This window comes from Mobula hypostoma, chromosome 7, assembly GCF_963921235.1.
Source record: "Mobula hypostoma chromosome 7, sMobHyp1.1, whole genome shotgun sequence".
Taxonomy (NCBI): domain Eukaryota; kingdom Metazoa; phylum Chordata; class Chondrichthyes; order Myliobatiformes; family Myliobatidae; genus Mobula; species Mobula hypostoma.
Window position 1 is genome coordinate 56,139,374 of NC_086103.1, and position 72,089 is coordinate 56,211,462.

General features: G+C 41.2%; 2 protein-coding genes across 2 annotated transcripts; one reads left to right on the top strand and one right to left on the bottom strand.

Moving 5' to 3' along the window:
- Window positions 1-16,628: 16,628 nt before the first annotated feature.
- Window positions 16,629-33,300, bottom strand: higd2a (HIG1 hypoxia inducible domain family, member 2A). The gene is made up of 2 exons (XM_063053461.1): window positions 33,068-33,300; window positions 16,629-16,901 (listed from the first exon to the last, which is right to left on the bottom strand). The coding sequence occupies exons 1-2, from the start codon at window positions 33,213-33,215 to the stop codon at window positions 16,732-16,734; spliced, it is 318 nt and encodes a 105-aa protein (XP_062909531.1). The 5' UTR covers window positions 33,216-33,300; the 3' UTR covers window positions 16,629-16,731.
- A 150-nt stretch (window positions 33,301-33,450) lies between these two features.
- On the top strand, window positions 33,451-46,727 carry nop16 (NOP16 nucleolar protein homolog (yeast)). Its single transcript, XM_063053460.1, has 5 exons — window positions 33,451-33,663; window positions 41,273-41,381; window positions 44,986-45,046; window positions 45,346-45,452; window positions 46,318-46,727. The coding sequence occupies exons 1-5, from the start codon at window positions 33,557-33,559 to the stop codon at window positions 46,456-46,458; spliced, it is 525 nt and encodes a 174-aa protein (XP_062909530.1). The 5' UTR covers window positions 33,451-33,556; the 3' UTR covers window positions 46,459-46,727.
- The last annotated feature ends 25,362 nt before the right edge of the window (window positions 46,728-72,089 follow it).

Here is a 72,089-nt window from a genome sequence, read left to right on the forward strand (position 1 = left end):
GACTGAATTTTGAAGAAGCAGAATGGGATTTAAAAACTAGAACACCACAGGCAAACAACAGGAATTCTGCAGATGCTGGAAATTCAAGCAACACACATAAAAGTTGCTGGTGAATGCAGCAGGCCAGGCAGCATCTCTAGGAAGAGGTGCAGTCGACGTTTCAGGCCGAGACCCTTCGTCAGGACGACGAGTCTCGGCCTGAAACGTCGACTGCACCTCTTCCTAGAGATGCTGCCTGGCCTGCTGCATTCACCAGCAACTTTTATGTGTGTTACACCACAGGCAATGCTGGAAGATGTCATTCAGTACTTGGAGGAAAGAGGACAGTTTATGTTTTAAGTCCACGCCATCATCGACATCTTGTCAACTGTTGATTTTACTCCCTTGATGCTGCCAGAACTGCTGAGATCCAATAGGATTTTGTGTGTTGCTCCAGATTCCAGCATCTGTAGTCTTGTCTCTTGATTACATTAGCAAGAGGCACAGGGAGGGGAAAATTATAGAATGAGGCAGGAAGGATATGGAGCTCAGCAGCTGATATATTAAACAAAAATAAATAGTCCTTTTTTTTACCAAAAAAAGAGGCTCTTGTGAAAGATGGACTACTTTAAAATGCATTAAGATTACTGTATCTGTGAAACACTGATTTTAGCAAGAACAGTAGGATGGTGCAGATCCAAAAGTGTTAAAGCACTGGTTCCACTTTGAATGACTTGGTATGAATTCTGAATCTTCATATTTGTACAATTCTCCCCAAGTAACTCAAGCTACAGTATATACAGTAGATCATCCCTGAGTTATGAATAGGCTCCAATTGTGCACGTGTCAGAAATACACAAATCACTTTATCATTCCACAAGCAATGTAATGACTTCAAGGGCATAAAATTCAAAAGAACAATTAAAAGTTGATAAGTACATGTTTATGAATAGTTTTGTGAGATCTCTGAATTTAACATAGTGGGAGATCAATCATATGTAAGGATCTCAAGTTTGCTGTTTATAACAAGGGCATAGCTAGGATAACAATTATTCTGTGCTTAACTCAATAACAAAAGATGAAAATCTGAAATTTTCCAAGTACACTATTCTACACATGAGGATATACGCTGTACTTTAAGAAAAAATACTGCTTTGGCAACCTCTTTATAGGGGAAAACTGTACATCTGGCTTTCAAATTCATTTTAAAATGTGGCAACTTTAACATGTAATATTGGTTAAAGGGATGACCCAACCAATACTCCTCTATCTAGAAGTGGTCTTCACCCTGAACAATACCTTCCAGCTCCTCCTACTTTCTCCAAACTCGAAGTGTAGCCATGGTCCCCAGTCAAGCCTGCTTTTTTGTAAGCTATGTGGAACTGTCTATGTTCCAAACCTTTCCTGGTAATGCTCCCCAAGTCTTTCTGTACTACATTAACAACTACATTGGTTCTGCTTCATGTACCCATGCTGAGCTAGTAAATATCATCAACTTTGCCTCCAACATCCATCCTGCCCTTAAATTGTTCTATACCGCACATCTCTCCTCTTTTTTGATCTCTCCATCTTCATCTCTGGAGACAAAGGTGTCTAGCACTCTAGCAATATCTTTCATATCTTCTATAAACCTGCCGACCTCCCACCCTGTCTTCCTTGAAAATGCCATTAGATAAAGGAGCAGAATTAGGCCATTTGGCCCATTGAGTCTACTACACCATTTCATCATTGCTGATCCAATTTTCCTCTCAACCCCAATTGCCTGCCTTCTCTCCATATCCCTTTGTGCCCTGACCAATCAAGAATTTATTAATCTCTGCCTTAAATTTACATAAAGACTTGGCCCCCACAGCTGAATATGGCAAAGAATTCTACAGATTCACCACTATCTGGCTAAAGAAATTCCTCCTTGTTTCCATTCCAAAAGGACACCCCTGTACTTTGAGGCTGTGTCATCTGGTTTTAGCCCCTCCCACCATAGAAAACATTCTCTCCACATCCACTCTATCAAGGCCTTTCATCAATTAGTAGGTTTCAATGAGGTCAGCCCTCATTCTTCTGAATTCCAGTAAATACTGGCCCAGAGCCATCAAATGTGCTTCATATAATAAGCCATTCAATCTGGAATCATTTTTCTGAATCTCCTTTGAGCCCTTTCCAGTTTCAGCACTTCCTTTCTAAGATGAGGGCCCAAAACTGCTCACAATACTCCTAGTGAGCCCTCACCAGTGCTTTATAAAGATTCAACACCCTTGCTTTTATACTCTAGTCCTCTTGAAATGAATGCTGACAATGCATTTGACGTCCTCATGCCTCAATATGCAAATAACTTTTAGGGAATCCTGTACAACTACTCCCTAGTTCCCTTTACATCTCATTTTTTTTGTATTTTGTCTCAACTTAGAAGAGTCAACCCTTTCATTTCTTCTACCAAAGTGCATGTCCATCCACTTCCGGATACTGAATTCTGTCTGCCATTTCTTTGCTCATTCTCCCAATCTGTCTGTTCTCCTGTAGCCTTTACTTCCTCAAAACTACCTGCCCCTCCACCTAACTCAAATTGTCTGTAAACTTTGCAACAAAGCCATCATTCTATCATTCAAATATTGACATATAACGTAAAAAGAATCGGTCCCAACACGGGTCCCTGTGGAACACCACTAATCACTGGCAGCCAGACAGAAAAGGCTCACTTTATTCTCACTGTTTGCCTCCTGCCAGTCAGCCACTGCTTTATCCATACTATAATCTTTCCTGTAACACCATAGGCCTTCTGAAAATCCACATATGCAACATCCAATTCTCCTTTGTCTATTCTGCTTGTTATTTCTTCTAAGAATTCCAACAGATTTGTCAGACAAGATTTTCCCTAGTGGAAATCATGCTGACTATGGCCTATTTACCATGTGCCTCCAAGTGCCCGAGACCTTGTCCTTAATAATCGACTCCCAACATCTTAGATTGCTGAGCCTCTGGCAATGATCTTTACATCAATGGGGACAGGAGAGGTTTTGGAGGGTTGCAGATGTTTTTCCCTTATTCAAGAAAGGGAGTAGAGGTGGACCAGTGAGTCTTACTTCAGTGGTTAGTTAAGTTGTTGGAGATTTAGGAACATATGGAGAGGCATAATATGATTAGGAATAGTCAGCAGAGCTTTGTCAGAGGCAGGTCGTGCCTTACGAGCCTGATAGAATTTTCTGAAGATGTGACTAAACACATTGATGCAGGTAGAGCAGTAGATATAGTTTATATGGATTTCAGCCAGGCATTTGATAAAGTAAGGAGGCATGGGATCTAAGGGGACCTTGCTTTGTGGATCCAGAATTGGCTTGCCCACAGAAGGCAAAGAGTGGTTGTAGAGGGGTCATATTCTGCATGGAGGTCGGTGACCAGTGGTATGCCTCAGGGATCTGTTCTGGGGCCCCTTCTCTTTGTGATATTTGTAAATGACCTGGATGAGGAAGTGGAAGGGTGGGTTAAGTAAATTTGTTGATGACACAAAGGTTGAGGGTGTTGTGGAGAGTGTGGAGGACTGTCAGATGTTACAGCGGGACATCAATAGGATGGAAAACCTGGGCTGAGAAGTGGCAGATGTAGTTCAACCCAGATGAGTGTGAGGTGGTTCATTTTGGTAGGTCAAATATGATGGCAGAATATAGTATTAATGGACTCGGCAGTGTGGAGAATCAGAAGGATCTTTGGGTCCGAGTCCATAGGACACTCAAAGCTGCTACGCAGGTTGACGGTGGTAAAGAAGGCATATGGTGTATTGGCCTTCATCAACCATGGGATTAAGTTCAAGAACAAAGAGATAATATTACAGCTATATAGGACCCTTGTCAAACACCACTTGGAGTACTACGCTCAGTTCAGGTCACCTCACTACAGAAAGCATGTGGAAACTACAGAAAGGATGCAGAGGAGATTTAAAATGATGTTGCCTGGATTGGGGAGCATGCCTGATGAGAATAGGTTGAGTGAACTTGTCCTTTTCTCCTTGGAGTGACGGAGGATGAGAGGTGACCTGATAGAAGTGTATAAGATGATGAGAGACATTGATGAGTGGATAGTCAGAAGCTTTTCCCCAGGGCTGAAATTGTTAACACAAGAGGTCACAGTTTTAAGGTGTTTGGAAGTAGGTACAGAGAAGATGTGGGTAAGTTTTTTTTTAATGTAGAGAGTGGTGAGTGTGTGGATTGGGCTGCCGGTGACAGTGGTGGAGGTGGATACGATAGGGTCTTTTAAGAGACTCTTGGATAGGTACATGGAGCTTAGAAAGATAGAGGGCCATGGGTAATCCCAGGTAATTTCTAAAGTAAGTATATGTTCGGCACAGCATTGTGGGCCGAAGGGCATGTATTGTGCTGTAGGTTTTATGTTTCTATTTCTTCCCAATCACTGAGGTGAGACTAACTGGCCTATAGTTTCCTTTCTTCTGCCTCTCTCCCTTCTTGAAGATTGGAGTGACATTTGCAATTTTCCAGTCTTCTGGAAGCATTCCAGAATCTAGTGATTCTTGAAAGATCATTACTAATGCCTCCATAATCTCTTCAACCACTTATTTCAGAACTCTGGGGTGTACACCATCTGGTCCAGGTGACTTAACTACCTTCAGAACTTTCAATTTCCCAGGAAGTTATGGTAACTTCACATACTTCATGCCCCCTGATACCTGGAACTTACACCATACTGCTAGTGTCTTCCACAGTGAAGACTGATAGAAAATACTTATTCAGTTCATTCGCCATTTCATTATCCCCCATTATTACCTCTCTAGTATCATTTTCCAGTGGTCTGATATGCACTCTTGCCTCTCTTTTACACTCTGAGAAACTTGGTATTCTCTTCAATGTTATTGGCTAGCTAGCTTTCGTATTCCATCTTTACCACCTTAACTTTTTTAGTTCCCTTCTATTGGCTTTTAAAAGTTTCCCAATCCTCTAACTTCCCACGAATTGTTGCTCTATTATATTGCCTCTCTTTAGCTTTTATGTTAGCTTTGACTACTCTTATTAGCCAGGGTTGTATCATCTTCCCTTTAGAATACTACTTCTTATTTGGGATGTATAAATCCTGTGCCTTCTGGATTACTTCCAGAAATTGCAGTCATTGCTGCTCTGCCATCATCCCTGCCAGTGTTTTTTTTTTCTAATCAATCTGATCACTTTCCCCTAAGGCTTCTTTTACCTTAAGCTTTCTAATCATTTCTGGTTCATTGCATGACACCCAATCCACAGTAGATGATCCTCTCATGGGCTCAACCATGAGCTGCTCTAAAAAGCCATCTTGTAGGCATTGTAGAAATTCCCCTTCTTGTAATCCTGTACCAACTTTATTTTCCCAATCTACCTGCATATTTACATATTGAAATCCTCATGACTATTGTAACATTGCCCTTTTGGCATACATTTTCTACCTCGCGTTTTAATTTGTAGGCCACATCTTTACTACTATTTGGGGGGTCTGTGTACAACTCCCATCAGGATCTTTTTGCCCTTGCAGTTCCTTAGCTCTATCCACAATGATTCAACACTCATACCCTATGTCACCTCATTCTAATGATTTGATTTCATTTTATACCACAGAGCAACACCATCCCTTCTGTCTTCCTGCCTATCCTGTCGATACAGAATGTATCCTTGGACATTAAGCTTCTAGCTATAATCTTTTAGCCATGATTCAGTAATACCTACATCATACTTGCCAAACTGCAATTGTGCTGCTCATTCATTTACATTCTGTATTCTGCGCGCATTCAAATACGACGCCTTCAGTCCTGTATTCACCCTTCTCAATTTTGTTTGCCTTTACATTGCAACTCATCCTGTTGACTGCAATTTTGCACTATCAATTGCCTCTCCTCAGCATTTGTGGAAGCTTAAGGAAGCTGGGGTCATCACTGAGTCCAGAAGCCCCAATGCATCCCCAGTAGTGGTGGCCAGGAAGAAGAATGGGAAGGTACGGATGTGTGTGAACTACAGGACTCTGGACAGGCGCACCGTCCCCGACCAGTATACAGTCGCTGTTTGGGCACCATTGGGACACTCTTCCTCAATTAGTCAGGAGTTAGCAAAAGGCAACATATACACATTTGCCTCTGTTTGTAAACCAGCTACCTCATTTTCAGCACTACTATCCACCTTTCCTATGATACTTGCATTCAAATACAGGCAGCTCAGGACACTAGTCACACCATGCTCAACTTTTTCATTCCTAACTTTACCTGAGGTCTTACCAATATCTACCTCCACAATCTCTCCACTAACTGTTCTGGCACTCTGGTTCCCATCCCCCTGCAACTCTAGTTTAAACCCCACTGTGCAACATTAACATATCTTGCAACTAGGATATTAGACCCCTTCAGTTCAGGTGCAAACCGTCCCTTCTGTATAGGTCCCACCTTCCCTAGAAAACAGCCTCATGATCCAAAAATCTTATGCCCTCCCTCCTACACCAATTCCTTAACTGTGTATTAAACTGTATAATCTTCCAAGTTCTAGCCTCACTTGCACATGGCATGGTAGCAATACTGAGGTCAAAATCCTGGAGGTCCTGTCTTTTTACTTAGCACCTGCCTCCCTCTACTCCCGATACAGAACTCTTCACTTATCCCACGCGTGTCATTGGTACCTACATGGACCACAACTTCTGGCTATTCATCCTTCCACTTAAGAATGCTGAGGATTCGTTCCAAGATATCCCGGTCCCTAGCACCCAGGAGGCAATGTACCATCAGGAATTTCGTTCTTGCCCACAGAATGCCCTGTTCATTCCCCTAACTAATAAATCCCCTATCACCACAGCATGCCTCTTCTCACCTCTTCCCTTCTGAGTCAGAGGCAGACCCAGTGCCAGAGACCCAACTGCAGTGACTTTCCTCTATTAGGTCATTCCCCCGACAGTATCCTAAGTGATGTGCCTGTTGTTGAGGGGGATGGCGACAGGGGTACTCTGCACTGGCTCCTAATTCTTTCCCCCAGTTTCCTGTGTCCTGCACTTTGGATGCAAATACCTATCTATATATCCTATCTATCAGCCTTTCAGCTTCCCAAATAATCTGGAGTTCATCCAGTTCCAGCTCCAGCTCCGGAATGTGGTTTGTGAGAAGCTGCAGCTAGAAGCATTTCTTGCAGTTGTAGTTGTCAGGGACACTGGAGGTCTCCCTGCCTCACCACATCCCACAAGAGGAGCATTGAACTATCCTGCTTAGCATCTCTAGTACCCTTGTTCTGCAAATACAAAGAAAAGGAAAAAAAACAAGCTTATCTTTCCTTTGCTTTCTCTGACTGAAGCCTCAAGATCACCACTCAGACAATGGCCACTGCGCTTGCCCGCCTTTCTTTACTTTGCTTTTACTAATCAATCCCTGATGCCGACTGGTCGCCAGTCAAAGCTGAGTTATGCTGCTGTAACCTGTTGCTGCCTTTTATCCCTGAGCAATGGATTCCCTTTTCCCAGGTTCTCTATCTCTGCTACATCTATTCCAAGGATAAAGCTTTCCAGAACATCAGAGATGTCCCCCTCCGAAGAATGGGGATTCTCTTCCCCCACAGTTGATGGTGCCCCCACCTGCATTTCCTCTAAGCACATCTTTACCTTCCCCGCCCTAACTCTGCTTTCTACAGGGAATGCTCCCTCTGTAACAATCTTGTCCATTCATCCCTCCTGGCACCTACCCCTGCAAACATAAGTGCTACATCTGCCCATTCACTTCCTCCCTTGCCTTCATTCAGGGCCCAAACAGTCCTTACAGGTGACACAATACTTCATCTGTGAATCTCTTGTGGTTATCTACTTTATCTAGTGTTCCCGATGCAATCTCCCCTACAGTGGTGTGACCTGATATAGATCGGGGAACCAGTCTTCTTTCCCATCAGATTCCTCTGTCTCCAGGCCTTTCCCACTTATCCAGCTTATCCTCCCAGCTTTTATTTTATCTCTTCCCCCCTTCCCCCACCCACCTGACTTCACCTATCACATTCTAGCTTATCCTCCTTCCCCTACCCCCCAACTTATTACAGTTTTGTTCCCCTTCCTTTGCAGTCTCGATGAAGGGTCTCAGCCTGAAATGTTAACTGTTTATTCACTTCCGTTGATGCTGCCTGACCTGCTGTGTTATTCCAGCATTTTATGTGTGTTGCTCTGGATTTCCAACAGCTGCAGAATCTCATTTATGGAATGAATGACTCCATAAATAGCCACCGAACGACTTAATTGAACGCTGTAAGATGTGAAACAATAAATTGAAGACAGATGTTACTTAGTGATAACGGGTGATTTTCATCAAATGCTACCCAGTAATTCCATGAGGTACTAAAGCAGATTAATTTAAATGTATCAAGGTGTCATATTTGAAAAATGTTAATTGAGTAATCCAAAAGGGACTCCTGTGTGGTGTGTTGCCTCCTGGGTACAAGGGTCAGAGATGTCTCGGAGAGGCTGCAGGGCATTCTGAAAGGGGAGGATGAGCAGCCAGCTGTCATGGTGCATGTACATACTAACCATATAGGAAGAAAGCGGGATAAGGTCCTACAAGCTAAATTTAGGGAACTGGGAGATAAATTCAAGAGCAGTACCTCAAAGGTAATAATCTCAGGATTATTACCGGTGCCACATGCTAGCCAGAGTTGGAACAGCAGGATAGCTAGAATGAATATGTGGCGTGAGCGGTGGTGCAGGAGGGAGGGTTTCAGATTCTTGGGGCATTGAAACCGCTTCTGGGAGAGGTGGGACTGGTACCATCCCGACGATCTACATCTGGGCAGGGCTGGGATCAATGTCTAAGGGAGATTGTTTGCTAGTGCTGTTGGGGAGGTTTTAAACTAATATGGCAGGGGGATGGGAACCCACACAGAAAAGAAGAGGGAAGTGATGCAGAGACCAAAGCTTGAGTTAGTGAGGAAAAAAGTAAGAGTAGAGTGCATAAAAGTAAAAAGCAAAAATTGCATAGGTCACTAGATTCTAAAAGGACAATGAGTACAAGGCACTTTATCTAAATACCTGTAGTATTAGAAACAAGGTTAGTGAACTTGAGGCACAGATCAGTACCAGGGCATATGATTTAGTGGCCATTACAGAAACCTGGTTGCAAGATGGAGATGACTGGGAATTAAAGGGTATCAGGTAATATGGAAAGATAGGTAGGAAGACAAAGGAAGTAGGGTGGCACTCTTAATTAAGGATGAGATTAGGGCAATTGTGAGAGATGATATAAGATCTATGGAGCAGAATGTTGAGTCCATCTGGGTAGAGATGAAGAATAGTAAAGAGAAAAGATCACCGGTGGGAGTTGTCTATAGGCCTCCTAATAAAAATATTGCAGTGGCAGAGGTGATTAACCAAGAAATAACTGAGGCTTGTAAGAACAGAACGGCAGTTGTCATGGGGGATTTTAACTTCCACATAGATTAGGTGAATCAGGTTGGTCAAGGAAGTCTCAAGGAGCTTCATAGAATGCATCTGTGATGGCTTTCTTGAGCAGCATGTTAGTGAACCTACAAGGGAAAACGCTATCTTACATCTAGTCCTGTGCAATGAGACAGGTAAGATTAACATCTTGTAGTCAGGGATCCTCTTGGAAAGAGTGATCATAGTATGATTGAATTTCGCATACAGATGGAGGATGAAATGGATCTAAAACTAGTGTATTATGCTTGAACAAGAGAGACGACAACAGGATGAGGGAGGAGTTGGCTAATGTGGATTGGGAGCACAGGCTATTTGGTAGGACAGTTGAGGAACAGTGGAATACTTTCAAAGAGATTTTTCACAGTGCTCAACAAAAGTACTGTATATTCCAGTCAAAAGTAAGGACAGTAAGTGTGGGGAGAGCCAGCCTTGGATAACTAAGGAAATAAAAGATAGTATCAAATTAAAAGCTCATGTGTACAAGGTCGCCAAGAGTAGTGGGAGACTGGAGGATTGGGAAAACTTTAAAAAGTAACAAAGAACAACTAAACAAGAAATAAGGAAAGGGAAGATGGAGTATGAAAGTAAATTAGCACAAAATATAAAAACAGATAGCAAAAGTGTTTATAAATATATAAAGTGGAAGAGGGTGGCTAAAGTCAATGTAGGTCCCTTGGAAGACGAGAAGGGGAAATTGATATTGGGTGATAAGGAAATGGCTGAGGCATTGAACAACTATTTTGTCGGTTTTCACGGTGGAGGACACATCTAATATGCCAAAGACTGATGTTATGGATGAAATGGGAGGTGATGACCTTGATAAAATCACTGTCACTAAAGAGATAGTGATGAGCAAACTAGAGGGCCTGAAGGTAGATAAGTCCCCTGGTCCTGATGGGAGCATCCCAGGGTGCTGAGGGAATTGGCGGAGGTTATAGTAGATGCGTTGGTAATCATTTACCAAAACTCTCTAGACTCTGGACAGGTCGTGACGGATTGGAAGACAGCAAATGTCACGCCACTTTTTAAAAGAGGATGTAGGCAAAAGATGGGCAACTATAGGCCAGTTAGCTTAACATTTGTAGTTGGGAAAATGCTTGAAGCTGTCATTAAGGAAGAAATAGCGAAACATTTATAAAGGAGTGGTTCCATTAGACAGACGCAGCATGGATTCAGAAAGGGCAGGTCCTGTTTGACAAACTTACTGGAATTCTTTGAGGACATAATGAATGCAGTGGATAGAGGGGAGCAGGTGAATGTCGTACACTTGGATTTCCAGAAGGCATTCGATAAGGCGCTGCACAAGAGACTTATAAATAAGATACGGATGCATGGAGTCAGAGGAAGTGTATTGGCATGGATCGTGGATTGGTTAACAGATAAAAGGCAGCGAGTTGATATAAATGGATGTTTCTCCAGTTGGCAGTCAGCGGTGAGTGGGGTGCCGCAGGGGTTGGTGCTGGGCCCTCAGCTGTTTACCATTTACATTGATGATTTGGAAGAGGGGACTGAGTGTAGCATAGCAAAATTTGCTGCTGACACTAAACTGAGTGGAAAAGGGAAATTGTACAAAGGAGGTGTTGAGTCTGTAGAGGGATATAGATAGGTAAGTGAGTGGGCCAAGTTCTGGCAGATGGAATACAACATTGGTAAATGCGAGATCATCCACTTTGGGAGGAATAATAGAAGAGCAGATTATTTAAATGGTGAAAGATTGCAGCATGCTGTTGTGCAGAGGGACTTGGGAGTGCTTGCTCATGAATCACAAAAAGTTGGTTTGCAGGTACAACAGGTTATTACAAAGGCAAATGGAATGTTGGCCTCCATTGCTAGAGGGATTGAATTCAAGAGCAGGGAGGTCATGCTGCAACTACAGATGGTACCAGTGAGGCTGCACCTGGAGTACTGTGGGCAGTTCTGGTCTCCATACTTAAGGAAGGATGAAAACATAAAGAAACATAAAAAACCTACAGCAAAATACAGGCCCTTCGGCTCACAAAGCTGTGCTGAACATGTCCCTACCTTAGAACTACCTAGGACTTGCCCATAGCCCTTCATTTTTCTAAGCTCCATGTAGCCACCCAGGAGTCTCTTAAAAGACCCTATCCTTTCCGCTTCCACCACCACCGCCGGTAGCCCATTCCACGCACTCACCACTCTCTGCGTTTTTAAAAAAAACTTACCCCTGACATCTTCTCTACCTATTTCCAAGCACCTTAAAACTATGCCCTCTCATGCTAACCATTTCAGCCCTGCGGAAAAGCCTCTGACTATCCACATGATCAATGCCTCTCATTATCTCGTACACCTCTATCAGGTCACCTCTCATCCTCTGTCGCTCCAAGGAGAAAAGGCCAAGTTCACTCAACCTATTCTCATAAGGCATGCTCCCCAATCCAGGCAACATCCTTGTAAATCTCCTCTGCACCCTTTCTATGGTTTCCACGTCCTTCCTGTAGTGAGGCGACCAGAATTGAGCACAGTACTCCAAGTGGGGTCTGATCAGGGTCCTATATAGCTGCAACATTACCTCTCAGCTCTTAAACTCAATCCCAAGATCGATGAAGGCCAATGTACAGTATGCCTTCTTAACCAGAGTCACCTGCGTAACAGCTTTGAGTATCCTATGGACTCGGACCCCAAGATCCTCCACACTGCCAAGAGTCTTATCATTAATACTATATTCTGCCATCATATTTGACCTTCCAAAATGAACCACCTCACACTTATCTGGGTTGAACTCCAACTGCCACTTCTGTCGTTTTGCATCTGATCAATGTCCCACTGTAACCTCTGACGGCCTTCTAGACTACCCACAACACCCCCAACCTTTGTCATCAGCAAATTTACTAACCCATCCCACCACTTCCTCATCCAGGTCATTTATGAAAATCACAAAGAGAAGGGGTCCCAGAAGAGATCCCTGAGGCACACCACTGGTCATCGACCTCCATGCAGAATATGACCGGTCTACAACCACCCTTTGTCTTCTGTGGGCAAACCAGTTCTGGATCCACAAAGCAATGTCCTCTTGGATCCCATGCATTTTTACTTTCTCAATAAGCCTCGCATGGGGTACTTTATCAAATGCCTTGCTGTAATCCATATACAGTACATCTACAGCTCCACCTTCATCAATGTGTTTAGTCACATCCTCAAAAAATTCAATCAGGCTCGTAAGGCACGACCTGTCTTTGACAAAGCTATGCTGACTATTCCTAATCATGTTATGCCTCTCCAAATGTTCATAAATCCTGCCTCTCAGGATCTTCTATATTCAAATTACCAACCACTGAAGTAAGACTTACTGGCCAATCATTTCCTGGGCTATCCCTACTCCCTTTCTTGAACAAGGGAACAATTTTCACAACTCTCCAATCCTCCAGAACCTCTCCCGTCCTCATTTATGATGCAAAGATCATTGCCAGAGGCTCAGTAATCTCATCCCTCGCTTCCCACAGTAGCCTGGGGTACATCTCGTCCGGTTCCAGTGACTTACCCAACTTGTTGCTTTCCAAAAGCTCCTGCACATCCTCTTCCTTAATATCTACATGCTCAAGCTTTTCAATCCACTGCAAGTCATCCCTACAATCGCCAAGATCCTTTTCCGTAGTGAATACTGAAGCAAAGTATTCATTAAGTACCTCTGCTATTTCCTCTGGTTCCAAATACACTTTTCCACTATCACACTTGATTAGTCCTATTCTCTCACAACTTATCCTTTTGCTCTTCACATGCTTGTAGAATGCCTTGGGGTTTTTCCTTAATCCTGTTCGCCAAGGCCTTCTCATGGCTCCTTTTTTCTCTCCTAATTTCATTCTTAAACTCCTTCCTACTAGCCTTATAATCTTCTGGATTCTTATCATTACCTAGTTTTTGAACCTTTCATAAACTCTTCTTCTTGACTAGATTTACAACAGCCTTTGTACACCATGGATCTCGTACCCTACCATCCTTTCCCTGTCTGATTGGAACGTACCTACTCAGAACCCCACGCAAATATTCGCTGAACATTTGCCACGTTTCTTCCGTACGTTTCCCTGAGAACATCTGTTTCCAATTTCCTGCCTGATAGCCTCATATTTCCCCTTACTCCAATTAAACATTTCCCTAACTTGTCTGTTCCTATCCCTCTCCAATGCTATAGTAAAGGAGATAGAATTGTGATCACTGTCTCCAAAATGCTCTCCCACTGGGAGACCTGACACCTGACCACCAGATCAAGTACAGCCTCTCCTCTTGGAGGCTTTATCTACATATTGTGTCAAGAAACCTTCCTGAACCCATCCAAACCCCTCACTCTAGGGAGATGCCAATCAATATTTGGGAAATTAGTATCTCCCACCACAACAACCCTGTTATTATTACTCCTTTCCAGAATCTGTCTCCCTATCTGCTCCTCAATGTCCCTGTTACTATTGGGTGGTGTATAAAAAACACCCAGTAGAGTTATTGACCATACTGGTCCCCCTGGGATTCAAGTGCAACCCGTCCTTTTTGTACAGGTCACACCTACCTCAGAAGCAGTCTCAATGATCCAGAAATCTGGCTTTGGAGGCAATGTAGAGGAGGTTCACCAGGTTGATTCCAGAGATGAAGGGGTTAACCTATGAGGAGCGATTGAGTCACCTGGGACTATACTCTCTGGAATTCAAAAGAATGAGAGGGGATCTTATAGAAACATACAAAATTTTGAAAGGGATAGATAAAGATAGAAGTAAGCAAGTTATTTCCTTTGGCAGGCGAGACTAGAACTAGGGGACATTGCCTCAAGATTCAGGGGAGAAGATTTAGGATGGAGATGAGGAGAAGCTGTTTTTCCCCCAGAGAGTAGTGAATCCGGAATTCACTGCTCAAGGAAGCAGTTGAGACTTCTTCACTAAATATATTTAAGATATAGCTAGATAGATTTTTACATAGTAGGGGAACTAAAGGTTATGGGGAAAAGGCAGGTTGATGGAGCTGAGTTTATGGACAGATCAGCCATGATCCTATTGAATGGCAGGTCAGGCTCGATGGGCCGGATGGCCTACTCCTGCTCCTATTTCTTATGTTCTTATGAGTACATCGGACAGGTAATCCAATCTTTTACAATCTATAATGGAATTACTTCAAATTTACTTGTTAGTAAATGGGTTAATTAAACAAACTCTGCAATCACATCATCTTGAACTAGAAGCAGCAACCATGCTACTCAGAAATTTTAGATCCACCAATACCATCTAACTGTACAATATTATTTGTTCAAAAATTTCTACCATGTGTACTTCAGGCTACAATAATAATTGATGAAAGGTCCTGATGACTCCTGAGTATTACAAGTCTTGATGAAGAGTCTCAACCCAAAACATCAACCGTTTATTCTGCTCCTTAGGTGCTGCCTGATCTGAGTTCCTCCAGCATTTTGTATGTGTTACTCTGGTTCTGGCTTCTTCGCCCATCCTTTCCAGTCCGATGAAGGGTTCTCTGCCTGAAATGTTGACTTTCATAGATGCAAGTTGACCTGCTGTGCTCCTCCAGCATCTGCAGAATCTTGTTTATGGAATGAATGACTCCCAAAATAACTTTCTCTTATGTTTGCAATAATACATGGCGGTTTTGTTGGGGAAAATGTCTTCATCCTCATATTCCAATTATACGATTGAAAGTATATTTTCAATTCAAGTGACTCCAGTTCCCTGTTCAAATTAGTTATGCTACAAAATTAACAAGGCACAAGGGATATCACTAAAATTTGGCCTTGATCTCAAAACTGAATGCTTCTCCCAGCTCAACAATATGTTGACTGCTCCAAAGTTGGATATAAAAATAATACACTTTTTTTTAAAACAAAAGGAAGAGCACTTCAATATTAAAATCAAGTAAATTTTAATATACATATTTTCAGTGCATGTTTTACTAATTTCAGTTAAATTACATAATTTATTAATTTTGTTATTCAAGGAATAATTACATATTTAATGTAACTATTTCTTCTACAAAAAAAGTTCTAATCAAATTGTATGAAAGTAGATGCAAACAGCGTAATTGCAGTATAATAACTCTAGCAATACCAAGCATTGCAGCTGGTTTCCTCTAAATTGATGTAAAATGACAAAGCAAATGCTTTCTAACCCAACTTTTTAAGATTTAGGAAGCGCAACAATGAGTCACTGAAATCATATGGATTTATCAGCACAAGAGCTATGGTCAAGCATTATGAAGCAACTTAACCCTGTACTGTTTTGTAAACAGCAGGGATATCGACTTGCCCTCTGGTACATCTGAAGAATTTAAATGTTCTGGGTCATTGCCAAACAAAATTACTCTTACTCAATTTCTCTCTTACAGTCATTGCTATTTCACTCAAAATTTGGGAATTACTACTATTCTCTGGTAAAAGATAGACAGTCTAAGAGTACTTTTACCTACATCTAATACCAGGCAATAATTTACAGACTTTAAATGAACTGTCTGAATAACAGCAGCAAGACAAAGCAGGGCTTGTAAAAGTCAAATTACATAGTCATTTTATCTGACCTTAACTTAATCCTGTTACTTTCGGATAGGATTGCTTGGAGAACAAGAATTAGAATTAAATAAATATTAACTTACATACTCCATAATTTCATTCCTTTGCAGACCTCAAAGCTTCTGCAAAGGAATGTTAACATTACAATTGATTCTAAAAGTATGCAAGACAGTAAATTTAAATTAAGTATCCATTGAAAATTAATGTTCATTTCAGGAAATAGAAGTGAACACTCTGCTAAAGCACACCATGCTGTTTTAAAGGATATTTGTAATCTGGCTGAACACAATCTTAAATGTTTTAATTTAGCCCTGTTGGTTTGATATGTGCTTCCTCATATGACATTTATAAATTGAACTTTTCAGGTTTTGAAAAAGCAGTATACAGGCATGATGTCCATTCCTCGTGAGAAATAAAATCAAACAAAGGTGAAAAGGAAGCCCATCAAAGGCTGACACAAGAGACTTCAGATGCTGAAATCTGGAGCAACAAACAGCAAATGGTGATTAGCAATGAAGAACTGCTTAAGAAATAGTCTAAATTGTGCAGGACAAGATACAATTAAGATGTGGGACTGGTAGGGAGGTAAAAGTGAAACAATTTAATCATGACTTGCTGGAGAGCACATTTTAAGAAAACTTATTTTTACAATAAAACTTTGAAATGATAATGCAGCAACCATTGCTCACAGTAACATTTTCTACTGGAAATGCACTTAAAATTACCGCTATAGAGTTAAGCTTTTTTTATTATTATGAGTTACAATCACATTCCAAATGCCAAAGAATACAAACTTCCAACTTTACACTTGATTCTGTTCATAGAATAGAAGTTCACTTTTCCTTGCGCTTCATTGCAGTGGCTACCACACCAACCAGGATAGCAGCAACAGTGAAACCTTGCGCAAAGATTCTCGCTCGCATTAACATCTGGGACTGTCGAGTCTTGCCATGTTTGAAAGCAATCAAACCATAGGTAAGGGCACCTGCTGTACCCAGCAGTCCTATAAAAGAAAGAGAAACAAAGTATGACTCAAAACTACCATTAAGGAGCATTTGACATTTTACAAGCATTGGGAATTACACAGAAGTGACTCTCTCATTGATTGTAGAAATCAATATTCCTGTTTAAGCCTTGTACTAAGGCAGCAGCAATAGCTACCATATTTAATATGTGCTGTGGATTAAAAAAAAACTGGCAGATATATTAAGCTGAAATTTCCATAAAGTATGTAAAGCTGTAATATCAAATATGTGGATAATAACAGCTTCAGGCATAGGAGATGAATACTGGACTGGCCAGACAATAATGTTCTTTTCTCCCCAGATGGTGATATGAAAAGTGTAGCATGGCATAGGGGCTCGTAACTTTTAAAATGTAAATATCTGGGTGAACACATGAATACTGTTTGAGTACTGTTGGGGGGGACAGCTTACCCGGGGGAAGCGACAGTGGCCCTGCCTCCGGCACAGAGTCTGGCCCTGTAGCTCAGAAGGGTAGGGCAAGGAAGAGGAGGGCAGTTGTGATAGGGGACTCGATCATTGGGACCTCTTTTGGCGTAGGTGTGACCTGTACAAAAAGGACGGGTTACACTTAAATCCTAGGGGGACCAATATCCTGGCAGGGAGATTAGCGGGGGCTACTGAGGTGACTTTAAACTAGAATGGTTGGGGGGTGGGAATCAAATTAAAGCGGCTAGGTGTGAGGAGGTTAGTTCACAACAGAGGGATGGGAACCAGTGCAGAGAGACAGAGGAGTGTAAAGTGAGCGTAGAAGTAAAAAGTACAAAGGGGAAAAGTAAAAGTGGCAGGCCGACAAATCCAGGGCAAGCATTAAAAAGGGCTAAGAGAGTTGTAAAAGAGCGCCTGAAGGCTTTATGTGTCAATGCAAGGAGCATTCGTAATAAGGTGGATGAATTGAAAGTGCAGATTGTTATTAATGATTATGATATAGTTGGGATCACAGAGACATGGCTCCAGGGTGACCAGGGATGGGAGCTCAACGTTCAGGGATATTCAATATTCAGGAGGGATAGACACGAAGGAAGGGGAGGTGGGGTGGCGTTGCTGGTTAAAAAAGAGATTAACGCAATAGAAAGGAAGGACATAAGCCGGGAAGATGTGGAATCGATATGGGTAGAGCTGCGTAACACTAAGGGGCAGAAGACGCTGCTGGGAGTTGTGTACAGGCCACCTAACAGTAGTAGTGAGGTCGGAGATGGTATTAAACAGGAAATTAGAAATGTGTGCAATAAAGGAACAGCAGTTATAATGGGTGACTTCAATCTACATGTAGACTGGGTGAACCAAATTGGTAAAGGTGCTGAGGAAGAGGATTTCTTGGAATGTATGCGGGATGGTTTTTTGAACCAACATGTCGAGGAACCGACTAGAGAGCAGGCTATTCTGGACTGGGTTTTGAGCAATGAGGAAGGGTTAATTAGCGATCTTGTCGTGAGAGGCCCCTTGGGTAAGAGTGACCATAATATGGTGGAATTCTTCATTAACATGGAGAGTGACGTAGTTAATTCAGAAACAAAGGTTCTGAACTTAAAGAGGGGTAACTTTGAAGGTATGAGACATGAATTAGCTAAGATAGACTGGCAAATGACACTTCAAGGATTGACAGTGGATATGCAATGGCAGGCATTTAAAGGTTGCATGGATGAACTACAACAATTGTTCATCCCAGTTTGGCAAAAGAATAAATCAAGGAAGGTAGTGCACCCGTGGCTGACAAGAGAAATTAGGGATAGTATCAATTCCAAAGAAGTAGCATACAAATTAGCCAGAGAAAGTGGCTCACCTGAGGACTGGGAGAAATTCAGAGTTCAGCAGAGGAGGACAAAGGGCTTAATTAGGAAGGGGAAAAAAGATTATGAGAGAAAACTGGCAGAGAACATAAAAACGGACTGTAAAAGCTTTTATAGATATGTAAAAAGGAAAAGACTGATAAAGACAAATGTAGGTCCCCTGCAAACAGAAACAGGTGAATTGATTATGGGGAGCAAGGACATGGCAGACCAATTGAATAATTACTTTGGTTCTGTCTTCACTAAGGAGGACATAAATAATCTTCCAGAAATAGTAAGGGACAGAGGGTCCAGTGAGATGGAGGAACTGAGGAAATACATGTTAGTAGGGAAGTGGTGTTAGGTAAATTGAAGGGATTGAAGGCAGATAAATCCCCAGGGCCAGATGGTCTGCATCCCAGAGTGCTTAAGGAAGTGGCCCAAGAAATAGTGGATGCATTAGTGATAATTTTTCAAAACTCGTTAGATTCTGGACTAGTTCCTGAGGATTGGAGGGTGGCTAATGTAACCCCACTTTTTAAAAAAGGAGGGAGAGAGAAACCGGGGAATTATAGGCCGGTTAGCCTAACGTCGGTGGTGGGGAAACTGCTGGAGTCAGTTATCAAGGATGTGATAACAGCACATTTGGAAAGCGGTGAAATGATCGGACAAAGTCAGCATGGATTTGTGAAAGGCAAATCATGTCTGACGAATCTCATAGAATTTTTTGAGGATGTAACTAGTAGAGTGGATAGGGGAGAACCAGTGGATGTGGTATATTTGGATTTTCAAAAGGCTTTTGACAAGGTCCCACACAGGAGATTAGTGTGCAAACTTAAAGCACATGGTATTGGGGGTAAGGTATTGGTGTGGGTGGAGAATTGGTTAGCAGACAGGAAGCAAAGAGTGGGAATAAACGGGACCTTTTCAGAATGGCAGGCGGTGACTAGTGGGGTACCGCAAGGCTCAGTGCTGGGACCCCAGTTGTTTACAATATATATTAATGACTTGGATGAGGGAATTAAATGCAGCATCTCCAAGTTTGCGGATGACACGAAGCTGGGTGGCAGTGTTAGCAGTGAGGAGGATGCTAAGAGGATGCAGGGTGACTTGGATAGGTTGGGTGAGTGGGCAAACTCATGGCAGATGCAATTTAATGTGGATAAATGTGAAGTTATCCACTTTGGTGGCAAAAATAGGAAAACAGATTATTATCTGAATGGTGGCCGATTAGGAAAAGGGGAGGTGCAACGAGACCTGGGTGTCATTATACACCAGTCATTGAAAGTGGGCATGCAGGTACAGCAGGCGGTGAAAAAGGCGAACGGTATGCTGGCATTTATAGCGAGAGGATTCGAGTACAGGAGCAGGGAGGTACTACTGCAGTTGTACAAGGCCTTGGTGAGACCACACCTGGAGTATTGTGTGCAGTTTTGGTCCCCTAATCTGAGGAAAGACATCCTTGCCATAGAGGGAGTACAAAGAAGGTTCACCAGATTGATTCCTGGGATGGCAGGTCTTTCATATGAAGAAAGACTGGATGAACTGGGCTTGTACTCGTTGGAATTTAGAAGATTGAGGGGGGATCTGATTGAAACGTATAAGATCCTAAAGGGATTGGACAGGCTAGATGCGGGAAGATTGTTCCCGATGTTGGGGAGGTCTAGAACGAGGGGTCACAGTTTGAGGATAGAGGGGAAGCCTTTTAGGACCGAGGTTAGGAAAAACTTCTTCACACAGAGAGTGGTGAATCTGTGGAATTCTCTGCCACAGCAAACTGTTGAGGCCAGTTCATTAGCTATGTTTAAAAGGAAGTTAGATATGGCCCTTGTGGCTACAGGGGTCACGGGGTATGGAGGGAAGGCTGGGTTCTGAGTTGGATGATCAGCCATGATCATAATAAATGGCGGTGCAGGCTCGAAGGGCCGAATGGCCTACTCCTGCACCTATTTTCTATGTTTCTATGTTTCTATAGATACTGAATAGGTAGAGAGAGGCAGAAAAGTAAATTGTGAAGGGGATACAAAGTCACAAAAGGATATTCACATATTAATTTGACAAAGGTATGGCAAATGGAGTACAATGTATAAAAATGTGAAATTGACTACTGAGAGAAAAAAAAAATCGAAGTTTTATCCAACTCGTGAAAGATTGCAGAGGGATCTGTATGGTACTCAAAAGGCAAATAATTAAATTCCAAAAAACTGAATACAGAAGGATGAAGGTTATGCTTCACTTGTATAGGACATTAGTGAGAGAATATATCTGAACTAAACAAAACACAAACACAGAAGAAATCCTCGTTATGAAGACTCATCCCACCTTGACCATAGCTTTTCACATCATTATAATGTTTTTACTACTAAATGTATGAAGTTGGGGGTTCAGCCTCACCAATTCAAAAGCAGCAACTTAAACTTCTGTCACATGGCAAACCTCCTGAGACACTTAACAATTGTTGGTAAATATGGTGAATAAGTTTGCAGTCATGGGAATGGCATTCAAATCTTGTTCAAAGTAGATTTGAGAAAGCATTTGGGAGTATTCCTTGACAGGGCAGACAAAGCCAAGGCTGAGGATGGTAGAGAAACTGAGATAAATGTGTTTTACATGATTTACTTTTCCTTCCTCAGACAGGAAGCTGCTCATTTATTCTAATGCCCATTTCAAAGATTGCAAGTCACACCTATGGAAGTGTGATTGGTGCTGAAATGCTAGCTCTGTGTGTTATTATGCAACTTGGCATTTTTCTGCATTGATTTGAGCATGGTCAATGTGGCACTTACGTTCTCCTTAGATGGCCATGGTACACCTGTGCATATCCCCACAGCATCTGGTGGCCCTGTGACTCTGTCCCAGACGACGGTGTAAGAGGGTGAATCCAGGAAAGATGTACCTGGCAGGATACTGAAAACCTGAGCAAACCAACTGGCTGCAGTGTTCAAGGCCATCTTCAACCTTTCACTGCTGCAGTCAGAGGTTCTTAGAACGACAGCAATCATATCCATGCCCAAGAATAACTGCCTCTACAACTGTCATCCAATAGCACTCAGATCTACTGTGATAAAGTGCTTGGAGAGGTTGGTCATGTCTAGAACTAACCCCTCTCTGAGCAAGGAACCGGGCACACTGCAATTTACCTACCGCCCCAAGCAGGTTTACAGCAGATGCAGTCTCACTGGCTCTCCACTTGGTCTTCAACCACCTGTGCAGAAGTAATACCCATGTCAGGCTGCTGTTTGTTCATTACAGCTCCAACTCAGCACCATCATCCCCTCAGTACATGGGCCTTTCTACCTCCCTCTACCTCTGGATCCTTGACTTCCTCATCGGGAGACCATAGTCAATGCGGATTGGTAATAATATCTCCTCCTCACCGACAATCAACACAGGTACACCTCAAGAATATATGCTCAGCTCCCTATTCTACTCTTTCTACACTCATAACTATGTGACTAAGCACAGCTCAAATGCCACCTATAAATTTGCCAATGGCATCACTGTTGCTGGCAGAATCTTAGATGGCGATAAGATGGTGTACAGGAGCAAGATGGATTGGCTGATTGAGTGATGTCACATCAACAACCTTGCACTCAAAGTCAGCAAGACCAATGAATTGATTGTGGACTTCAGGAAGGGGAAGTTGTGGAAATACACACCATTCTTCATTGAGGGATTAGCAGTAGAAAGTGAGCGGCCTCAGGTTCCTGGGTATCATCTCTGAAGATCTATCCTGAGCCCTATGTATCAATGCAATCATGAAGAAAGCATTCCAGCAGATTTACTTCACTCAGATTTTGAAGTGATTTGGTATGTCACCAAAGCTTTTATCAAATTTCTTCAAATGTACAGAGAGCATTCTGACTGGTTGCATCACCATCTGGCATGGAGGCTCCAATGCACTCCACACCACGATCAAGAGGCCACAGAGGGTTGTAGACTTGATCAGCTTCATCACTGGCATGTCTGCCCTCATTCGAGTTTATCTTCAAAAGGCGGTGCCTCTAAATGGCAGCAAAAGTCATTAAGGACCCCTATCACCCAGGATATGCTATCCAGGTACAGGGGCTGAGGACCTGCACTCTTTTTTTTTGGAAAAAGTTCTTCCCCTCTGCCATCAGATTTCTGAATGGTCCATGAACACTTCCCTGAGCTTCTCCATGGTATGCACAGAGACAAGAATTATCAATTTAAAACCTCACCCACCTCTTCTGACTCCACACGAAACAGCCATATTGATCCTTAAGGGGCCCTATTCTCCATCTAGTTACTCTCTTGCTCTTAGTAAACCTGTAGAATCTGTTCAGAACATCTTTCACCTTGTATGCCAAACCTAGTGTCCTCTTTTTTTGCCCTCCTGATTTCCCTCGTGTACTTTTACTTTTATACTCCTTAAGGTATTTACTTGATGCCAGTTGCCTATACCTGATGTATGTCTCCTCCTTTTTCCTGATGAGAGCCTCAAAATACCTTGTCAATCACGGTTTCCTAATCCTGTCAGCCATATCCTTGACTTCAACAGGAACATGCTGGCCCTAAACTTTTCCCATTTCATTTTTAAAAACATCCCACTTTCCAGAAGTCCCTTTACTTGTAAACAGCCTTTTCCAATCAACCTTTGCAAGTTCCCATCTAATGCCATCATAATTATCTTTATCCCAGTTCCATCATTTTACTGGACTATTTTCAAACTAGTAAGAGTTTTGGTCACTGATCCCAAACTGCCCCCCCCCCTACTGACCCATCAGTAATTTGCCTTGCCTCATTGCCCAATAGGAAGGGTGTTGCCTCCTCTCTACCAGGGCTTTCTACATATTCTTTCAGGAAACCTTCCTGGATGAGCTTAGCATGCTTTGTCCCATCCAAGTTTTTAGCAACATAGTCACTATTCATTTTTAGGTAAGTTCAAATCACTCATGTCTTCGAGATTTCCTCAAATAAGCATGTCTTCAAACAAATCAATTTGTTTTACATGATTGTCAAAATGGCTGAGGGGGCACTGTTTACAGCCAAATCTACAGGATTACACAACATTCTGGCAGATTTAAAAAATTTGCTTCCTGAACTAGTCATGGCCAAACTATTCCGTAACAGTTACTGCCATCTACTGGCAGTACAGAAAATTGTCCGTGTATACCCTGTCCACAAAAAGCAAAGTTCAAAGTAATTTTTTTTATTAAAGTGCGCATGTTACCATATACTACTTCAAGATTCATTTTCAAGCAGCCACTTACAGAAAACTATACACAAGAGACTAGGACTGACAAATAAAAGATAAGCTGTCCAATTTTTAAAAATGCTGAGAACATGAGTTGTAAAGAGTCCTTGAAAGAGAGTCAGTAGGTTAAAGAATCAGTTCAGAGTAGTAATGACTGAAGTTATCCATGCCAATTCAGGAGCCTGATGGTTGTAGGTTATTAACTTTTCAGGAGGTGTTGTGGCACCTAAGGCTTCTGTACCTCCTGCTTGATGGTTTTAGTGAGAAGAGATTGTGTCCTGGAAGGTGGGGTTTTGATGATGGATGCTGCTTCCTTGTGGCAGCGCTCTGTTAAAATGTACTTAATCATGGGAGAGCTTGCCTGTGATGAACTGGGCTGCATCCACTACTTTCTGCAGCCTTTTCTGTTCCTAAGCATTGGTGTTTCCATACTAGGCCATATTGCAACCAGTCAGGATACTCTCCACTGAGCATCTGTAAGAGTTTCTACACAAACTTCTAAGAAAGTAGAGGTGCTTCTTTATGATGATGTGTGTGCTCATTCCAAGGTAATTAAAACTATTGACTCTCTCCATCTCTGTTCTTTAAAAGAGGAGTGGTTTTTCATCCTCAGCTGTTTCATTTCACTTATGTTGATCGAGAGGTTGTTGTCGTGGTACCATTCAAACAGATTTCAATCTCCCTCTTATATGCTGATTTGTCACCACTATTGATTTGGCACACAGTGGTATCAGCAGCAAACTTGGAGCTGTACTTGGCTACACAATCACAAGTATATAGTGAGTAGAGCAGGGGGCTAAGCACATAGCCCGATGGTGCACCTGTGCTGATGTTGCGTGTGGAAGGGACCAGAATTAGGTTTAATATCACCAGATGTTATGAAATTTGTTAACCTAGTGGCAGCAGTACAATGCAATACATGATAATAGAGGGAAACAAATAAATCTATTACAGTAAATATATATATTAATATATGTAGATCACCTCAGTGCTGGTGATGCAAAAAGACTACATAAACTCATCAAAAAGGCTGGATTTGTCCTTGGCTACAACCTAGACTCTTGAGTTAGTGGTGGGGAGGAGGTCACTGAACAAACTTATCTATTATGGACAATCAGACACATTCTCTCCATGACTTACTGAATAAGCAGCAGAACACCCTTTCGAACAGGCTCATTCAGTTCCACTGATGCAAGGATCGTTACAGAAAATCTTTCCTACCAAATGTAATAAGCATATACAGCAGTTCATCTCTGTGCAATAGGAGAACACACATAATAGTACAATAGTCTGTTTTATTACTTCATACATTATTGCACATGGTAAATTATTGTGTTATTATTCTGTACTTATTAGTTAATATTAGTATACAGGTGTACACTTTTCGAACATTCTCTTTACAAAACCTCACTGTTATGAAAGACCTACATTAGTAGCCTGTTTTCGCTTTCAGAAGGCGTTTTCACTTATGAAGAAAAGCAGCGCGTGATAAAAAAATCAGCGCGCGCCCCGAACACCCAGATTCAGAACGGCATTGCTGAAACACGTTGCATTGAACAGCCATTAGCAAGATTAGTTCTAAGCTGTCGGAAAAGGCTGAAAGAGTAAGGGTGTTACACTTAGCGTAAAACTAGACATAATTAAGCGTTTTGATCATGGTGAACGAAGTAAGGACAACGTGAATTTGGCTTGTGGAAGCTGACGAAAATGATGTTGAAGAGGTTTTGGCATCCCATGATCAAGAACTGATAGATGAAGAGCTCATGCAATTGGAAGAGGAAAGGATATCAAAACCGAATGCAGAAAGTGAAGCAACTGCGTGAGATTTTCGCTGCAATGATAAAGTACGACTTTAATTTTGAAAGGATACGTAGGTTTAGGGGATATTTGCAGGATCGTTTGAGTGCTTACAAACAACTGTATGATAGAAAAATGCGCGAGGCTCAGCAGTCAAGCAAGCCTTCCATATCAGCCACAGCAGACGACGAACCTCGACCTTCGACATCGAGGCGGGCAGTCATAGGAGAAGATGGGCTGCCTGCCCTGATCGACGATGAGATGACACCCCCGTGTCCCACCACCCCAACACTCGGGCCCCGGACAGATACTGTACCGATTCGCAAAGAACGCAGTGTTAGCCGGGAGGCACACAGCACATCTTTAAGAAAAAAGCCAAAATAAACATGCTAATTAATTAGGGGCCGCCCGACACGTAAATGTCGGCGCAGATCAGAGGCGATTACATTGCCTCTGATCTGGGCCAACAATTACGTGCTTGGCGGCCCCTAATTAATTAGCATGTTTATTTTGGCTTTTTTTCTTAAAGATGTGCTGTGTGCCTCCCGGCTACCGCTGTGTTCTTCGCGGCAATGTATCGGGTCGGCGGCCCGGAGGGTGGGGGCCACTGCACCATCCAGCCTGCGACGACTCAGTCTAACACACCATCATCAGTGTGCTCAGCGCTGTTTTCCCAATTCCGGTAAGTGATACTACACTTTACATACATTATTTCTACTTTATATAGGCTGTGTACTTATACGTGTTATTTGGTAGATTTGGCAGCTTAATAGTTTAAAGGTTACTGGAGAGTGCGTTTATGCTAACAGCGCTTGCGTGAGATTTTCTGCCGAGAGTGCTTGCGTGAGATTTTCGCTACGGAGATCTGTATTTCTACTTTATATGGGCTGTGTATTTATCATATCATTCCTGCTTTTACTATACGTTACTGTTATTTTAGGTTTTGTGTGTTATTTGGCATGATTTGGTAGGTTATTTTTGGGTCTGCGAACGCTCACAACATTTTCCCATATAAATAAATGGTAATTGTTTCTTTGCTTTACAACATTTCGGTTTACGAACCGTTTCATAGGAACGCTCTACCTTCGGATGGCAGGGGAAACCTGTATTTATTATAATTTATTATTGCTAAGTGTGTTTTTAAATGTTGCTGGTGTAATGAAGTAATTTCAACTCAGGGTCAATAAAATACTTATTATTAAATGGTTAACTTAAAAATAACACAAAAACAGAAATATAAAAACAAAAAGTGAGGTAGTGTTCACGGGTTCAACGTCCATTTAGGAATCAGATGGCAGAGGGGAAGAAGCTGTTCCTGAATCACAGAGTGGGTGCCTTCAGGCTTCTGTACTTCCTTCCTGATGGTAACAATGAGAAGAAGGCACGTCTTGGGTGGTGGGGATCCTTAATGATGGATGCCACCTTTCTAAGGCACCGCTCCTTGAAGATGTATTTGACACTATGGAGGCTAGTACCCAAGGTGAAGCTGTCTAATTTTACAACTTTCTGTAGCTTCTTTCGATCCTGTGTAGTAGCCCCTCCACCCAACCATACCAGTTGGTGATGCAGCCTGTCAGAATGCTCTCCATGGTACATCTTAAGTAAAAAACCACATCTCCTCAAACTCCTAATGAAATATAGCCTCTGTCTTGCCTTCTCTATAGCCGCATCGATATGTTGGGACCAGCTTCGATCCTCAGAGATCTTGACACCCAGGAACTTGAAACTGCTTACTCTCTCCACTTCTGATCCCTCTATGAGGATTGGTTCGTGTTTCCTCATCTTGCCCTGCCTGATGTCTACAATCAGCTCTTTGGTTTTATTGACATTGAGTGCCAATCTGTACAAACAGGTCTGCCAGTGAGGAAATCGAGGATCCGGTTGCACAGGCCCAAGTCTTGGAGCTTACTGATGAGTTAAAGTCAAAAATCAAGTTTATTGTTGTAAATACTTACCAATTTCCAATACTTCTACTCAAAGTGATGGAAAGGGGCATTAAAAGTAATATCAAGTCGCATTTGCTCACTATGAAGCACATTTTCCTAAGATCATTTAGCTGCTGAACAGCCTTGGTCCAAACATGGAGAGCAGGGCTGCATTCTGGAGCCAAGAAGAGAATGAATACATTTGACATCAAGGCACGTGTGAAGCATTTAGGAACATTGGTAAAAATCTGAACATTTATGACACGGGAGTCAGCCATCAACACACCATGTCCAAGTCCATAGATTCAACAGTTACACAACACAGAAACAGGCCCTTTATACTAACTTGTATATTCCGAACAAACTGCCTTTCTAAACTAATATTTGTCTGCATTTGGCCCATAATCCCCTAAGTCCTTCCTATGCATATTCCACATAACCCTGTTATCTGCCTGTTCATGTGTCTTGTCTAATGCCTCTTATGACATTGTTACCATGCCCAGGTCATGCTATCTACTCTCTACTCCACCCAAGCTACCATCAGGTAGAAGGAATTTGAGCCTCAGCACTCACACCACCAGGTTCAAGAACTGCTATTAACCCTCAATCATCAGGCTCTTGAATAAAAGGGGATAACTACACTCACTTGCACCATCAGTGAAATGTTCCTACAACTAATCATCTCATATTATCTCATGTTCTCATTATTTATTGCTATTTACTTATATTTGCATTTGCAGTTTGTTGTCTTCTGCACTCTACTTGATCTTTCATTGATCCTGCTATAGTTACTATTTTATTGACTTGCTGAGTATAACCTCAGCAAAATGAATTCCAGGGTTGGATGTGATGACATATGTACTTTCGAGAGTCAGAGAAGTACAGCACAGAAACAGGCCCTTGAATGCGGAAACCACTTAAACTGCTAACTCCCAATCAACATGCACCTGGACCATAAACCTCCATGTCCCTACTATCCACGTACTTGTCCAAATTTCTTTTTAACAACTTTGATAATAAAATTTACATTGAACCCTGACACCAATGTCTGTCTGCTGATCAGGACGTGACAGAATATTCACCTTCTGTGATAGTCACCACAGTTATTGCTGAAGTTCGACACCATCTGGATTAATGTAGTCACCCAACTCTCAAAAAGCTCATCATCCAGAACAAAGTTTGGATAATGTTTCGTTGGCACCCACCTACTAACCTAAATAGTCATTGCCTCCACAAGCAGTGCACTGTGACTACATATGCATTTTACATAAACTACACTGTGATTACTTGCCTACTTTTATTTGGCTTCTCTTGGATTGTTACCTTGTCGTGGTGGAGAAGCTTGTGTGGTCCTGAGATCCCGAGAGCAATACCGTCTGGAGCTATGCTCCTGGTAGGGTCACCCATGGCAGTAAGGTCCAGGGTGAGGTCCCGGACAAAGAACAATCCAACCAAGACCTCAACGGTGGAACAGGCGGACGAAGTTACTTCAAACTCAATGGCTGTGAAGGCGGATGAAGGCTGCAAAAAATCCATCAGCTCCAATCATTGTGGTTTCCATGTCATTGGAATCAGTTGGTTGATTTGTGAAGTATCATGTGCTTCTTGGAGTGCAACATAAGTACACGTTAAACTAATACACGCACAGGCGTCTTCGCTCTGTGGGCCACTTCTTCAGAACAAAGATCATCATCCTCGACCTCGAGGGATAGCCACGACGATGACGACAACTTTTATTAGGCTGATCCAATAAAACCTCCCAATACAATAACATCTAGCTTGGTGGCCACACCCACATATACAAGGAAATACCATCACTTGCAGATCTGAAAATGTACATCATTAAGATCTGGCCAACTCTAACCACCCACGCCCCCCCCAATTCTTTCTAGCTATGAGAGTGGTGTCAGAAGAATGGAGGATCATAAAATACTATTGTTTAAAAATGGAAATAGGGATAAATCAGTCAGTTTGTTCAACTTCACTAGTAGGCAATTTAGTAAAGCTCAACTTAATCAGGAACTGTCAGCATAGATTTGTTTCAAGAAACTTGATTTAAATTCTTTGACCGCTGACAAGGAAGGTCTGAAAGAAGTGCCTTTCATTTAAATCTACAAAGAATTTAGCAAATTGTCTCACAAGGTCCTGCATTGCAGGCAAGTTAATAAAAAGGTGAAAAATGACAGGGCTCCTCATGGCTCAGTGCTCAGCCCTTGTTTTTTTTGTTATGTTTATTAAATGATTTTGACTCTTAAGTGGCATGATTAAAGTTTACAAGATGCTCCGGTTAGAGTCGGAAGAACGCAAATAGAATTTAATGCAGTAAAGCACAAGTATAGGAATACAATTGGAGAGCTGCAATAATACACAGAATACACAAGGAGAGGTATGTGGAGGAACAGAGAGAAATTGGAGAGATCTTGAAGATCTATTGAGTAAATATGGACTTAATTTACTTAAAGAAACCTTAACATCTTAATGTTTAAAAGTTTTTGGATATGTACATGATAAATCATGACCATCAGGACTGGAAAGAGCAATTAGACTAGAGTTATGTTTTTACTGGTCAAAACAAAAAAGAGCTGAACAACTCCCTGCATTCAACATTTTTTTTGATTAAACGCCAAATAATCCTTCCAAGCAGCACCCCAACATTCTGTACCCAATGTGGTGGAAGGTGTTATCAGTAATACTATGAACAGATACACCATTCATCTCCAAACCATACTGTAGATTAGGTCCAAATGTGGGCAATCAGAATTTTAGTTCTGAGCAAAGACTAAGCTGCCTTGAAACCAAGGCATCATTTGACAGTAGGTTACATCAAGCAGTCTGAGTAAAATTGAAGACAATGAATAATAGGGTTATATTCTCCTGCCCTTCCAAATGGAAATCATTGAAATAGAGAAGTTCCCTAGGTTACTGACTTCCTTACCATTGGTAATGTCTATATGAAGCATTGCCTCAAAAAGTCTACATCTATGATCAAAGACCCCTCCCCCCCCCACCTTCTGAGTTATAGGACCTTAAAACATAGAAGCAGAATTAGGCTATTCAGCCCGTTGAGTCTGTTCCGCCATTTCATCAGGTTGATCCATTTCTCTCTCAACCCCATTCTCCTGCCTTCTCCCCATTACCTTTCATGCCCTGACTAATCAAGAACCTATCAATCTCTGCCTTAAATGCACACAATGACTTGGCTACCACAGCCATCTTTGGCAACGAATTCTACAGATTTACCACTGTCTGGCTAAAGAAATTCCTCCTCATCTCTGTACTAAATGGACATCCTCTATGCCACCTTCTCACAGCTACCATTGGGCAGAAGTTACAGGTTCAAGAACAGCTACTTCACTTAATCCATTTGGTTCTTCAACAAACTTGCACATCCCTAATTACTACCTCATTACACAATCCTCACCACCATTACCACAACATTACATCATTTCTCACTACAATAGGCTTTATTTTATGTTCTGATTGTTTTTTTTCTTAAATTGTTTTTTTGTGAATGTTGTGTATCAGATGCCACATGCCTGTAATGCTGCTCCAAGTAAGCTCTTCATTTCACATGTGCTTAAATGACAATAAAACACAGATTTGACCTTAATCATGTTACCTCTCACTCAATGTCAATAAGACCAAGGAATGAATTGTAGACATTGGGAGAGGGAAACCAGAGGTCGATGAGCCAATACTCATCGGAGGATCAGAGGTGGGGTGGATCAAGAACTTTAAGTTCCTGGGTGATACTATCTCACCCAGGCCACACTCTTTTCTCGCTGCTGCCATCAATTAGAAGGTACAGGTGCCTCAGGACTCGCACCACCAGGTTCAAGAACAGTTACTACCCCTCAACCATCAAGCTCTTGAACAAGCTCTGGTGTTCCCACAACCAATGGTTGCACTTTAAGGACTCTTTTATCTTGTTATCTCATGCTCTTATTATTTATTACTATTTATTTATATTTGCATAATTTATTGTTCATTGATCCTGTTTACATTTGCTGTTCTATATACTTGCTAAGTATGCCCACAGGAAAAAGAATCTCAGGGTTGTGTGTGGTGACATGTATGTACTCTGATAATAAATTTTACTTTGAACTTCGATCAACAGGTTGGAAATGAAGATAACAACTTTTCTCACACCTGGTGTCTACAGCTATTGTGTAGAGAGAACATTATTGTCCATTTAAATATCAGTCAAAGCTAATGGGGTTTAACCACAATCTCTTGGTACTGTAACTCTTGGCAGTATGAGGTTCACTGTTAACCAGAAACAAATGTACAAGAGCTGATCAGAGGGTGGATCTCTCTCAGTGGGTGAACTCTTAAATTAGACTTCCAAAGCTTTTTTTATGCCATGGACTCCCACTATTTACCGAGAGGGTTCGTGGACTCCAGGATGAGAGCAGACATCCCACCTCTCCTGGAAGTTCTGGGAGTCTCCCGCAGATTGATAGTGGCTCCCTGATGCCCAGAAATTATATACAAGATCCCGGCAATCGATTTTTTAAGAGACCGAGACAGAGACAGAATCCTGATTGGTCTCTCTTCATGCTAAGTAGACCTATCAGTTTTCTCTGTGGGTGGGCTTTACAGTCCACATCAAAAATAATGACAGTGTTGTTTGCTGCACTGTTTACAACAGTGACTTTTCTATTGCCCATGATGGGTTAAAATATAAAAGACATGTTGAGGTAAGTTTAACAGGTGTCATTCGTTTATTAGCATAGGTGTCATTCATTTATTAGCATAGCATTAACTAGCTGGCTAGCTGCTAAGGAGCTACTCTATTGATGTTCTACGTGATGAGGCCAAACTTCCTGCAGACTTGCTTAAAATTGTAATAGAACAAACATGATTATACAAGTACATATTTTAATATCACATTTTCTGCATATACCCAACTTAGTTTACAGATTAGACAAAATCACTAAACAAAGTATTACATACACCCTTGGGGGGGGGGTGAAGGGGTTCTATCTCCCTGATATGAGTTTTTCTAGGGTAGAGTATCTGCGAGAGGCCCTGCTTTATACCATTTTTCATGCGATTCAAGTTAGGAACGCGATCAAATGCTCTACCAGCCGGGTTAAGTCCAGTCCAATAATTCATGAACAACTATACAGAGTAAGATATTTAAGTTGTCTAGTTTTCTGCGCAGCATTCTAAACATTCAGCATTCTGGTAACAGATTATATGTTTCATATGAGAATCGATAACATTAAAATGAATTTGCAAAGTCATGGGCCATCCACTTGCACTAAATTCTGTAGTCTACACGCCATTTCCAATCGTCTAACCTAAAAGTAAACAAAACAATTCTGGAAGTACACAACAATTTGGGGATATTGTGTAAAGAGGGACAGGAAGAACCAGTTCTATCACAGGACATCAAGGAAAGATGAAACATCACAAGACACTGAACCGCTCACCGATCGGAACGAATGGATTCTCCTTCGTTTTCCTGATGAATTTGTCCGCAAACCCTTCCTCTTTAGGCCTGGGCAAAGAAGTAAAGCCCTCAATGGCTGGGGGCTTCGTTAAATCAAGCGGCGAAGTCACCGCAACCGGCTTCGACATCGTTGATGATTTCCCGGAGAAACGAAGCAAAGTCAGGCGAGTTAGCCGCCAATTGGACACCCTAAAGTGCTGATCAATCTTCAAGGCGGGGCTAGCTTTATTATGTAACTACAAGGGATTAAAAAAAGGGTAAAAATAACAGGAGAATTGTCGAAAATGTATTGCAATATGGGAGGAATAAGTCTTATTTGTGCTGGGATTGTTTCTACATTTGTGGGAGGACGGCGCTCGTCGGTCGGAGGTCAAAGTTGAAAGGTGGGCCGGCCGCGTTGTTGAGTGAGTGAGTGAGTGAGTGAGTGAGGGTTTTTGGCTGTTTGTCAGGGTGTGGAATTTGCAGCAAGATGCCGAAAGCCAAAGGTAAAACCAGGAGGAAAAAGTTCGACTACAAGGCAAATCGGAAAAAGCTAAAGCGGAGGATGGCGAAGAAAGCGGCTCCTCGGATTGAGTGGTGAGCGAGAGTGGTGGGCAACACGCGGTCCTTCAACATTGCAGAGATCTTCTCATAAAGCTAATTTCAAACAGAAACGTTTCGATAGCCAAACAGAAAATAAAACGCGGTTGCTTTTGATTCCCTTAGTGTTCCGGGGTAGGGGGAGCATGAAATTACGCCTTAGCACCTTCGCATCTGGTCTTTACATAATTGTACCATCTTCTGTGGTTCTGCCCTACCTTTGGACTGGAACAAGCGCGGGCATTATATTAGATGAATCTAATAAGTTATTAGTGATTCTGAGTCGGTTGTATGGCCGGTCTGTGAGGTAGTTCTCCGATCCGAAAATCAGTTCCCACATGTTTGTGAGGGAGACTTTGTAAGATCAGTTAGGCTGGGAAGAGCTCTGTGGTCTTTGATTACAATTCCTGGGTCAACGCTGGCTGACCCCCCCACCCAAATATTTTTTGTTCCAACGTGGTGTTCAGAATCTAACTAAGTGGTTTTCTGAGCGATTTCATTGGAAAAAGAATGGTTAGCTACGTGGATGCTCTCTCAAGTAACATATGAGCTCAATACCATAACACGCAACAGCACAATGCAGGACCAGGCCCTTTGGCCTACGATGTCTATGCCAAACATGATGCCACTGTATCTGCCTGCATATGGTCTAAATATGTAAATTCCCTGTCAGTTCATCTTCCTGTCTAAATGCTTTTAAACTTTACTTTCATATCTGCTTCCAGTGCTTGGCAGTGTGTTCAAGGCACCTACCACTCCCTGTGTAAAAGAAAAATTTGCCATGGAAATTACCTATAAACTTTCCCCCCCCTCACTATAAGCTGTACCCTCTAGTATTGACATTTCCAACCTGGGTAAAAGACTGATTATCAGCTCTGTATATGATTCTCATAATTTTATATAATTCGATTATGTTGCCCCTCAGTTCCTGACACTGCAGTGAAAATGTCCACGTTTTTCCAACTTGGTAGTTTTGAGGAAGCAGAGAGGCTACAGAAAGACTTAAGAGAGATTAGGAGAATGGGCAAAGAAGTAGCAGGTGGCATACAGTGTCGGGAAGTGTATGATCTTGCAATTTGGTAGAAGAAATAAAAGTATACACTATTTTATAAATGGTGAGAAAATTCAAAAATCTGAGGTGCAAAGGGTCTTGGGAGTCCTTGAGCTGGATTCCCCAAAGGTTAATTTGCAGGTTGAGTCAGTGGTGAGGAAGGCAAATGCAATGTTAGCATTTATTTGGAGAGGACAAGAATATAAAAATAAGGATGTAACATTGAGGTTTTAGAAGGCACTGGTGAGGCCTCACTTGGAGTATCGTGAGCAGTTTTGGACCCCTTATGTAAGAAAAGATTTGCTGACATTGGAGAGGGTTCTAAGAAGGTTTTCAAAAATGATTCTGAGATTGAAAGACTTGTATGAGGAGCATATGACAGTTCTGAGCCTGTACTCACTAGAATTCAGAAGAATGAGGGGGGGGATCTCATTGAAGGCTATTGAATTTTGTAAGAATCTGATAGTATATGTGGAGAGGATGTTTCCTGTGGTGGGGGTGGCTTAAGACCAGAGGGGACAGCCACAGAGTAGAGAGACGTCCATTTAGAATAGTGATGGGGCATTTCTTTAGCCAGAGAGTGGTGAATCTGTGGAATTCATTGCCACCGGGCCTCTGTGGAATTTGTTGTCATAGGGTGGCTGTGGAGGCCAAGTCTTTATGTATATCTAAAGCAGATGTTGATAGATTTTTGATTAGTCAGGGCATGAAGGGATATGGGGAGAATGCAGGAGATTGGGATTGAGAGGGAAATAGTGAAATGGTAAAGCAGACATGATGGGACAAATGGCCTAATTCTGCTCCTATATCTTATGGTCTTCTCTTTGTAACTAATAGCCTCTGAGTGCATCTGGCAGCATCTGAATGAGCCTCTTCTGCACTTCTTCAGAGCCACGTTCTTCCTGTACTGTGGTGACTAGAAATGCACACAGTACTCCTGATCAAAGTTTTGTACAGCTGCAGCATGATTTTCTGCTTGTTATACTGAACTCCTTGATAGGGGAAGGCAAGCATGATGTACACGTTTATACCATCCTATCTTTTTTATTACTGCTTTCAGAGAATATGGACTTGCATCCTGAGATTGGTCCTAAGGGTCCTTTCATTAACTATGTACACGTTGAATATTTAACCCATTTCTTTGAATTGTTACCCAGGCCTTTAGATTATATGTCTGATAATTAAATCACTGTTACCACATTAAAATTTACAGATTAATTTGAGTTATTTATAGTGGTTTGATGTGGGAATAATCCTGTTGTGTGTATTTTGGTGTGCTTTTGTGTGACAAAACAAACTACAAAACTGGATACTTGAAGTGTTGTAAATTCCATTTTTCCAGCTGAGTTTACTGTGGGTTCACAAGATGATTAGTGAGGCAATGAAGTATTTTTAAAATCATTTAGTTATCTGAGATAAAGGAAAATGTGTAATTTGTGAGCTGTATGAGTGGTTAGATACTAGTACCTGAAACTAGTCACTATTTTGGCAGTTGATACCTGCAGCTTGTTTAAATCAAAGCAACCTGAGTAATTGCACTCCTTTAAATAAGAACTAAAGAAAAGCAGAGAGCTGCAGCAATCACCACACAGTATCTTTTTCATCCAAGACGAAGTCCTGGAGTGAGTGGAGCACCCTCATGTTTAGCTGAATGCAGAAATTTGTCTTCATAGTTATATTTGCTTCATGATCACATTTAAGCCACAATACAACCAGTATCCAGGTAGACTGCTATTAAGCAAGGCTGCATAATTGAGAAAATTGTTGGGACAATTTTTAATGCCATATGCTGCACATTTCCTCCTACGAGCTTCCTACTAAATGGAACTAATTTACAGCACTAATGGGAAACTGTTCAAACTGTATTGTGTCCACTGGAGCTCTAAGGTCACACCTATCTTAGGCTCCGTCCACACTACACCGGATAATTTTGAAAACGAAGCTTTTTCTCTTCGTTTTGACCTTCTGCCCACACTGAAACGGCGTTTTCATCCCTTGAAAACGGAGATTTTCAGAAACAATCTCCAGAGTGAATAAATCTGAAAATGCCTAATATCTGTTGTAGTGTGTAACCGGAGAGATTTAAAAACGCTGTCATGACAACACCACAACAACAATGCTTTTTCTGCTTCTGCTTGGTACTGCGCAAGCTGTTATAACATGCAGTCGGTGTGAACGGCGTGAGAGTTAAATTGTAAAGTGAGCTTTTTTGACTATTTAGAAACGCTGTCATGACGTGCTGGAACAGGTGGCCGCAGCGCGGCATTTCGTTGTTTTCTTGAACGCAACCACCTAACAATTTCAGAACAGGCGGCAACGAGACTGAAACCAAAAGGGTTAGAAATGTACTCACCAAATACTTTGACCCATAGCTTATTGAATAAATAAGTATACTTACTTTGCCCTGTTTTCTGTCCTCGCTTGTATGAAGGTGTTTCACCTATTTATGCAAGTACTTCTCTGACAATAGATGTGTAACAGCCTAATGTAACATTGTATGGAAATACAAGATAACACTGATGCAGACGTTTTATACATTTAACAAGGTGCTTTATTAATGCAACAGAGTTAGTCAGTTTTTCAATGTTCGTCGTCAGCCGGGTCATACTGTCCATGAACTCCCTGTCGGTTGCCTCCATATGCTCCAGTATTTGTTTTTTTTAGTTTTAAGTCCTCCTGCACGAGAGCCAAGAGCAATTCCTCCTAAGCTTTTCTACTCTGTAACTGGACAAACACGCATCAAGTATACCATTTCCTCTTCGCTTGTTTTCTGTGTGTCCTGTGCATGCCCAGTAGGAGGAGATTTGCCCATCTGTCTAATGTGGACGGAGATATTTTGAAAAACGCTTAGTGTGGACGCCTGTCGTTTTTGCTTGAAACCGGCGTTTTCAAAATTATCCGGCGTAGTGTGGACGTACTGTTAGTAGTCAGGTTACAGTACCCAGATGATGCCTGTGTACATACCTATTCAGAGGCTAAGCACCAAGTTCCAGAGGTAAGCAGGAAGGTCTGCCTAGTGCTTAGCATCCACAAACAAGTCCTCAACCAATCTAACGCTGTTGTATACCACCATTTCTCCATCAAAGTCCACATATTGAGACCTGTGGGGACAAATGGAACATCAGCCTGACTCTGACTACCATCGCTGGTGGTGAGAAAATATAGCATTTGATCAATTGACTTTAAACCTGGCAAAATGCTTGTGGTTTCTTGGGCAGCTATGATCAGGGATTCCATCTATCTATAGTAGGCACCTTGGCACTTGAGAGGTATGACCCATGTTTGTTTTTGCAAAATCCTCTAATCCCAATGGAAGGAAAACCAAGCTGACATCCCCAGCATTGATGATCTAATTGTGCTTGTTTGGCTCTATTGGGCAGGCTACGTCCTTCATGAGCTCTTAAAACATTCATTTCAGAATTCAGTGAAGAGTACATTAGATGGACAGCAAATATGTATTCTCAAAGCCTCCTTGGATAGGGGTATGGGGGGTAGTAGGGCATGCAGTTTCACAACAGACTACCAAAAATTAAGGAGAAGCATTCAGCATGGCACTTACAGTCCGTGCATTGAGAGCACACGTAAACCCTGTGTAGACAGCAGAGTGCATTGCTCACAAACTACCTTTCCGTGTGGTGGCACCTGCCCCACTTGTTTGTAGTAAAGGCTACAGAATATAAATTGGCCTCTAGTCTTTTTCAGGTCCATGAAACAAGTCACCCTTAACAGCCTAAGATGTAAGAAATGGGGAACTGGTGCAATGGGACTGGGAAGCAAACTTGCATTTATGTATCTCTTTATGCAATCTTTGATTACCTCAAGTTCTTTGTAGCTAATGAAGCACTTTTGGAATGCCGCACCTGGTATCACTAAACACAAATTTAAAACAAACCCTAAAATATAAAACTATACATCTCAAGAACAGGTCCATGATGTTGCACCAGACTAATTAAGATAATGAAGCCTGATTATACTCATTCCTTCCACCTATATGTGGTCCATATATCTCCTTTCTCTGCATTTCCATATGCCTGTAACACCGACTGTGCTTTTTTTCGATAGATGCTGCCTGGCCTGCTAAGTTCCTCCAGTATTTTGTGTGTGTTGCTTGAAATTCCAGTATCTGCAGATTTTCTCTTGTGATTAGTTTGTCTAACCTCTCTTTATAACATGTGTTGGCATCCTGGTAAACTTCTATACCCTGTCCAAAGTCTCCACCACCTAGATAGATAGATACTGTATTGATCTGTAGGAAATTACAGTGTCACAGTAGCATTACAAGTACACAGATATAAATATTAGAACAGAAGTAGAAAGAATAAAAAAAATAAGTTACAACAAACAATCTAATGGGAGGAGTCATCACTTCCCTGTCTATAGGTTGACACATTATAAAACTTAATGGCTGAGGGTAAGAATTACCTTGTATAGCGCTCTTTGGAGCAGCGTATTTGTCTTAGTCTATTACTAAAAGTGCTTCTCTGTTCAGTCAAGGTGGCATGCAGAGGGTGAGAAACATTGTTCAGAATTGCCATGACTTGCCATGGGGTCCTTTGTTCTACCACAGCCTCCAGTGTGTCCAGTTTATTTCCTATAACAGAGCCAGCCAGTCTAATCCATTTACTGAGCCTGTTGTCATCACCCACGTTGATGCCATTGCCCCAGCACATCACCGCTTAGAATATTGTACTGGCGACAGCAGACTGGTAGAACATGTAAGGGAGAGGCCTCTATGCTCCAAAGGACCTCAGTCTCCTCAGGAAGTAAAGGCGACTCTGGCCCTTCTTGTCCACGACCTCTTCCTTGGTGCTCCACTCAAGTCTGTCATCCAGGTGCACCCCCCAGGTACTTGTAGGTCCTCACCACATCCTCACTATCAATAGTAACAGGAAGCAATACAGGCTTAGAACTGTATTCCTAAAGTCTATTACCATCTCCTTTGTCTTACTCATGTTGAGCAACAGATGATTCAACTTGCACCATTTGACAAAATCCTCCACCAGGGCCTTGTATTCATCCTCCCATCCTCCCTTTATACACCCAGCTATTGCTGAGTCATCAGAGAATTTCTGCAGATGATATAACTCAGTGTTGTATCTAAAATCCAAGGTATACAGCTGTAAGCAGGAAGGGAACCAATACAGTCCCTTGTGGGGCCCCAGTGCTGCTTATAGCCATGTCTGATACACAGCTCTGAAGCTGCACAAGCTGTGGTTTGCCGGTCAGGTAGTCCATTATCCAGGATAATTAGATTAGATTCAACTTTATTCTCATTGTGCCGAGTACAGATACAAAGCCAATGAAATGCATTTAGCAACTGACCAGAAATGCAAAGAATAGTGTTATTTACAAAATATCTGCGAATAAAAAAGTGCTACAGCACACAAATATAAAAGTACTGAGACAGTACAATACATATGCAATACTGCTTAGCGCTGTGATGAGAGGTTCAGCAGTGTCACAACCTCGGGGAAGAAGCTCTTCCTGTGCCTGCTGGTGCGGGAGCAGAGGCTCCTGTAGCGCCTACTGGATAGGAGGAGAGTAAAAAGTCCATGGTTAGGGTGAGATGCATCACTGATGATGCTTTTCACCCTGCCCAGGCAGCGTTTATGGTAGATGTTCTCAATGGTGGGCAATTGGGTGCTGATAATCCGCTGGGCAGTTTTCACCACACGCTGGAGTGCTTTGCGGTCCGATACAGGACAATTGCCATACCACACTGAGATGCAGTTGGTGAGTATGCTCTCAGTGGTACAGCGGTAAAAGTCCGTCAGTATCCTGGGATAATGGGGCAACTCATACCAAACTAAATTGCTCCACCTTTGTTTTGGTCCCTTGCAGTTGCTTGTCTTCCAGTGAATGAAGGTGGTGTTGGTGTGGGTCATCTAAGTGATTTTTTTTTCCAGAGAAGTTGTTGCAACTGAAAGCTCCAGTGCTGGACTCCACAAGGAAACCAACATTGGAGTGCTTGTCAGAAAAGATGGGTGAAGAGTGTGTAGCAGGTTCTGCTCTTTTGTGTTTGTATGTGCATTGTAAAAAACCATTTCTCTGAAAACTGTGAACTGTTGAATATAACAATTTCAGATTGTGGTTCTGTTCCTCAGCACCCCTTCTAGTACACCCGCCTATCCGTTTCATTTGCATCTTTTACTTTTGTGATAATCTTCAGGCTGTAGTTACCCTCCCTCTTTTATTCCCTTTTTGTTTTTCATATTGAGTTCATTTTTAAGCTCTGATTTCAAGTACCAATGAACATTCCTTTGTCTGTGACAAAGATTAATTGATCCTACTGAGCATGCTCAGCATCTTGTTTCCTTTATTCCTGCTTCTTCATAATTTTGACTTTTTTTGTAATTAACTTTTAAATGGATAAGTTGGAGCAGGGTTCTTAAGTTTGAAAATGTTTTAAATACAATATGTTTTGTAGCAAGATTTTGCGAAGGAGTATCACTTATTCCTCTCATAATCTAGAATTATAGGTAATATTCTAGAATAGGTTTGAAAGGAAGTTTAACTGAGTGATAATATTTAAATAATCCTAATTGTGTTTTAAAGTGCACAAATAAGAAATGCGTGGAACAACAGGAAATCAGTTGCTCAAAATCTGGCTGAAATGGGTTTGGCATGTGATCCAAATCGCACAGTTCCTATTAAGAAAACTGAGGTATGTGTTTCTGTTCTTCCCAAAATCTTATTTATTATGTTGTAATATTTAATGAAATAAATAAATAGGCATCCGTTAGTCTCATGAGACCATGGATTTGTGCCTTGTAAGGCCTGGGCAAGGTTGTATGGAAGACCATCAGTTGCCCATGCTGCAAGTCTCCCCTCTCCATGCCACCGATGTTGTCCAAGGGAAGGGCATTAGGACCCATACAGCTTGGCACCAGTGTCGTCGCAGAGCAATGTGTGGTTAAGGACCTTGCTCAAGGACATGCTGCCTCAGCAAGGCTCGAACTAGCGACCTTCAAATCACTAGACCACTTGGTCACGCGCCAACACATTTAATAGAACAGTATGGAATAGCAACAACTGTCTCTTTTGATTAACTGGAAAGTAGAGAGGATATTGAAATTTTAAAAAAACTGACAGCTTCTTCCATATCACAGAATTATATCAAAGATGTGTTTATTAAGCATTGCCAGTTGGCTAACTCAATACTTAAATCCTGATGGCAATGGTACTCTCAAAATCAGGAACTTATGGCCATGTATTGATAATATGCAACTGCATTTTGTGTATAATTTGGATATCGTTTTCCTATGGTGGTGTTACTTTTGTTCTCTCCTGGAGTTGTAAAGTTCTGTAATGGTGAAGTAAGAGTGCTAAGTTACTGCTTGAAGATGGTGGACTAGCAGGACAGATCTGATGGGGTGTATCTGAATTCAAATTGCAATGATGCCAATCGACCCGACAGTCTTGACTTGAATGATAAACTTAAGTGTTGTGGGTTCTTAAGTTTGAAAATGTTTTAAATACAAAACGTTTTGTAGCAAGATTTTGCACAGGAGTATCACTTATTCCTCTCGTAATCTAGAATTATAGGTAATATTCTAGAATAAGTTTGAAAGGAAGTTTAACTGAGTGATAATGTTTAAATAATCCTAATTGTGTTTTAAAGTGCACAAATAAGAAATGTGTGGAACAACAGGAAATCAGTTGCTCAAAATGTGGCTGAAATCGGTTTGGCGTGTGGTCGAAACAGATGGGTTAAATTTTGGCTTTGAAATTTCAATGCTGCTACTTCTGATAGTACTTAACCTCTTTACCTGTAGTTGTGATTGATTATGCATGATTCAAATAATAGTTTGTTTAAATTGCCCTTTAAGTACTTTTAAGAAATTTGGCACTGGTAATGCCATTGAAAATTAGGGGGAAGTGTTTTCCTCCATTTAGGTTATTCTGGCACAACAATATATAGCGACCATTCTCAAATTGAGTTCAGTGTAGTTTGAATGAAAGATTAATTTTATCAGGTCTTTAAGTAATTTATAAGTTTATTGGTATGAAAACTAATTCTTCTGGTGGGAATTCCTGAATAGAAAAACATAATCTGGAAATTACAATCATACACAACTTCCAATTTTAAAAATGCAGTATTATGTAAAAAATAACAGATCTCTTGAATGAATCTAGCAATGGAATATCCTTGGTATTAAATTTCAAATGATAGAATTAAGTGTAGCTTTATAAAGCTGTGAGTCATATGGGTCCTAGAAATTTTTTATGAATGACTGGCATGGAGTCTCAGAGCAACCTAGCCTGGTCATAGTATCAACTCCCTTGTACCAAACACTGCAGAGGATTGCTACAGGTTCATTCACTTGAGTAAGATAAAGTTCAAAGCAGTTAGCCCTTTCTCTTCTTTGAGCACAAGTGCACTTGAACCTTCAAAATTCAAGATTCAAAAAACTTTATTGTCATTCTAATCGTACATCAGCTCTGTAGGGCAGAATGAGACAGCATTTCCCAGGAGCAGTGCAATCATAACATAACAAACGCAACTCTAAATAAATGATCTCTTGGTAAAATACCATATACTAAGATCATCAACAACTCTATTTGGAATTGTTGTTGAGGCCCTACATTAGTCAGGGTCGGCATGGATGTTGCATCCCAGCCGTCTATGTGATGTGCAAGCCAGGGTAGTATGATATGGAGAGCAAGCTGTTTCACACGTAGGAGGCTCTCCCTCTGGATGCAGTTGATAAATCCAAAGCAATGGCAGGGACTCATACAGTTTGACACCAACAACATCACAGGAGTTGCCAGCCAGCACTTAACTCAATGTAGGACTGCTTTAAGGACTCCAGCTCCAGATTATTCCTTGGGTTTACTCCCAAAGCCTTCCCAATGAGTGGGTGTAGCCACAGGATAGTGGAGATTTGAGAACTTTCCTTCTCCCAGATGAGCTGCCAACCATGGCCGATGAGCCCAATTTGCCCAAAGCAACTGCCTTTGCCCCTTCTCCTGACAATAGGAATGGTTCCACCGGGCTTAATAGCTGAGCTGCATGTGAAGGCCAGGAGCTAGACTTGGTTGTCAGAGGCTATTTGAGATGCATGCCATTGGGAGTATTTAGTAGGTAGTGGGAGCTTATCCCCACTACTACCCGCAGCTATGACAACCTTAAGGAACCTTTTGGTTTTTTGGAATTGTATCTACAAAAATGTGTATCCTTGGGCTGGAAGGTATGAAATATATCTGGCAGTTTTTGGCATTTAAGTTAAAGCATGCGCAAGGAGTCAAGTGCTCTTCCTGCAGCTTTGGAGAAAGAGACGGTAAAGAAGCATATATTCTGAAATTCATATATATCTCACTGAATGCTTCAACCAAAACCGAAGTATTCAATGTGTGAGTGCTGAAGATGGAATAAAAGAAGAACGGGCTTCCATAAAGAACTTTGAGTGGGGAATCACTCTTGCTTCTCAGCACTTCGTGCCAAATTGGCAGAGTCGCCATGTGATGTGTTTGTAAAAAAACTTTGAACAGCAGCTAAGTTTACCGGAGGCCTGTGTACTTCCCTACACGTCTGTATAACTAAACAGTCATAGTTACTTCTTTCTTTTAAAATATTCAAAATTGCACAAAATAGCATGTTCTGCTTCCAATACTGAGGTGGATCATCCAAGTAATTCCCTTCCTCCCAGACTTCATGATCTGTTTGCAGTGTTTATGATTTGTGGAGTTATCCCAGTTATGCTAAAGCATAATGAAATATTCAATGAATGGCGGTAACATGGAGTGCTTGATTTTTTTTGTATAGTGGGATTATTTTCCTTCAGTTGGTTAGTTCAGATATTTGGTTTGAAAAAGGATCTAATGCTTTCCCAGTGTAAATGACAAATAAACTCTTCTCAGGTTTCCAGCCGAGTACAGGTATCAACTACAACCAACGTTTCAATGACAAACTTGGCCATCTTAATCAGGGATGATGCCAGATGCAGATGGCAGAGTTTGTCATCAAAACATTGGAAAAATGGAGATTTGTACCCGGCTGGAAGCCCGAGAAGAGTTTATTTGATATTTGGTCTGTTACACTGCATCTTGCAATGCTCATTAGCTTACTGTCTGTGGTAGGCAATAAGTGGATTGACATTGAAAATACACTGGCAAAATAGGTTTTGACAAAACAGTTTGCACTATTCCTTTACCTCAATTTGGAGGGGATAGAATTCCAGCAGAAGGTAGTGAAAAATATTTGTCTTGAGTTAGTATTTTGCAAAAGTGATTTGATAACAAAATTTAAACGATAATTTCTTTTACAGAAAATGGAAGTGTCCTCAACAGATGGAAAGCAAGTTGTAATTAAGCCATATGTCATTAATGGTTTGTATTATGAGAATTTTTATTCTTGGATATCCTCATTTTTGAATTGTTATTGACAATATAATCTTTCGCTTTGTCTTGTGTAAGTTGTTGAAGATGAATTGGTGTGGAATTTGGTGTATGGATTAGCAGAGGGCAAGACTAAAATCAAACAATGTTATTTTGGCATTGGAATTCATGCTAAATTCAGTAAATGTTGCTTTGTTAGTCACTTGTAATCATGCAAGATTATTTGCCCATATGTATGAATATGAAATAATTGTAAAGTACAACATGTAACACACTTTTCCCCACTGCAGAGCTAGAGGCAGAGGCAAGCCTCCCAGAAGTGACCAAGTCCACTCTTTCCAAAGAATTCATTGACTATGTACGGCATATGATTGAGAACTACAAGGATAATTACAAGGTATAGTACTTAAGAAAAAGTATTCCGATAGGCAGAGCTTGGGTGGGTGGAATCAGCAGTAGTTATTTCAGCTCCTCTTCACTCTGGTGTTGAGCAGGTCTTTTAACGTTGGTAGCTGACAGCCAGTGATCTTCTCTGCTGAGTGGACCACTCACTACAACCTGGACTTGGAGAGGGAGAAGGCGCCAGGAAACCAAACGGTGATAGAGATATGGAAATATTGAGATATTTCCACTAGTGGGAGAATTTTAAATGGGATCCCACTTTTTAATTAAAATAAATTTCTACCGAGTAGCTGGTTAAATCAAGCCAAACTTTTTTTTTTGCAAGTAATAGGAGGATGCAACTTCAAATCAGCTTGCAGTGAGCATTGGTTAAATTTGAAATTGCACTCCCATATCCATGCTTGGAGAAAATGTTGCTGTAGCAACCAGAAATTTTGATTTGTTTTGAATAGCATGAGATAGGAAAGTAATACATGCCAAATGTTAATGTGTTTAACAGGGAAGAACCCTGCCGGGGAGAAGAGATTTAAAAAAAACATTTGCTAGGCTAGGAGAACGAAAGCCAAATTTTCTCAACCTAAAGTATAAGATTGAACAGGTAATTCTTAGGGAAAGTAATTATTCTAAGTCTAATCTTATCCTTGGACATGGATAGGAATCAATTGCACAATCCCTGACAAGCATTCTATACTTTGCAGCTGTTAGATATTATTAAATCTGTAACTTGGATCATTTCAATCCTTAACATAGGGTCCACAACTGATGCTTTAACTGGAACATACTAATGATCTGAATTATGATCTGGAGTCTGTTTCAAGTGTAGAACCATTGAGCATATGCTTTACATTTTTCCCTCTTAGGCAATGGCAAGAGATGAGATGAACTATTACCAGGACACGCCACATCAGATCAGGAAAAAAATTGACTCTTACAAACGCTTTTATCCAAGTGAATATGCTGACTTGCTTGCTGCTGTACAGGAGAAGATGGATGTCTCTTGAGACTGTATCAGTTGTGCTTTTACCCAGTCAAAATATTTTTCTGTTGTCCTTGGTTACCATTGAGTTTTGCTAAGGCACATATTAAAGTAAAATAACAATTCTTGTAAGTATTGAAACCATCTTTAAATATCAGTTCTAGAAATGAGTGACCTGACCTGTTAAACTTTTTTGATTAAATTGTATTGCCATAAAGTAACTATAACTGCTTTGATAATTCATGCTGTAAGCAAACTGAATAAAATATATTTTAATAGTGAGTAGGTAGTGTTACGTGTCCACAGTTTTGTTTTCCTGGGAGTCCACAGTTTTGTTTACTGTGGGCATCACGTGTCCCCAGTTTCGTTTTACTGGGAGTCCACAGTTCTGTTTCTGTGAGCGTTACCTTATGACATATGCCGACGGTATAAAAGAAATGTGAACAGTGCTGAGAGGGAGTTGAAGGAAAGAGAGAGAGAGTGAAGACTACAGACTTCAAGCTATCCGGGAACAGCTCACAATCGAGAAGGGTAAAGTCTAATGCTTACCCATACCCAAAGGATTGGGTTAATCAGCGGCACACTGTGCATTGTGGAGACATGTCTGTCCTTCGTATAATCCATGGGTGTGGATTTTGTGACAGTCACTTTGTGAAATCGCTAATGGTGGACTTCGGAATAGTATTCTTCGGCTGGGATCTTTGGTAACCGTTTCTTCATTCGCTAGCCATGAAATCTTTGGAATTCGTCGTGATCACCTCATTGCTGCACTGTGAATCCACAAGTCTCTCCTCACCTATTTCGTGAATTACTGGGACTCTCTGAACTGCCACTTTAAGACTGTGCTTGAGTAAGATTTGTTAAGAATGGGTTCTAAGTTTGACTGCAAGGGAGCTATAGACGCATAACACTGTTAACTTCTGTTTAAGAAAGTAGTTTATTTAATTTTCTATATTTTTGAGTAGATATAAATGAACATAGTGGTCTTAATATTAAAACCTGACTCAATTTTTCATCTCTTGCTGCTGGTACATTACGAAATCGTAACAAAATTGGGGGCTCATCCGCGAAATGAACAAAATTGGAGCTTATTGATTTATCGAACTCATTGGCTACTACACTTTTGATTGACTGGTGTGGGGAAACCAGCAGCAATGGATATTGGGGCCTTTATGGCATCGCCAGACCCTAAAGTATTAGGGGATGCCAGAAGGGGCTACTTGTTGGCCATTGCTAAAAATCTAAAACTTACTGAGGTGAAATGGTCTATGAAAAAGGTGTAGATTCAGAGGGTAATAGCTGAGCACTATATATCTACAAAGCAGTTTGATGAGATGTTAAAAAGGTTTCATGTAAGTAAAGAGGAGATCCAGTTACAACTGGAACAAATGAAGTTAGGACTTAAATTAGAGGCTGATGGTAAAGAAAGACAAAGGCAATTTGATGCTAGAGAAGCAGACAAACAAAGGGATTCGAAGCAGAAAGAGGCGGTTTGAAATGAATAAGTTAAGGCTCAAGAGAGAAGTTGCTGGCTCTAAGGAGCTGGTTGTACTGTTTGTGACCAGTCAGGAGATTAAACTGGTTCCTCCATTTGATGAGGCTGAGGTTGATAAATACTTCCAGCATTTTGAGAAGGTTGCTCAGAGCCTAAAGTGGCTGAAAGAAAGTTGGCCTCTCTTGTTACAGAGTGTGTTTAAGGGTAAGGCTTATTCTGCTCTATCAGTTGAAGATACAGCCAAGTATGAGATTGTGAAATGGGCTGTACTTAAAGTCTATGAATTGGTTCCAGAAGCCTATAGGCAAAGGTTTAGGAATTTGAAGAAATCTGTGAACCAGACTCATGTGGAATTTGCTTATGAGAAATCTGTGTGTTTTGGAAGTTGGTGCACATCTAAAAATGTGGATGGTAATTTTGAGAAACAAAGAGTTAATTTTAATTGAAGATTTAATAGGTGCGTCCATAATGATATAAAGGCATACTTAGATGAAAAGGATGCTACCACTTTGCAAGAGTCTGCTAAATTAGCAGATGAGTTTGCCTTAACCCACAAGTTTAAGTTTACCCCGAGTAAGACCTTCCAAAGGAGTAGCATGGATAGTCAGGGTAAACCAGAAATCAAATCTGGGTCTAGTGACAAAGGTAAGGGTGAAGGGAAACAATTAAAGGAGAAGCCCTCTGGTCCTACTTGTCACTATCGTGGGAAACCTGGTCATATTGTGGCTAACTGTTTCCTTCTGAAAAAGAAGAAGGAAGAGGAGGCAGTTCCAGATGCCTGTGTTCAAAACATTGAAACACCTGTGAACCCACGGGGTTCTGAACGTTCTGATGAAGCTCTGTCAAAGGCTAAAATGTTTGGTCAGGTTAGGAAAGAATTCCTTCATTTTATGTCAGATGGGTTTGTTTCAGTAAAGGAAGGGTCAACCCTGGTACCAGTGAAAATTCCTCAAGATACTGGGGCTTCTCAGTTACTTATGTTCGACAGTGTTCTAAAGTTTGGTGATGAGACTGCCATTGGTGAGGTAAATTTTATTCAAGGTATTGGGTGCGATGTTGTTTCTGTACCTCTGCACAAGGTAACTTTGAAGTCAGAGTTAGTTTCAGGACTTGTTAAAATAGGGCTACGACCCAGTTTACCAGTGGAAAATGTTTCTTTGTTAGGGAATGACCTAGCAGGTGGTGAAGTTGTTCCTGCAGTGCAACTAAGCCAATCAATGATGATTCAAAGATAGACCCTAACATTTATCCCTCGTGTGCAGTAACTCGAGCCGGAGCCAAGAAACTTGCCAATGCAGATGGTCCTGTGCAACATGATTGGGCTACTCATGATAGCCCAAATAGGGAATCAGATTTTGATGTCAGGGACTTTTCTGCCTTCATAGTTTCACCAGGATCCAGGTATTAAATCTGATAAATAAAGATTTATCTCTGTCTAGGAAGGAGTTTATAGCAGAACAGAGCAGAGACCCTGAGATTGAAGCTTTAAGAGAAAAAGCTCTCTCAGGTGAGGAGATTGATAAAGTGCCAGTAGGGTATTATTTCAAAGATGGAGTGTTAATGAGAAAATGGAGACCACCTGATATTCCTGCAAGTGAGGAATGGGGAATTGTTCACCAGGTTGTAGTTCCTAAAGCCTATAGGAATGAGATTTTAACTTTGGCCCATAGTGAACCCTTGGGTGGCCATCTAGGTGTGAAGAAAACAGTGAACAAAGTTTTAAAACAATTCTGGGCTAGTTTGAGGAAAGATTTTGCCATATTTTGCAGGACTTGTCAGGTTGTGGGTAAACCTAATCAGAGCAACCCAGTGGCCCCACTGCAGCCTATTCCTGCATTTGGTGAACCCTTTTCTAAAGTTCTTGTGGATGTGTTGGCCCATTGCCAAAGACTAAAGCTGGTCATCAGTATTTGCTAACTATCATGTGTACAGCATCTAGATTTCCAGAGGCAACAACTCTCAGAAATATAAAAGCCAAAACTCTGTCGCAGGCTCTCAGAAAGGTTTTTACTTTATTTGGTTTGCCTAAAGAAATTCAGTCTGCTCAAGGGAGTAATTTTATGTCAGGATTATTCCAGCAGGTAGTTTACAAACTGGGAGCCAAACAGATTACGTTGTCTATGTATCATCCAGAATCCTAAGGGGCCTTGGAGAGTTCCATTCTACCCTCAAAACCAGGATTAGGACATGGTGTATTGAAAATGAGAAGGATTGGGATGAGGGAGTTCATTTGCTTTTATTTGCAGTAAGGGAGTCAGTACAAGAGTCCCTAGGCTTTAGTCCCTTTGAACTTGTGTTTGGTCACCAGGTATGAGGACCTTTGGCATTGTTAAAGGAACAGTGGGTTAACAATGACCTGCATGTTAATTTGCTAGATTATGTTTTGAAGTTCAAGGTCAAATTGCAAAGAGTTTGCAACCTAGCAAAGGAAAATTTAAAATCAGCCCAGGAAAGAAAGAAAAGTTGGTATGATAATCAAGCCAGATTGAGGTCATTCAAGCCGGGAGATAAAGTGCTTGTTTTGTTTCCTGTACGAACAAACCCTCCACAAGCTAAGTTTCATAGTCCCTATGAAATTGTGGCTAAAGTTAATGATGTGGACTATGTAGTCAAAACACCAGGTAGACGAAGGCCAACACAGCTTTGTCATGTAAATATCTTGAGCTGTATCATGAAAAACAAACTGTAGCTGTGGCGGTTGCTGTAAACAAAGATGGATGTGAGCTCTCTGGAAATTTATTAGCTGATCCATATGAGGCCTATTTTAAACTGAACATTATTTCAGCCAGATTGACATATTTGACTATTTTGGAAAATATTGATGAGAAACTGGCTTATTTACAGCCACAGCAGTGGCAGCAGATGAAGCAGTTAATTATGAAATTAAAGGATTTATTTCCTGATATCCCAAAAAGAACTACAGTGGCTTTACATGATGTAGGTGTGGGTAATAACAAACCTATAAAACAACATCCATATCGTATGAATATTGAAAAATGTAAACTTGCTGAACAAGGAATTGAGTATATGTTAGAAAGTGATATATTAGACCTACTACTTTGGATTGGAGTTTGTCTTGTGTCATGGTATCTAAACCAGATGGCAGTATCAGATTCTGCACTGATTACCAAAAGGTGAATGTTGTAACAAAAACAGATGCTTATCCAATCCCTAGAGTGGATGATTGTGTAGACAAGGTAGGAAAAACTAAATTTCTTACCAAGATTGATCTGTTAAAAGGATATTGGTGTGGTCCATTAACGGATAGAGGTAGAGAAATTTCTGCCTTTGTGACGCCTTCTGGGTTGTATGAATACAATGTTCTGCTATTTGGAATGAAAAATGCTCCGGAAACATTCTAGAGAATGATTCTCTAATTCAAGGGTTAAAACACACAGATGCCTATATTGATGATTTAGTCACTGGGAATGACACCTGGGAAGCCCATATCTCTGCAGTGGAAAAGCTGTTTGACAGGCTTTCAAAAGCCAACCTTACAATTAACCTAGCTAAGAGTGAATTTGGCCATGCCACTGTGACCTATCTTGGTTATGTTGTAGGTCAAGATAAGTTGGCTCCTGTTCAGGCAAAAGCTCAGGCAATTTCTGAGGTTCCCATTCCAACTGGGAAAAGGGCTCTTAGAAGATTTCTGGGAATGGCCGGATTTATCACAAGTTCTGTAAACTTTGCTGAAATTGTTCTTCCATTGACTAACCTCCTGAAGAAGGGTGAAAAGTTTGTTTGGACAGAACCTTGTCGGGAGGCATTTGATGAATTGAAAGCTATCTTATGTCACCAACCTGTGCTCAGGTCACCTGATTTTGCCAAGCCGTTCTCCATAGCTGTGGATGCCAGTGATGATGCTGCAGGAGCAGTGTTACTACAAAGGGATGATTATGATTATGTTGACCATTCTATGGCTTACTTTTCAAAGAAATTCAATGAGCATCAAAGAAATTATTCCACCATAGAAAAGGAATTATCACTTATTTTGGCTTTGCAGCATTTTGATGTGTATGTTTCCACAGCTCAGAAACCACTTGTGGTTTATACAGATCATAATCCATTGGTGTTCTTGAGTAAGCTGAAAAACAAAAATAGGTTGCTGAATTGGAGTTTGAGTTTGATGATCTCATGATAACTCACATTAAAGGCAAAGTTAATGTAATTGCCAATTGTTTTTCCAGATGTTAAACTTGCAATGTAATTTTAATAATGGAGTAGAATTTAATATTTGTATATGCTCCTGAAATATGTTGTATTAGTTTGTAGTGTGCTGTATGATAACCATGTATGTATTGTTCCACATATTGTAGATTGTAGTTAAAATTTTGCTCTCACAGATCATAATTTTTTTCTTCTTGGGGGAAGGTGTTACACGTCCACAGTTTTGTTTTCCTGTGAGTCCACAGTTTTGTTTCTGTGAGTGTTACCTTATGACGTATGCCGACGGAATAAAAGAAATGTGGACAGTGCTGAGAAGGAGTCGAAGGAAAGGGAGAGCAAGTGAAGACTACAGACTTTGAGCTATCTGGGAATAGCTCACGATCGAGGAGGGTAAAGTCTAATGCTTACCCATACCCAAAGGATTGGGTTAATCAGCAGTACACTGTGCATTGTGGAGACGTGTCTGTCCTACATATGATCCATGGGTGTGGATTTTCTGACAGTCACTTTGTGAAATCACTAGCCGTGGAATCTTTGGAGTTTGTCGTGATCACCTCATCGCTGCACTCTGAATCCACAAGTCTCTCCTCACCTATTTCGTGAATTACTGGGACACTCTGAACTGCCACTTTAAGACTGTGCTTGAGTAAGATTTGCTAAGAATAGGTTCTAAGTTTGACTGTAAGGGAGCTATAGACGCATAACACTGTTAACTTCTGTTTAATAAAGTAGTTTATTTAATTTTCTATATTTTTGAGTAGATAGAAATAAATATAGTAGTTTTAATATTAAAACCCGACTCAATTTGTCATCTCTTGCTGGTACGTTATGAAATCGTAACAGTAGTTTCTGCATTTGCTTATCAAGGAGTTTTTCCTCTTATGTTTTCTTTTCATTGTTGGATCCAACTGTTTAATTTTAAGTGTCATTTTCTTTGCAGATTAACAATCAATTATCTGTTTGTATTTCAAGTAGCCTGTATATACCTAACAGTTTAATATGCCCTTAGTGGCTATACAAAGTGTAATTTCGAAGTAAATTTAATATCACAGTACATATATAATCACTGTATACAACCCTGAGATTCGTCTTCTTGTGGGCATGCTCAATAACTTCATAATGGAATAATAACCATAATAGTATCAAGTAAAAGACTGCATCAACCTGGTCATTCAGCAAGTGTGCAAAAGGCAACAAACTGCAAATACAAAAAGAAAGAAAGAATAAGAAATAAATTAAAATTGAGATGCAGTGTCCTTGAAAGTGAGTCCCTGGCTTGTGAGAACATTTCAGTGATGGGGCGAGTGAAGTTGTCACCTTTAGTTCCAGAGCCTGATGATTGAGGGGTAACACACACAAAATGTTGGAGGAACTCAGCAGGCCAGGCAGCATCTATGGTGGGGGGGGGGCGGGAAGCACAGTTGGTCTTTCAGGCCAAAACCCTTCGGCAGGACTGGAGGAAAAAAAAGCTGAGGAGTAGATTTGAAAGGTGGGGTGAGGGGAAAGAGAAGCAGCAAGCCATAGGTGAAACCTGGAGGGGGAGAGATGAAGCAAAGAGCTAGGAAGCTGTTTAGTGAAAGAGACAGAAGGCCATGAAAGAAAGAAATAAAAAAGGAGGGGGGAGCACCAGAGGGAGGCAATGGGCGGGCAAAGAGGTAACATGAGGGAAAAGGGGATGGAAAATGGTGAAGGTCAGGAGGGGGGAAGCATTACTGGAAGTTTGAGAAATCGATGTTCACGCCATCAGGTTGGAGGCTACCCAAATGGAATACAAGGTTCCTCCAACCCAAGTGTGGCCATATCACAACAGTGGAGGAGGCCATGATCCCCTTCACCATTTTCTCCATCCCCTTTTCCCTCTCTCATGTTATCTCCTTACCCGCCCATCGCCTTCCTCTGATGTTCCTCCACCCCCGCCCACATTTTTTCTTTCTCCCATGGCCTTCTGCCTCTCTCGCCAATCAACTTTCTAGCTCTTTGCTTCATCTCTCCCCCTCCAAGTTTCACCTATTGCCTGGTGTTTCTCTCCACTCGCCCCACCTATCAAATCTACTCCTCAGCATTTTTTCTCCAGTCCTGCTGAAGGGTTTCAGGCTGAAATGTCGACTGTGCTTTATTCCATAGACGCTAACAGACCTGCTGAGTTCCTCCAGCATTTTGTGTGTGTTGCTCAGATTTCCAGCATCTGCAGACTTTCTCTTGTTTGTGATTGAGGGGTAATAACTGTTCCTGAACCCGATGGTGTGAGTCCTGAGGCTCCTGTACCTTCCTCCTGATGCCTGCAGCAAGAACCAAATATGTCCTAGTTGGTGGAAGTCCCTGATGATAGATGCTGTTTCGTGTAGATGCACTCAATGGTGGGGAGGGCTTTACCCGTGATGGACTAGGCCGTATCCACTACTTTTTGTAGGATTTTCTGTTCAAAGGCATTAATGCTTTCATATCAGGCTGTGATACAACCAGTCAATATACTCTCCACTACACATCTATACAAATTTGTCTAAGTTTGGATGTTATGCCAAATCTACGCAAGCTCCTAAGTAGAGGCACTGCTGTGCTTCCTTCCTAATTGCACTTGCGTGTCGGGTGCAGGACAGGTCCTCCGAAATGATAACATAAAGAAATTTAAAATTGCTGACCCTCTCCACCTCTGATCCCTCAATGAGGATTGGCTTATGGACCCATGATTTCCTCCTCCTGAAGTTAACAATCTGCTCCTTGGTCTTGCTGACATTGAGTAAGAGGTGGTTGTTGTGGCACTACTCAGCCAGATGTTCAACCTCCCTCCTATTTACTGATTTGTCACCACCTTTGATTTGACTTAACGACAGTGGTATCATCAGCAAACTTGAATATGGCATTGGAGCTGTGCTTGGCCACACAGACATGTGAAACAAGTAGAGCAGAGGGCTAAGCACACAGGTGTACCTGTCCTGATGGAGATAGTGGAGGAGATGCTGCTGCCAATCAGAACTGACTGGTCTGCAAGAGAGAAATTGAGGATCCAATTGCACAGAAAGGTATTGAGGCCAAGGTCTTGAAGCTTATTGATTAGTTTTGAGAGGACGACGTGAATGCCGAGCTGTAGTTAACTTAAACGAAGAAAACCTTGATGTACCTTTACTGTTCAAATGTTCCAGGCTGAGTGAACAGCCAGGAGATGGCATCTGCTGTGGACCTTTTGCACCAGCAGATTGGAGTGGATCCAAGTTGCTGCTCAGGCAAGTGACCTCTCAAAACACTTCATCCCTGTGGATGTAAGTGCTACTGGACAATAGTCATTGAGGCAGATTACCACGTTCTTCTCAGGCACCCATATAAGAGTAGCCTGATTTAAATATGCGGGCACCTCACACTGCCAAAGCAAGAGGTTAAAGGGCTCCAGCCAGTTGATTAGCAAAGGTCTTTCATACATGGTGATATAACCTGTCTGGGCTGGATACTTTTCGTGGGTCCACCCTCCTGGAGGCTGCTCGCATGTAAGCCTCAGGGACTGAAATCACAGGATCATCAGGAGCTGTGGGAGTTCGTGTTGGTTCCCCCATGTTTTAACGGTCGAAGTGAGCATAAAAGGCATCGAGTTCATCTGGAAGCGAAGCCCTGTTGTGGCTTACGTTGCTTAATTTTACTTTATAAGAGGTGATAGCATTCAAACCCCGCCACAACTGTGGAGCATCATTATTTAATTCAAGTTTAGTCCGGAATTGCCTGTAAGATGGCTTTCCGGAGATCATATTTGGATTTCTTGTGACCAAGAATGTTACAACACCTGAATACTTCTGATCTAGCCCTTTGGAGAATGCAGATCTCATGGTTCTTCCAGTGCTTCTGTTTGGGGAAAACCTGGAAGTATAATTCTGAAAGCTCTGTTCTTTCATTAAGTGGCTAGTATTTTCTAATTGGATTATTTTTATCTATGGAATTTTCTTATCTTTTGGATTAAAATTACCTGTTTTATGCTAGGCACCATCTTTAGATCCTCTCTTCTTCGAGTAGTAAGGGCCTCTGTCACTGTCCTGTCCTTTTTCTCTTTGTTCAATCAAAGCCTTGTTTCTGAATTCTAAAAGAACCTTGGATTTCAACACCAGAATCCAACAACATATCTGTCTGATACTTCCTAATGGTATAAAATAGCAGAAAATAATGGGAGCAGAGGTAGGGTTAAAAAATGTCCTTATTTGCCCATAGTTAAAATCATAAGCTGATACAGCAAACAACTCATCTATTAACCTACACCTTGAATCACATCAAGAAACCTTATGAGAGTAATCAAACTTCTCTCATTGTGCTTATGATAGGACTATCAGAGCTTTTGATAAAAGGAAAATTGGAAGAATCTTGTTTACCAATATGCTTAATCTAAAACCTGTTACCACAAAGTGCAGAGATTTATTCAAAGGAACGTCAGATCACCATGAGGAAGGCAGTATATGTTGAGAACTTTTCTTTAAAAAAAAAGTTTGTGTCGGGTATAAACACTGACAGGGATCCACAGTGTGTTTCTAGTCTATTGCATTTATTTGCAATATGGCCTCTTCTACATTGGAGAAACCAAAGGCAGATTGTGTGATCACTTTGCAGAGCACCTGCACTGAGTCCGCAGGGCTGTGTACTAAGCCCACTCCTTTACTCTCTGTATACTCATGACTGTGCTGCCACCCACAGCTCCAATCTGCTAATTAAATTTGCTGATGATACTACACTAATTGCCCAAATCTCAAATAATAATGAGGCAGCCTACAGAGAGGAAGTCATCACCCTGATACAGTGGTGTCAAGAAAACAACCTCTCCCTCAATGTCACAAAAACAAAGGAGCTGGTTGTGGACTACAGGAGGAATGGAAACAGGCTAACCCCTATACAGGTTTCCCCCGCCATCCGAAGGTAGAGCGTTCCTATGAAACGGTTCATAAGCCGGAATGTTGTAAAGTGAAGAAGCAATTACCATTTATTTATATGGGAAAATTTTGTGAGCGTTCACAGACCCAAAAATAACCTACCAAATCATGCCAAATAACACATAAAACCTAAAATAACAGTAACATATAGTAAAAGCAGGAATGATATGATAAATACACAGCCTATATAAAGTAGAAAGACTTTTCCACAATCATTGCTGGCACTGTTCTCCGTAGCGAAAATCTCACGTAAGTGCTCTCAGCAGAAAATCTCACGCAAGCGCTGTTGGCAGAAACACTCTCTCCAGTAACCTTTAAGCTATGAAGCTGCCAAATCATACCAAAATCATACACGTAAAAATACACAGCCTATATAAAGTAGAAATAATGCATGTACAGTGTAGTATCACTTATGGGAATCGGGAAGACAGCTTGCTGAGCACACTGATAGTGGTGTGTTAGACTGAGTTGTCAGAGGTTGGGGTGGTGCAGTGGCCCCCACACTCCGGGCTGCCGACCAATACCAATCCGTAAAGCATGCAGGGGTATAGCGGTAGCCAAGAGGCACACAGCACATCTTTAAGAAAAAAGCTGAAATAAACATGCTAATTAATTAGATGCCGCCCGGCACGTAATTGTCGGCCCAGATCAGAGGCGACGCAATCAGCAATCACCTCTGATCTGAGCTGACATTTACGTGCCGAGCGGCACCTAATTAATTAGCATGTTTATTTTGGCTTTTTTCTTAAAGATGTGCTGTGTGCCTCCCGGCTACCGCTGCATTCTCCGCGAATCGGTATCTGTCTGCGGCCTGTGGGTTGGGGTGGTGGGACACTGGGGTGTCATTTCATCGTCGTCTGTTTCCATGAGGGTAGGCAGGTCATCTTCTATGACTGTCCGCCTCGATGTCGAAGGTCGAGGTTCGTCGTCTGCTGTGGCTGATGTGGAAGGCTTGCTTGACTGCTGAGCCTCGCGCATTTTTCTATCATACAGTTCTTTGTAAGCACTCAAACCATCCTGCAAATATGCCCTAAACCGACGTACCCTTTCAAAATTGAAGTTGTACTTGATCATTGCAGCGAAAATCTCACGTAGTTGCTTCACGTTCAGTTCCTGTACGACTTAACTTTCGCTACTGAATTTGGTTTCGATTGTTATCCTTTCCTCTTCCAATTGCATCAGCTCTTCATCTATCAGTTCTTGGTCATGGGATGCCAAAACCTCTTCAACATCATCTTCGTCAACTTCCACAAGCCAAACTCATCTTGTCCTTACTTCATTCACCATGATGGAAACGTTTAATTATGTCGAGTTTTACGCTAAGTGTAACACCCTTACGAGCTATTTTAGGCTTTTCCGATACTTTAGAACTCACCTTGCAAACGGCTGCTCACAGACACGTGTTTAAGCAATGCCGGTGAGAATGCCGTTCTGAATCCGGGGGAGAGTGGGTGCTCGGGGCACGCGCTGTTTTTTTTTTCACACGCTGCCTTTCTTCGTAACAGTGAAAACACCTGTTAGCGAAAACAGGTAACTAATGTAGGTCTTTCGTAACAGTGAGGTTTCATAAAGTGAACGTTCGAAAAGTGGGGGAGACCTGTAGACATAAATGGATCTGGGGTTGACAGAGTGAACAGCTTTAAGTTCCTCAGCATAAACATCACCAAGGATCTCACGTGGTCTGTATGTACTGGTGGTGTGAAATTCTAAGAACTTTCTATAGGGCCATGATTGGGTGCATCCTGACTGGCTGCAACACTGCCTAGTATGGGAACTGTACTTCCCTCAATTGCAGGACTCTGCAGAGAGTGGTGCCGACAGCCCAGCACATCCGTAAATGTGAACTTCCCATTGTTCAGGACATTTACAAAGACAGGTGTGTAAAAAGAGCCCAAAGAATCATTGGAGTCCCGAGTCACCCCAACCACAAACTGTTACATCTGCTATCATCTGGGAAACGGTACCGCAGCATAAAAACCAGGACCAATAGGCTCCGGGACAGCTTTCTCCACCAGGCTAGCAGACTGCTTAATTCATGCTGATACAACTTTATTTCTATGATATATTGACTGTCCTGTTGTACATGATATTTATTATAAAGTACTATAATTGCACATCACACATTTGAACGGAGATGTAACAAAGATTTTTACTCCTCCTGTATTTGAAGGATGTAAGTAATAAAGTTAATTCAATTCAATTGTGGGAAGCACTTTTGTTTCTCAAACCCAAGCAGAAAAGTGTACAACTTAGTATGTCTGAGCATTATTAGCTTGGATTCAAGTAACTGATTTGAAGGTGCATACAGTAATTTAGAAACCAGCAGATTTACAAAACCACTAGAACAGCCTAATTAATCTAGGTTCAAATTATCAAAAAAAAAAATTAGAATCGGAAAACTTGTATTTAATAAAGTGTAGTTTTATTTAATCATTTAAAAATATAAGAATTAAAGTAACAATTGTCTTTGAATAGCTAAAATAATTTTAGAAAGTACTGTAAATGAATAGAAAGACAAAGAATTAATCGAGTTTCTAAAACTAGTTTTATAATAAAAATCACAAACGTGTTTATTGGGATTAGCTTCAAAATGAAAATAAGTAAGGTTTTCAGCATTGGCATTAAATTGTAAACAAGTTACAAATTTTGGTTCTATTTTTGATGAAGATTTGAATTTTCTCACCTCTGCAACAGCAGTTTTTGAGAATAAGAATTATTTCATACCTGACTGGAGCAATTAACAATTCGATCCAACCACCCCTCCACTTCATCTGCCTGGAAATTCATAAAGAGCTCCTTTGCACAGTCTTCAGCGTGTTTACCTTTGATTTGAATGAATGTACCTCCATGTTTTTCCTGATTTCTGGAAAAGTGTATTTAGTTTACACCATCTCCTAGCACCAGAACCTGCCACTGTTTATTGAATAAGGATGAGTGGGCAGTTGAGAATTGTCAGCTATTGTTTCAGCTAAAATACATGTTATAACAATTACATTAAAGAAAAATAAAGTTATTACCTTTTGCCACCACATTTGACAATTATGATGTATTGGATGCTGAACTAGTTTTGAGATGCTTAATCTATGTTAACTTAATCTCCTATATTAACTATTTTAAATACAGACATTATTATGTAATTTTTTGCAAAGACAAATTATCTATTTGGACATTGTGTGGGAGAAGGAAATTATGAAAGGTGCTGTCGGCAGGATTACAGTAGTTAATCAAAAATCCTACAGAACTATGAATTGATCTCTGGTTAGACCTTCCGCAAAATCAATTGAGCAAAAGGTCCTTAACATCACAGATACTTTCAGAGATCTTGCTTCCATTGTCACTGACATTAATAGCCATAAGGAAAAGTTTTCTTTCATGTTTCATGTCCTGGACTTGAGGCTTTTTCTGAAGATCATAAATACTGAGTGCTCCAGCAAGGTCCTGTGGGTAACATTGATAATAATTGAATAAAAGCTTTTATTTATGAAGAATGGTCAATGAATACAGAAGTGGCAAACTGTTGTATTTTTGTTTAAGCAAGTGGTTCAGGATAAAATTGACATCAATTTGGTAAGGCACAGCATATACAAGGCAACAAGAAAATAAAGTTTTCATTACAGCATTAGTTCACAAAAGGGTTTAAGGAAAAATCTATGCTTAGATTGACAACAATGATTACAGAGCAATAGTTTTTTTTTGACTTTCAGGTTTGATGTTATTTGTTGCAATCTGAAATGGGCTCATGAGCCAGTTTAAATGATTAGGGATGGACAATTCATGCTGACCTTAACATCAATATCCACATTGCACAACTGAAAAAAAATATAACTGATACATTCTGAATATTATGAGAGGAAAACAGTTGCAACTTGACAATCTATTTTGCTTTCAAGCACCCAAAGGAGTACCTTTTTTAAACATCATATTAGAGGATTTACTAACCTGTTTATTTGTCAATAGCACTAGAAGCAGTGATAGATCTTTTCTGAGCAGTTGCCCCAGCTCCTACCCTGCAAGGGGCAAACATTCCTGATCTGTGGAATCCACCAGGTAGATTAAAGAGTTGTATTTACAGTAGGTATAGATTCCAGTAAGACTGCAAGATGTAGTTGCCATCAACTACACGAAAATGATAACGCATGTCACACTTCCTGTGATTTTCTGCATTTTCAAGTGATTTGCAGTAATCCAACTAGGAGAATAATATCTACAGAATGCTTTTTTATATGTAGCAAGATGTCTCAGAAATATTCTGTGTAAGTATCAAGATAGATGGAAAGGAAGAAATGGACAAAGATCAAACGATTAAAGTTATAAAGAAAAGATTTGACTTTTATTTAAAAGTAGGAAGATGGTAAGGTAGAAAAGCAAAACAACTATTTTCAGAGACAGAGCAGAATAATAAAGGCTACATTTTGGAGTAGAGGACAAAAAGTGGCAAGATTTAAGAGCAAACTATGTTCACAGTAATATGAACCTGGAGAAGTCGGCATCGCCATGAAGGAGTTTGAAAGTAAGACCAAGAATGTTCTTTGCTACTGTGGATCCAAACTGGAAGTATGGAATGGGGCTAAATGACGAGAATGACAGACTGAACCTATAAAGTGCCACATCCTCAAATAACTGTAACACAGAATGAAGCAGTAGTCATTAGAAAAAGTTTTCTTAATTGAATGAAGGCATGGATTAAGATAATATTGATCTGGAGAAGGGAACGGTAAACACGGTGGGGAAAAATTAATTAAAGTCAGAAAATAAAATTCTGATTCTGATAAGATAGTTCGTAAATAAGAATTTTAGCTTCCAGGATCTGAGCGCCAATCATGGTTAAAGTTATTTTGTTATTAACAATCTGAAGAAATTTGGCATACTTTAATATTCATTCCTTAAGAAATCCCCAATGAACAGGTTGCAGTTGTACTAAAAAAGTGAGCATTACTGTTATATTAAACCGTTTTAACGGGACACCACTCCATCTCTGACCTTCCCTTCTTTTCCATAGACACTGCATTGTGGTCTTAAAAATTTATGCTCATTTTCTCCCAGAATTTTGTGCTTCAATTTCCCCAGTCAGGCTTCTTACCCTGTCATAGTTCCAAAATGGCTCTTCTTAAAGTCATTAATGGAATTAGATGATTTATCCTTCTTTGTGCTTCTCAACATGTTCCTTAAGACCTTTACTAGTGGCTGTTGTCCAGCTTGGATCTATTCTTATCTAGACAGTCGCAGACAGAAAGCTATCTGCAATGGCTTGTCTTTCCACAATTTCCTCTGGTGTTTCCTTCACCAATCAAGACCTTCCAAACCAACCCAAATTCAAGTACTTAAGCAACACACACAAAATGCTGGAGGATCTCAGCAGGCCAGGCAACTTTTATAGAAAAAAGTACTATCGACACTTCAGGCCGGGACCCTGCGGCGGGACTCAGCCCGAAACGTCAACTGTACTTTTTTCCACAGGTGCTGCCTGGCCTGCTTAGCTCCTCCAGCATTTTGTGTGTTTTGCTTGGAGTTCCAGCATTTGCAGATTTTCTCTTGTTTGTGATTCAATTACTTAAAACTGAATGGTAAGGTTATGTTAATTGAAACAAAACAACTATCTTTCCCCTTTCTCAACTATTCTTACATCCTTAGAAATATGAAAATTGACTTGTAAAGTTCCTTTGATCTTTACAGCAACAATTTATCCTAAAAGTTAAGATGACCTTCAATTCTTAATTTGCTGCCAATTATAAACCAGAGACACGAGAATTTGTAAATCTGGAGAAATGCACACAAAATGCTGGAGATGAAAGGTCTTGGACCAAAACATAGTTCATTTCCCTCCATAGTTCAGTCAGCTTTTTGTGTGTGTTGCTGCCAATGATAAGTTGTTACACCAACATCACCCATATTGTCATGTGAATGATGAAAGAAAAAATCTTGAAGGCAAACCTCTAAAGCTACATCTGTGCCACCAGAAAGACTGAAAGCCACTATCATCAGATACCTGTGCCTTTATAGTTTGTAAATCTGCTGATTATCTAGCAATCTTGGCCTCTCTCTTTATGATAGATTTAACAGGGACTTGTTAATCAATCATGCTAGTTAACCCAATGTTCAAAGTAAAACTTAATTTCAGAGTACTTGCATGTCATCACATGCAACCCTGCGATTCTTTTTCCTTGGACATTCTTCACAAATCTATAGAACAGTAATTGTAAACAGGATAATGAACAACAAACTGTGCAAATGCAAATATAAATAATAGCAATAAATAATGAGAGCATGAAATAACAAGATAAGGAGTCCTTACAGTGAGACCATTGGTCATGGGAACACCAGAAATAGAATGAGTGTAGTTATCCCCACTAGGCAATAGTCATTGAGTCAGGTTACCATGCTCTTCTTGGGCACCAGTATGACTGAAGCCTGCTTGAAGCAGGTGGTTACCACACAGTGGCAGAGCAAGAGGTTGAAGATTTCTGTTGGCTCTGGGTCTCCCTATTTGTTTACCAGCAGGTTTATTACAGTGCCAATCTTTTATCACCACAGCACATTCCATCATCCTGCTGAACTGTCTTGATGCCAGCCCAAGGGTTTTATATGCGATGTACTCCATCAGGGTCTCTTGGAGCTGTCCTAACATCTGTTCAGAGGCTCCTCAATATTGTCCAAATGTTGGCTCTGAAGTGTCAGTTACTGCAAAATGCCATTGAGTGAAGCATTGAATAACCGGCCTTCTACTGCTGAAAATTTGGAAGGAGCGAAAAGGAGGTCACTTATTTCTTGAAAGTTCTGTCTAGCTTGACTTGATTAACTTGATTTCAGAGAATAAATACTCCCCTAACTGAATCAGAATCAGGTTTAATATCACTGACAATTGTCATGAAATTTGTTGTTTTGCAATAATTTTGCAACAAATTAAGTAAGTAGTGCATAAAGAGAACAAAAAAAAAGATGTAATGTTCATGGGTTCATTGTCCAAAAAGAGAACAAAAAAAATGACGTAATGTTCATGGGTTCATTGTTCATTCAGAAATCTGATGGTAAAGGGGAAGAATCTGTTCCTGAAACGTTGAATGAGTGTCTTTAGGCTCCTGTATCTCCTCTGTGATGGTGGCAATGAGAAGAGGGCATGTGCTGGGTGATGGGGGTCCTTAATGATGGATGCAGCCTTCTTGAGACATCACCTTTTGAAGGTGTACTCAATGCTGGCATGCTGGTGCCCATGATGGAGCTGGCAGAGTTTACATCTTCTTGCAGCTTTTTCCGATCCTGTGCAATAGCCCCTCCATACTAGGTGGTGGTGCAGCCAGTAGAATGCTCTCTACGGTATATCTGTAGAAATTTGTGAAAGTCTTTGGTGACATCTCAAGTTTCCTCAAACTCCTATGAAATATAGTTATTTATGTGCCTTCTTTGTAATCCATCAATACGTCGGATCAATTTGTGCCTCAATATGCGGGGGAGTAGATTTAGGATGGAGATGAGGAGGAACTGCTTTTCCCAGAGAGTGGTGAATCTGTGGAATTCTCTGCCCAATGAAGCAGTGGAGGCTACATCAGTAAATATATTTAAGACAAGGTTGGAAGGATTTTTGTAACGTAGGGGAAATTAAGGGTCATGGAGAAAAGGCAGGTAGGTGGAGGTGAGTCCATGGCCAGATCAGTGAAGATCTTATTGAATGGCAGAGCAAGCTCATGGGCCAGATAGTCTAGTCCTGTTCCTATTTCTTATGTTCTTACGTTTCTTGTTCAGAAAAGTCATTTAAAAAACAAATATACAGTAGAGTTTAGTTCTGAAAGCTTACAATTGAAAGAGGGAAATTATGTTGTTACAAGAATTACTCTTGTAATAGTGATCAGTGAGGCACGGAGGGAGAATCTGTACTTACATACAAGTACCTTTATTGTCTAAATGAACAAGTATGTGCATTCATACACTAAATACCTTGTGTGCACACACACTAAATTTCCCTGACTCTCCTGAATAGTCAAAGAATAACAAAGGTATTACCCAGACAACGGAGTCTATACTGGCCAATCATTCCTTATAGTCCCGATTCACCCGCCATGTGTTCTACACAGGGTCACTCACACTTGTATTTGCGATAGTTATTCTTTGAAGTTACTGCTGCCAGCACACAAGAAGCATCCACTCTTATATCTATTCCTTATCAATTCAAATATTGCATTCCCAGACATCCCACCCTGCAAAACCTCATTTCAGGGAGGTAGCACCATCAATTTGCGGGAGACTGACGGAACTTCCGGGAGAGGTGGGATATCTGCATTCCAGAGTCATTGGCCACAGATCATGTGTCTAACTATTGGAGGCATCCATTAGTCTTGCGAGACCATGGATCTGCACCTGGAAAGTCTTCACTCTTTGGTTGTATGGAAGACCAGCAGTTGCCCATGCTGCAAGCCTCCCCTCTCCACGACACCAATGTTGTCCAAGAGAAGGGCATTAGGACCCATACAGCTTGGCACCAGTGTCGTCGCAGAGCAATGTGTGATTAAGTGCCTTGTTCAAGGACACAACACGTTCCCTCGACTGGGGCTCGAACTCACGACCTTCAGGTAGCTAGTCCAATGCCTTAACCACTTGGCCACATGCCCACATTAACCATTAACACCTTGTTATTGGTTCTTCTCCAAGCCAGCTTCCATCTTCTCAGCAAGTGACAGTTGATAATTTATGCCTCTTTGTTCTCAATCAGCAATCAGCTTGATTCATGCAAAACAGATACTGACTCCAACAGTCAAAAACCAACATCTCACAAATTACTTCTTATTTGGAAGTGTTCTCTAGTTCAGCAGATTACTTGGAGCATCATTGTGTCTTCTTTAAAACACCAATCAAGCCAAGCAATTCAAGCTTACAAAATGGAGAACAGACAATGTATCTCTGAAGCAGTTCAATGATGACCTGGATTACATCTTGGAAGCTACATTGGCAGGATCTGTCTACAGGAAAATGGGCTCCCTCACAGCCATTGTGTTCAACTTTGCTAAAGAGCGATTCGGCCCAATGGAGATCTTAAACCATCACAGGAACCGAACAGGAGGGAAGGGGAGATCTGCCACCTGAAAAGCGAGATAAAGACCCTGAACAAACAATTCAAAAACAGTTCACCTGACGAAAAAGTGTCAAAGATCTCCTAAGCCTCCTCGCATCCTACTTCCTATGGTACTGTGAGCTCCTCCAGGATGATTTTCTTGTCTTCGGTGGACTCCAGAACTTTGTCTGGCCGAAGTGTGGTTCGTATCACTTCCGTGAACTGTAGCTTCCTCTCCACATTCCCCACATTGACCCTCATCTCCCATGACTTGGCAGTTTGCAGATTTTTTTAGGCTCTTTGATATGGCTGTTTCCTTGATGAAAATGACTGCCCTGTTTGTCTTTCTGCCAGCTGGTCTCTTTTTACACCTCTCCTGCTCTAGTGTGTCAGCAAAGGATGCTGGCTTGGAGCAGAGCCAATAACAAGGTGTTAATGGTTAGACACATGATCTGTGGCCAATTACATAATGAGGTTTTCAATTTAATTACTCCTTTTACTCTGTACAGATACTGACTCCAACAGTCAAAAACCTGCATGTTATAGCCAACCAAAGAACATCTCACAAATTACTTCTTATTTGGAATAAGTGATCCCTGAAGTACCAGTCCTTAGTCCAGGAGTGCAGGGACAAAGACTTGGCTATTCCCCGTGGAGGTAAGCTGTAGAGGATTCCCAGAAAGGTTGGCATGGAGGTTGCTGTCTGTGCTGGGCCTTGATGAAAAGAGCAAGAACCAAGCAGCTCGCTGGTTGGGGAAGGAAGCAGAAAGAGCCTCCTGCTGGATGTGGAGCAGGTGAGAGGAGATGAGCTGGAAGTCAGGAGCAGATGGGCAGTGACCTGGCCACCACTGCTGACCTGCCAACTGGAGAGTGTAGTGGTTAAGGGTTGAGACACTTCGTGAAGGTTGGGCACCACCTGAGAACATCTGCTCCTGGCCAAAGGCTACAGTTACCTCATTAGGTAACTGTAGAGAGCGTCCCGGTGTATGATGCAACAGACAAAAAATTGAAAGTGATACTTGGAAGACTTCAATGAAGGAAATAAAATATTGATTTAAACATAGACATCTGTAAATGACGCCAGATGGCAAACAAAATATCATTTAAAAAATCTGATTCTCCCTGAGGAAATTTAAATAAAACATCTAAGCACTTATATTTAATTCTGGAAGAATTAAATTGCAAAGTGGATAAATTAATCTACACAAAACCTTCAGTAAAACAGAAAATGCCAGAAACACCCATCATATGACAGCATCTGTGAAAATAGACACAGAATTAATGTTTCAGGTGGGAGTCTCTAACACAACTGGGAAAATGAGAAAGCAAGGTGAAGTCATCTGGTTGATAGATTAATGAAAGTAATTGATAACAGAAAATACTAACAAAGGAGTTAAAATAGAAAACACAAAACTATAGGTAAATGCCCAGCAAGTCAGGACAGACTAATGAAAGAGGGAGAAACTGAGCCAGCGTTGTAGATTGATGATTATGGCTAAATGGCCAGTTTTGATGAAAACAGATGAACAATGTTAACTGGACCATAAATATTAAAATGACTTGGTTCTATCATACAACCTGTTTTTATGTCATATAGCATTTTAGCTTTAACAGTTTTTAAATTTAATTACTCCTTTCACTCTGTACAGTTATACAGCATGGTAACAGGCTCTTCAGCCCAGCTGATCCATGCCAACCAAGATTCCCACCTAAGCTAGTCCCAATTGTCCATGTTTGGCCCATGTCACTCCAAGCCTTTCCTACTGCCTTTTAAATGTTGTTAATGTACCAGCCTCAACCGCAGCTCATTCCATATACTGACCACCATCTGGGTGAAAATGTTGTGTCTCCCGTTCCTATTAAATCGCTCACCATTTATCTTAAAACTATGTCCTCTAGTTCTTGATTCTCCAGTCTTGGAGTAAAAGACTGTGTGCATTGACCCTATGCCCCTCATGCTTTTATACACCTCTGCAAGATGACCCTTCATTCTCCTACGCTCCAGAGAGAAGAGCTCAAGCTTACTCAACCTCTTTCCATGAATTAGAATCAGAATCAGAATCAGAATCAGGTTTATTATCACCAGCATGTGGAATGAAATTTGTTAATTTAGCAAGCTGTAAATCCTGGCAACATTGTTGTTAATCTCCTCTGAATTCTTTCCAACTTAATGACATCTTTCCCATAGGATAACCAAAACTGAACAGAATATTCCAGACGCAGCCTCACCAACATCTCGTATAAATACAACATAACATCCCAACTTGTATAATCAATGCCCTGACTGATGAAGGCCAGCATGCCAGATGTCTTCTTCACCACTCTGTCTACCTGCGACACTACTTTTAGGGAACTATATACATGCCTGCCTCATTAATCCAAACTAATCCCATCCCATTTATAAACAGGCAAGGAATAATGCAGAGATTAAGAGACGTTTAGATCATTCTGCATGTACATTGTGAGAATCTGCTTAAGAATTTTCTGGTTGTGAACAGATCAACTACTGTAACATCCTCAGATTAATGGGAGGATGAAAGGTATCTGAAATTGTTACATTGACAAACAATTTAGCGCACTGTTTAGTTTTTATGTGAATTCCCAGCTGTACTATCTAAATGCAACTCACTGTCAGTGACCAGAAAACACTATCTAACAACAATGCAAAGATAACAAAGGGACAATGATGCTGGAAATCTGAAGTCCGTGTAAAAATAGGAATATACAATAGCATTAGTTGTAAGTTAAGTTACAAGATAAATTCACCAGCATATATTGAGAGTACAGGGGAGGTTTACTAAAATGTTGCCTGGGTTTCATCTCCTAAATTACAGAGAAAGGTTGAACAAGTTAGGTCTTTATTCTTTGGAGCGTAGAAGGTTGAAGGGGGACTTGATAGAGGTGTTTAAAATTATGAGGGGGATTGATAAGAGTTGACATGGATAGGCTTTTTCCATTGAGAGTGGGGAAGATTCAAACAAGAGGACACGTTGAGAGTTAAAGGACAAAAGTTTAGGGGTATCATGAGGGGGAACTTCTTTACTCAGAGAGTGGTAGCTGTGTGGAATGAGCTACCAGCAGAAGTGGTTGAGGTAGGTTCGATGTCATCGTTTAAAGTTAAATTGGATAGGTATATGGACAGGAAAGGAATGGAGGGTTATGGGCTGAGTGCAGGTTGGTGGGGCTAAGTGAGAGTAAGAGTTCGGCAGGACTAGAAGGGCCGAGATGGCCTATTTCCGTGCTGTAATTGTTATATGGTTATATGAGATGGATTTGTAAATGGTACTTTGATGAACCAACTAGGGAGCAGGTTCATTTATAAATATTGAGATTAGTGATACCAGGTGCTGCATTCCAAAAGTGCTTCATTAGCGATATTGCGATTTAGCTATTTTAATTGAAGAATTTCAAATGGGGAATAAAGAAAAAGTAGCGGAATCAAATAAACGCAGATTAGAAGGTAGCAAATGTGACCATATCATTTAAAAAAATCAGGGAACTTTGAATCTCTTATCAAGACATCCATAGTTGGGAAGGTGCTGAAACCTGTAATAAAAATATCTTTAAGCCACAACTGACTGATTAGCCACAACATGCTAATCTCTAATTGGGCTACAAGATTGCTGGCTATGGCGGAATTAAAATATAGAAAAAACATCAAAACCAAGTGGGTCATGGACAATGGAAGCAGACAAACCAGTTGGCTTTGTACTTGCCATGAGTTTGAAGGAATGGAGGCTGCCATTTTATGAAGCAGCTCTGCTCTGCACCTTCCATTTTAAGAGATAAAGTTGCTTGGGTTGATTAATCTGTTGAAGTAGACGCAACGATGCTCCAGGTAATCTGCTGGACTAGAGATAATTTCCAAATAAGAAGTTATTTGTGAGGTTCTTTGGTTAGATACAACATGCAGGCTTGTGACTGTCGGGGTCTGTGTCTGCCCTGATTGATTCAAACTGATTATTGGTTTTGTAACTGATTTTAAACAAAGAGCCACAAATAATGTGTTGTCAGTTGTCACTTGCAGAAGAAGGCAATAAATGGATGCTGGCTTAGAGGATAGCCAATAAAAAGATAAATAGTTATTAAAGGTCATTTAAATGACACACCGCCAATAACACTAAAGGTAACATCTGAACTGGTAAGGAATGAGTATAAAAGCAAAGGTTTTTAGATACAAGATAGCAATAACTCTCTCAAGAGACCCATCATTGAGAAAAACCTCCATGCCAGGGGTTAGGAGAAGAAAGGATCAATCATCTGGCCAAGGAGATCCCCTATTTTGGTGTTATAAATTGGAAAAATGGCCTGAGTGAGCATTGGTACAAAGGGATCAGTAGAATCCATGTTTCAAGTTGTTCAGATGGGTTCAATATAGTTTCATTGTTGTTTGTGCAGAGGCAATGAAGTGTGAGCTTTGATTAATTACAAGTTGCGTAGTGAATTTCCTAACCAAGTTCCATTGATGGTCAACAAGATGTTTATCTTATTCTGTATACTGCATGCATTTGAATATAACACCTTCAGTCTTGTATTTATTACTCACTTTGATTTTCTTCCCATGTTACACTTCAGCTCATCCCACTGATTGCCCTATTATCTGTCTCTGCTTCCTCATTGTCTCACTATATATAGCGTACCTGATTGTATACCAGCTGCCCCATTCTCAGCCCTAACCCTCTGGTCCCATCCCCCTACCAAATTAGTTTGAACCTTCCCCAAATCCAAATAAATTGCAACCACCGGTTCCCTCTCAAATACTTTAGAGATGAATCAAACACGATTTATCATAAATACATGCCTACTTAACACAATCCCATAATGGGATATAAGCTCAAGATTTCTGGGTTACTATTCTAGTAACAGTCTGCAACTACTGAACATCATGCAATTTTAAACGCAAACAACAGGAATTCTGCAGATGCTGGAAATTCAAGCAACACACATCAAAGTTGCTGGTGAACGCAGCAGGCCAGGCAGCATCTGTAGGAAGAGGTGCAGTCGACGTTTCAGGCCAAGACCCTTCGTCAGGACTAACTGAAGGAAGAGTGAGTAAGGGATTTGAAAGTTGGAGGGGGAGGGGGAGATCCAAAATGATAGGAGAAGACAGGAGGGGGAGGGATAGAGCCAAGAGCTGGACAGGTGATAGGCAAAAGGGGATACGAGAGGATCATGGGATTGGAGGTCCGGGAAGAAAGACAAGGAGGTGGGGGGGGACCCAGAGGATGGGCAAGAGGTATATTCAGAGGGACAGAGGGAGAAAAAGGAGAGTGAGAGAAAGAATGTGTGCATAAAAATAAGTAACAGATGGGGTACAAGGGGGAGGTGGGGCCCAGCGGAAGCTAGAGAAGTCGATGTTCACGCCATCAGGTTGGAGGCTACCCAGACGGAATATAAGGTGTTGTTCCTCCAACCTGAGTGTGGCTTCATCTCCACAGTAGAGTATCCCACCACTAAGCACATCTTTCCCTCCCCCCCTCTCACTGCATTCCGCAGGGATCGCTCCCTACACAACTCCCTTGTCCATTCGTCCCCCCCATCCCTCCCTACTGATCTCCCCCCTGGCACTTATCCGTGTAAGCGGAACAAGTGCTACACATGCCCTTACACTTCCTCCCTTACTACCATTCAGGGCCCCAAACAGTCCTTCCAGGTGAGGCAACACTTCACCTGTGAGTCGACTGGGGTGATATACTGCGTCCGGTGCTCCCGATGTGGCCTTTTATATATTGGCGAGACCCGATGCAGACTGGGGGACCGCTTTGCTGGGCATCTGCGCTCTGTCCGCCAGAGAGGGCAGGATCTCCCAGTGGCCACGCATTTTGATTCCGCGTCCTGTTCCCATTCTGACATGTCTATCCACGGCCTCCTCTACTGTGGAGATGAAGCCACACTCAGGTTGGAGGAACAACACCTTATATTCCGTCTGGGTAGCCTCCAACCTGATGGCGTGAACATCGACTTCTCTAGCTTCCGCTGGGCCCCACCTCCCCCTTGTACCCCATCTGTTACTTATTTTTAAGCACACATTCTTTCTCTCACTCTTTTTCTCCCTC

Excerpts from the sequence above, each read along its gene's own strand:
- higd2a (XM_063053461.1), bottom strand. The coding sequence starts at position 33,215 with ATGTCGAAGCCGGTTGCGGTGACTTCGCCGCTTGATTTAACGAAGCCC. Across the intron at positions 16,902-33,067 it reads GAATCCATTCGTTCCGATCG|GACTGCTGGGTACAGCAGGT; the intron begins GTGAGCGGTTCA and ends TTTCTTTTATAG.
- nop16 (XM_063053460.1), top strand. The coding sequence starts at position 33,557 with ATGCCGAAAGCCAAAGGTAAAACCAGGAGGAAAAAGTTCGACTACAAG. Across the intron at positions 33,664-41,272 it reads GCGGCTCCTCGGATTGAGTG|TGCACAAATAAGAAATGCGT; the intron begins GTGAGCGAGAGT and ends TGTGTTTTAAAG. Across the intron at positions 45,047-45,345 it reads TAAGCCATATGTCATTAATG|AGCTAGAGGCAGAGGCAAGC; the intron begins GTTTGTATTATG and ends TCCCCACTGCAG.